Raw genomic sequence first — 70451 nt, 5'->3', positions numbered from 1 at the left:
TATCCCCCCCGCTTGGGGTGGGTGCGGCCTTCTCCCGCTGGTGGATCTGGCCGACGTGGCGACCGTGTCGCACGCGTTCAGGTTATTGAATGCGAGCGATCCGGTCGTTGCGGACTTGGCCAGGTCAGCGCTGTGTGACGCCGTGCGGGAGAAGGCCGGTCGGACCCTTGGGAGCAGGGGCCTTGCCGACTATCTCTCCGGCTCTTTGTCGGGCGAGATGGCGAGGCCATCGGCGGGCCGGGCTTCGTTCTGGTCGCGAGTAAGGAACGTCGGGATTCGTTCATGTGCGCGGCTGGGATTTAGTTGGAGATGGGACGAGGTTCGTGAAGAACTTTCGGTCGTTTGTCGCTCCCGGAATGGGCGTAGTGTCGTTGTGCCGCCTGCTGCCAAGGGCCAAGTCACGCGGAGGCTGAGGGCAGCAGTGGGAGAGTGCTACCTGGAAAGGCTTCTTCGGAAGCCTGACCAGGGGAAGGTTTTCGACGCGACCTCCCGTTGCGCGGTCAGTAACCACTTTCTGCGCACCGGGGGGTATGTCCGCTTCGCTGATTGGCGCTTCGTTCACCGGGCCCGCCTCGACGTGTTGCCGCTAAATGGAGCACGTCGGTGGGGGACCGGTGACAAGCGTTGCCGGCGTTGCGGGCATGAGTTCGAGGGCCTTCCCCACGTGCTCTCCCACTGCGGTCCTCACTCCGCTGCCCGGCAGCTGCGGCATGACGGCCTCGTTCATAGGCTCGTGGCGGCTGCCCGTCTGCCAGGGGAGATCCGGGTCAATAAGCGCGTCCCGGGAGTCGACGGCGAGCTGGCAGCCCTGCGTCCCGACATCGTCGTGGAGCACGGGCTGTCGAAAAACATCGTCGTGGTTGACGTGGCCGTGCCTTTCGAGAACACTCTCGAGGCAATTGAGGAGGCGAGGATGGCGAAGATACGTAAGTATCAGCCCCTCGCCGAATCATTGCGGAGGCGCGGCTACCGAGTCCACGTAGATGCGTTCGTCGTCGGCGCCCTGGGCGCGTGGGACCCGGGAAACGAGTTTGTCCTGGACCTGCTGCGCGTCTCTCAGCGTTATGCAGCGCTGATGAGGCGTCTCATGATATCTGAGACAATAGCCTGGTCCAGAGATATCTACGTGGAGCATGTATCCGGGGTGCGTCAGTACCGGGCTCCACGGGGTACGTCTGAGGCGGAGTCGACATCGGCGGCGCTGAGCGGGAGCAGTGGAGGCGCCCGCGTCCCTGGGGTGGTGCCGCCCGCGGATCCCTGAAGCCTCCACACCTGCGGTCTGAGAGGACTGGCCGCGAGGGTCTGGAGTAAGCCCTGGTTATTCTATTTTATCTTATCTTGTTTTAATTTATTTTATTCTGTTTTACTCGGTTTTGGTTGGCCTTTTTGGTTCGCGCTTTTTTTTTTGGTTGCCTCCACGCGAAATGAGAATCAAATTAATTCGTCTTATTCTGTTTATCTTATTTTACTGTATCGTACTTTACTATATTCATCTTATTCAATTGGATCCTATTTCATTTTATTGATTTATCTATGTACTTATTTTACTTATTTGACTTTACTCTATCTTAGTTTAATCTACTTACCTAATCCTATGTTGCTTTATGTTATTACAACTTATTCTTTCTCATTTCGCCTTTTCTCTCTCTTAATACTTTCTTTTTATTTCTTTATGCGCGTACCTTACATTACCATACCATATGCTATTTTACGCTATTGGACCTTACCATTCCATTTTATCTTATTTTATCTTATCATATCTTGTTATACCTATCGCTATACTTTATTTATTTATTTATTTATTTTATTCTACTATAACACGAGCGCTAGTTGTTGCTCCTCTGGACCTCGCGGTGGCGGCTGGTACCTCTTGACCCTACCTGAGTGACTACAGTAAGGCGCATATCCGCACACTGACGCTCTAAGTCCATCTAGTCCATCACGCCATACGTCATGATATATTAATGACTATACATTTTAATCTATTGAGTACTAACTATATCTACTCTGTATACTTTACTTTAGTACATGGACATTCTATGTTACGCTACTGAGAAGTTAAGCTGTTAAACCGTGTCCTTTGTCACGCGGTTCATTTGTTACTTATGATAACCAATTGTATGGTGCAATATTCACCCGAATGCAATTATGATACATCTACAATGGACGCTGTAAGGACTTTCCCAACGGCATTATCCAATGTTATACATTACTGGTTAACAACCAAACTCGTGCGGAAGCAACACGAATAACTTTGTAACACAATTGTACACCCCTGGGGCTTCGGCCCCGGGGGAACATTAACTGATAAATAAACGCCTTATCTGTTCTTATCAGCTTAATATCTGATACACTCCTCATTAGGAGTCAGAATATTAACCTGATTTTTGGAAAAAGGCGGACCGCTGGGGCTTGCTCCACCTCCGCCGCGAGTCGACCCAGTATTGCAGTGCCTCTGGGACCGGCTCAATAAGCCTTTTCCAAAGATCAGTTTTATTTATCTAGTCAAAACCCACGCACTTTGATTTATCCATCAGTAGCTATAAGTATCATTTTACCTTGTGTTTTTCCGACTCGCTCACCGGAGTGTCGCGTCTTCATCCGCGTCGCGCGTGCTGTGCTCGTGTGTGGTGCAGTGTTCAGTGCGTTCGACTTAGCTGGTGGAACCCCGGACTTGGTAAGTCTAGCACTTGGAATATCGGTGGAGGTCCCTTCCGCGTGTTTAGTTTAAAGTGCTCCCGATGCGGTGGTGTTGAACGCATCGGGTAGACGTTAGACGTCCATACGTGACGTCCCTCCTCCAAGGTCGACCATTTCGACTTTCGAGGAGTTTGAATCCGAGTAGATTCGGTTTGTTCGACCTTATACCCGGTTATAAGTGTAAACTCTACACTTATAGCCGTTGGTTTTGAATTCGACCTCTCCGTATTTTGGGTGTTAGACTGTTTGCACGTACGCCCGTAATTCGAGTTTTTTGCTCGATTTTACGGGTCGTCGCTGCGAAATAGCAGCAATTAGTTTAATTAAATTCACCGTTTATTTGTTTTAATTAAGAGATCGGGGTACACGGAGGCCCTTTACACCCCGTGTAACTCGATACGTCGCGGTCCGGAGTTTTCCAGGCCGTGTGGAGTGTCGTGAAAAGTTAAACCGTCGCGGTTGCTGGTCACGTACGCGAAGCACGGTTCGTTCGTGCGGGGCTGTGTCCACCGGGCACAGCGGAATTGTTCTATATTATTTTATTCTATTTATTTTATTAGATTCCGTCCCGTCGTTAACTAGTATTATCTAATTAATTTATTCGCGTTCGCGTTCGCGTTGTCCCTTGTGATAATTGTATATACTTATTTATTCAACTTGTCCTTCGTCTTACGTGTTCGTCCCGTTCCGACCGTTACCGTTTGTGTTTGCTCCGGTGAGCGTTTTGTTTTATTATTTTGATTATTTATTTTATTTCGACGAGCCGAGTGTTTGCGTTGCGACACTATCGTAACGATGGCGGGTAATAGCAGTAATAATACAAGTTCAAGTGAAAATAGCGTGGTGTTGCTGCATTACCCGTTCCCTGCGGAATTTCCTTGCCCGTTCTGCTACCTTGGCAGAACTGTGTGCAAAAAGGGAGCGTGTGTCTATCTGAGACACACGGATCTATTCAAACATTTAAAGATCCATCACCCCGGTGCGATCAAAAGGTGGGTGTGCGGTGAGTGCGGCTTCACCGACGAAAGTGCGTATGCACTGAAGCGTGTGAAGTCGCACCACCAAACAAAACACCCGTCCACCGGGGGTCCGTGTGTCTCCGTTAGACACAACTCCCTTGCAGGGAGTGCCGCCCGCGCAACGCCCGGCGACAGCGTTGCCGAGTCGCGACCCGTTGACGCGGTGGAGGCGTTCTCCACCGAGAACGAGGCCTCTTTTCCCCCTCTGGGGGCGTCCCCGGTGACCTGTGGGGGCACTACAACGTGTGCCTCCACTTCAATAAGGACTACAACAACAATAACGACAACAACAACAACTAAGAGTCCAAATGTTTTCAGAGTATCGGGGACGGCTGCCTCTACTGCAGCCAAGACGACATCGAGAGGGGCCTCCTCCACATCGTCAACCAAAGGTACCACCACCACGCAACCCCGGCGAGGAACCCGTCCACCCACCGCCGGGACAACGAAAGCAAGGACGTTTAGATCCTCCACCACCACAATCACAACGACAACGACAACGACAGTGGTGGGGAGCAGCGCCGCGACACGGAGCTCCGTCACCCTCGCGGCGTTCCTTCAACGAAGCCGGCGCTCCTCCGCGGACGAGGCAAGCCCCAATACCACGAGGACCAGCAGCGGGTCGGGGGTCAAGGGGAGAAGTTCAGGGGGCACTTCCACCACGCCCCCTGCCCCCTCTAAGGGGAAGAAGAGGAGTCCGGCGGCGCCCGCAGCAGCTGGGAGGAAGAGGCGGGCGTCGACCGAGCCTCCCCAACCCGACCCGCCCCGACGCATCCTCCCATCGAGGAAGGTGACCCCCTCCACAACATTCGCGGAGGTCACCCGGGGTAGCCCGTCCGCCGTGGCTGGAGCGGCGGTGGTGTCAAGAAACACCAGAGCTACGTCTCTCCCGCCCGCGTTGCCCAGGATCACGCGGGCGGCAGCGAAGAGGATGGGGGGCGCGTCCACCACCTCCAGCGCCCCCCCAGCGACACCACCACTGCAGGGCCCACCACCCATGCCCTGCAGTGCTCCGGCCACGCTTACTACCACGACGATGACGACATCGGTCCGTGGCTCGCCTATAATGACGGTGGCCGTCGTGTCACCTGTGGCGGTCACCGTCGCGGCGCGGACGCCGCCAGCCACGGGCCGCGCCTCCACCCCGCCAGCCAGGACGACTCGGGCGACGTCCCTCCCGCCTGGGTCGTCCGCGAAGAGGCCCATTCGGGGACGCCTGTCCCCTTCGGGGGGCAGAGGGGACACCCAGACCACCGGAGTGTCCCTTCGGGTGGAGGCGCGTGGGGAGGGGACCGAGAAGAGGAGGTCCCTACCTTCGCCCAGGCCCCTCCCCACCATCCATGAGTCATCGTCGTCATCGTCGGACGACGAGAGAGCGCCGGCGGCCGCTCCCAAGGAGGGACCGGCCAGGACAACGAGGAGGCGCCGCTGCATTGGGAGCAGCGGCAGCAGCAGTAGCAGTAGCAGTAGCAGCAGCAGCAGCAACAGGAACAGGAGCAATACGAGCGCCGCGAGGGGACGGTCTGGAACAACACCAGGAGCGGCGAGGAGGCGGTGGGTGGACCGCACCATTACTTCCACCACGGATTCGTCGGGGGAAGAGGAGGCCCCAAGGCAGCCGTCCCCGCGGGTGGAGGGAACCGGTCCCTCCACTCGAAGGTCACCGAGGCTCCCTAGGGAGGAGGAAGGGGGCCTCAATCTAGATAATTTATTACTAGAAAATAGATTTTATTCGTTGACTGACCGGGCAACTCTTCCGGTCAATAATGACAATTGTACTGACTCCCCCGGGCGAAACCGGGGGTGTATTTGTGTGTGCAGGTGTGGAGGCGCGCGGGACCCGCCCGCGTCATCATCCCGGGGCAGCGTCGTCGTGGAGGCTCCGGTGAGGACGGCCCCGTCGAGCATTCGGGAAAGCCACCCGGTGAGTGTGACACGTGGGTATCGTGCGGGTACCAGAGGCGGTCGTGCACCTGCAGCGACCGTGGGGCGGCGGCGCGGGACAGCGACATCGGGCCTCCCGGCTGCTTGCGAGCGGGTAGGCGGGGCGTCTCAGCCTCGGGCCCCGCGGCAATCTAGGGTGCCCCATCCCCGAGGTGGAGGTCGCGACGCTGCGTCCGGCGCGCCACCAACCGGTAGACCCCGATCTAGGGGACGCCGGGAGGTGGACGTTGCCGCAAGGGCGCGGTTAGTGGCCTTCGCGGAGGGGGTGGGATCACTCGAGCAACTGGAGGCGCTCGCCACGAAGGTGGACGGGTACTTTCAGGGGCGGAGGGCCGTGGGACCCGGGGCTGGCGCACGGAGTGCCGCCTCCGGCGGGGGGGCCGGTCGGCGCCGGCCAGTCGCGGGGAGTGAGGGGCGTCGGGGTGATGTGGCCAATTCGATGGTGAGCGATGGCCCTCCCAGCGTCCCGGATCGCGTAGGGGAGGCTACCCGAATCCAACGTCTTTTCAGGGCGGATCGGAAGCGCGCGGTGCGGGAGATTCTCGCCGGAGAATCTCCCCATTGCAGTGTGCCCCTGGAACGGGTCCAGGAGCACTTTACGAACGTTTACTCGCTCCGAGCCCGCCCTGGTAGCCTTCCCTCTCTCTATGGGGAGGACCCGACCACTGAGTCGAACGATGCCCTGGTTTCCCCCTTCACGGAAGCCGAGGTCAGCCGTCGGCTAAAGCGGATGAAGCTTGCTTCTTCCGCCGGACCCGACGGTCTGACCTATGGTGACCTACGGAGGGGGGACCCAGGAGCGGTCCTCCTTACGGCGGTATTCAACACCTGCCGCCGCATGGAGAAGATTCCGGGGCGCTGGAAGCAGTCCAACACCGTCCTCCTTTTCAAGAAGGGTGATCGCGAGGACCTATCGAATTGGAGGCCTATCGCCCTGGGTGATGTCACCCCCAAGCTCTTCGCGGCGGTCGTCGCCGATCGGCTCACTCGTTGGGCCGTAGTCAACAAGCGGCTCAGCCAAGCACAGAAGGGCTTCTTGCCCTTCGAAGGCTGTCTGGAGCACAACTTTGTGCTTCAGCAGGCCATGGCTGCCGCTCGTAAGCAGCGTAGGGAGGTGGTGGTGGCGTGGTTGGATCTGGCCAACGCTTTCGGTTCGGTTCCCCACGCCACCATCATCGATTCGCTGGCCGGTGCCGGCGCTCCCCGGCCGCTCATCAACATCGTCGCCAGCCTTTACGACGGCGTGGCGACGCGGGTCCGTACCGCTGAAGGGTACACGCCCTGGATCCCCATGAAGTCGGGGGTGAGGCAGGGCTGCCCACTTAGCCCGATCCTATTCGACCTTTCCATTGAGGCCATGGTTCGCGGGGCCGTGGACTCGGTGGAGGGTCTGAGTGTGAGAGGGCATAAGGTGACAGCCCTGGCGTACGCAGACGACGTGGCACTCGTCGCGTCATGCGTCGACGGAATGGGAAGGCTGTTGCAAGCAGCAGAGGGGACGGCTCGGCAGCTGGGGCTCTCCTTCAACCCCTCGAAGTGTGCAACCCTGCACATTAGAGGGGACGGGAGGGTCGCTGGCACCGAGTTCCGTCTAGTCGGGGGACTCGTTCCTGCCCTGTCGGAGGGGCAGAGTTACGAGCATCTGGGAGTGCCGACCGGGGTTCGGATCGACCAAACCCCGTATCCGACGATCCAAGCCTTACTAGTAGATCTTCGCGCGGTCGACGATTCCCTGCTCGCCCCCTGGCAAAAAATCGAGACCGTGGCGACATTCTTGTTGCCACGCCTCGATTTCGCGTTCAGGGGAGGCCACGTGCGAAGAACCGCTTTAGCCGATGCCGACAGGGTCATCAAACGCACGGTAAAGAGGTGGTTGCACCTCCCGCAGCGTGCCAGTGCGGAGCTGGTCTATATCCCCCCCGCTTGGGGTGGGTGCGGCCTCCTCCCGCTGGTGGATCTGGCCGACGTGGCGACCGTGTCGCACGCGTTCAGGTTATTGAACGCGAGCGACCCGGTCGTCGCGGACTTGGCCAGGTCAGCGCTGTGTGACGCCGTGCGGGAGAAGGCCGGTCGGACCCTTGGGAGCAGGGGCCTTGCCGACTATCTCTCCGGCTCTTTGTCGGGCGAGATGGCGAGGCCATCGGCGGGCCGGGCTTCGTTCTGGTCGCGGGTAAGGAACGTCGGGATTCGTTCATGTGCGCGGCTGGGATTTAGTTGGAGATGGGACGAGGTTCGTGAAGAACTTTCGGTCGTTTGTCGCTCCCGGAATGGGCGTAGTGTCGTTGTGCCGCCTGCTGCCAAGGGCCAGGTCACGCGGAGGCTGAGGGCAGCAGTGGGAGAGTGCTACCTGGAAAGGCTTCTTCGGAAGCCCGACCAGGGGAAGGTTTTCGACGCGACCTCCCGCTGCGCGGTTAGTAACCACTTTCTGCGCACCGGGGGGTATGTCCGCTTCGCTGATTGGCGCTTCGTTCACCGGGCCCGCCTCGACGTGTTGCCGTTAAATGGAGCACGTCGGTGGGGGACCGGTGACAAGCGTTGCCGGCGTTGCGGGCATGAGTTCGAGGGTCTTCCCCACGTGCTCTCCCACTGCGGTCCTCACTCCGCTGCCCGGCAGCGGCGGCATGACGACCTCGTTCATAGGCTCGTGGCGGCTGCCCGTCTGCCAGGGGAGATCCGGGTCAATAAGCGCGTCCCGGGAGTCGACGGCGAGCTGGCAGCCCTGCGTCCCGACATCGTCGTGGAGCACGGGCTGTCGAAAAACATCGTCGTGGTCGACGTGGCCGTGCCTTTCGAGAACACTCTCGAGGCAATTGAGGAGGCGAGGATGGCGAAGATACGTAAGTATCAGCCCCTCGCCGAATCATTGCGGAGGCGCGGCTACCGAGTCCACGTAGATGCGTTCGTCGTCGGCGCCCTGGGCGCGTGGGACCCGGGAAACGAGTTTGTCCTGGACCTGCTGCGCGTCTCTCAGCGTTATGCAGCGCTGATGAGGCGTCTCATGATATCTGAGACAATAGCCTGGTCCAGAGATATCTACGTGGAGCATGTATCCGGGGTGCGTCAGTACCGGGCTCCACGGGGTACGTCCGAGGCGGGGTCGACATCGGCGGCGCTGAGCGGGAGCAGTGGAGGCGCCCGCGTCCCTGGGGTGGTGTCGCCCGCGGATCCTTAGGGCCTCCACACCTGCGGGCTGAGAGGACTGGCCGCGAGGGTCTGGAGTAAGCTCTGGGTTATGCTGACCTATTTATTTATTCACCCTACCTTGTTTCATTAGTTATTCTACTTTGTGTTGTTCTGTTAGTTGCTCTGGTTCGCGCCTATATTGCCTCCACGCGAAATGAGGAGTTAATTGACCTATTCTATCTATCTAATTTAAGTTAGCTATTCTATTTCATTTTATTTCATTTTACTTCACTGGACCTTATTCTTTTCTATTTTATCTTTTTCTTTATCTTTTTCTAGCTATTTATTTTACTCACCTGACTATTCTATTTTAGTCCTGTCTACTCACCTCACTCTATGGTGATTTATCTTATAATAAGTTACTTTTCCTCATTTCGCCTTTCAATGCTTTTCTTCTTTTATCTCTTACGCGCGTACCTTACTCTACAGTACCATATAATATTGTATTTTACTTTACCTGACTTTACCTTCTTACTCTATTTTACTTTATTTTATTTATTTTATTTTATTACATTTATTGGTTTGTCTTACTTTTGGCCACAATCCGAGCACTAATTGCTAATAGCTGTTCCTCTGGACCTCTCGGTGGCGGCTGGTACCTCCTAACCCCACTCGACTGACTACAGGAAGGCGTATATCCGCACACTGACGCTATAAACACGCCAAGTCCATACATATACTTTATGTTACGTTAATATTGCACTTATTATATTTTATTTATCGGCATTAACCATATTTTATAGTTTATACTCTATACTTATTATTTATGTAGTTTACTATATTGACATCTTATTTCATCTATTGAGAAGTTAAGTTGCCTATCCGTGTCTTCTAGCACACGGCTCGTATTATACCTAAGCCAACTTATTGAATGGTGCAATGCTCACCTGATTACAACTATGTCACAATCACAATGGACGCTTTAGGGAGGGATCCCATAGCATTATCCTACGTTATATATTATTCTTATAACCAAATTCGTGCGGAAGCAACATGAATTACTTTGTACTACAAGTGTATACCCCTGGGGCTTCGGCCCCGGGGGAACATTAACTTTTAAATAAACGTCTTATCTGTTCTTATCAGCTTAATATCTGATACACTCCTCATTAGGAGTCAGAATATTAACCTGATTTTTGGAAAAAGGCGGACCGCTGGGGCTTGCTCCACCTCCGCCGCGAGTCGACCCAGTATTGCAGTGCCTCTGGGACCGGCTCAATAAGCCTTTTCCAAAGATCAGTTTTATTTATCTAGTCAAAACCCACGCACTTTGATTTATCCATCAGTAGCTATAAGTATCATTTTACCTTGTGTTTTTCCGACTCGCTCACCGGAGTGTCGCGTCTTCATCCGCGTCGCGCGTGCTGTGCTCGTGTGTGGTGCAGTGTTCAGTGCGTTCGACTTAGCTGGTGGAACCCCGGACTTGGTAAGTCTAGCACTTGGAATATCGGTGGAGGTCCCTTCCGCGTGTTTAGTTTAAAGTGCTCCCGATGCGGTGGTGTTGAACGCATCGGGTAGACGTTAGACGTCCATACGTGACGTCCCTCCTCCAAGGTCGACCATTTCGACTTTCGAGGAGTTTGAATCCGAGTAGATTCGGTTTGTTCGACCTTATACCCGGTTATAAGTGTAAACTCTACACTTATAGCCGTTGGTTTTGAATTCGACCTCTCCGTATTTTGGGTGTTAGACTGTTTGCACGTACGCCCGTAATTCGAGTTTTTTGCTCGATTTTACGGGTCGTCGCTGCGAAATAGCAGCAATTAGTTTAATTAAATTCACCGTTTATTTGTTTTAATTAAGAGATCGGGGTACACGGAGGCCCTTTACACCCCGTGTAACTCGATACGTCGCGGTCCGGAGTTTTCCAGGCCGTGTGGAGTGTCGTGAAAAGTTAAACCGTCGCGGTTGCTGGTCACGTACGCGAAGCACGGTTCGTTCGTGCGGGGCTGTGTCCACCGGGCACAGCGGAATTGTTCTATATTATTTTATTCTATTTATTTTATTAGATTCCGTCCCGTCGTTAACTAGTATTATCTAATTAATTTATTCGCGTTCGCGTTCGCGTTGTCCCTTGTGATAATTGTATATACTTATTTATTCAACTTGTCCTTCGTCTTACGTGTTCGTCCCGTTCCGACCGTTACCGTTTGTGTTTGCTCCGGTGAGCGTTTTGTTTTATTATTTTGATTATTTATTTTATTTCGACGAGCCGAGTGTTTGCGTTGCGACACTATCGTAACGATGGCGGGTAATAGCAGTAATAATACAAGTTCAAGTGAAAATAGCGTGGTGTTGCTGCATTACCCGTTCCCTGCGGAATTTCCTTGCCCGTTCTGCTACCTTGGCAGAACTGTGTGCAAAAAGGGAGCGTGTGTCTATCTGAGACACACGGATCTATTCAAACATTTAAAGATCCATCACCCCGGTGCGATCAAAAGGTGGGTGTGCGGTGAGTGCGGCTTCACCGACGAAAGTGCGTATGCACTGAAGCGTGTGAAGTCGCACCACCAAACAAAACACCCGTCCACCGGGGGTCCGTGTGTCTCCGTTAGACACAACTCCCTTGCAGGGAGTGCCGCCCGCGCAACGCCCGGCGACAGCGTTGCCGAGTCGCGACCCGTTGACGCGGTGGAGGCGTTCTCCACCGAGAACGAGGCCTCTTTTCCCCCTCTGGGGGCGTCCCCGGTGACCTGTGGGGGCACTACAACGTGTGCCTCCACTTCAATAAGGACTACAACAACAATAACGACAACAACAACAACTAAGAGTCCAAATGTTTTCAGAGTATCGGGGACGGCTGCCTCTACTGCAGCCAAGACGACATCGAGAGGGGCCTCCTCCACATCGTCAACCAAAGGTACCACCACCACGCAACCCCGGCGAGGAACCCGTCCACCCACCGCCGGGACAACGAAAGCAAGGACGTTTAGATCCTCCACCACCACAATCACAACGACAACGACAACGACAGTGGTGGGGAGCAGCGCCGCGACACGGAGCTCCGTCACCCTCGCGGCGTTCCTTCAACGAAGCCGGCGCTCCTCCGCGGACGAGGCAAGCCCCAATACCACGAGGACCAGCAGCGGGTCGGGGGTCAAGGGGAGAAGTTCAGGGGGCACTTCCACCACGCCCCCTGCCCCCTCTAAGGGGAAGAAGAGGAGTCCGGCGGCGCCCGCAGCAGCTGGGAGGAAGAGGCGGGCGTCGACCGAGCCTCCCCAACCCGACCCGCCCCGACGCATCCTCCCATCGAGGAAGGTGACCCCCTCCACAACATTCGCGGAGGTCACCCGGGGTAGCCCGTCCGCCGTGGCTGGAGCGGCGGTGGTGTCAAGAAACACCAGAGCTACGTCTCTCCCGCCCGCGTTGCCCAGGATCACGCGGGCGGCAGCGAAGAGGATGGGGGGCGCGTCCACCACCTCCAGCGCCCCCCCAGCGACACCACCACTGCAGGGCCCACCACCCACGCCCTGCAGTGCTCCGGCCACGCTTACTACCACGACGATGACGACATCGGTCCGTGGCTCGCCTATAATGACGGTGGCCGTCGTGTCACCTGTGGCGGTCACCGTCGCGGCGCGGACGCCGCCAGCCACGGGCCGCGCCTCCACCCCGCCAGCCAGGACGACTCGGGCGACGTCCCTCCCGCCTGGGTCGTCCGCGAAGAGGCCCATTCGGGGACGCCTGTCCCCTTCGGGGGGCAGAGGGGACACCCAGACCACCGGAGTGTCCCTTCGGGTGGAGGCGCGTGGGGAGGGGACCGAGAAGAGGAGGTCCCTACCTTCGCCCAGGCCCCTCCCCACCATCCATGAGTCATCGTCGTCATCGTCGGACGACGAGAGAGCGCCGGCGGCCGCTCCCAAGGAGGGACCGGCCAGGACAACGAGGAGGCGCCGCTGCATTGGGAGCAGCGGCAGCAGCAGTAGCAGTAGCAGTAGCAGCAGCAGCAGCAACAGGAACAGGAGCAATACGAGCGCCGCGAGGGGACGGTCTGGAACAACACCAGGAGCGGCGAGGAGGCGGTGGGTGGACCGCACCATTACTTCCACCACGGATTCGTCGGGGGAAGAGGAGGCCCCAAGGCAGCCGTCCCCGCGGGTGGAGGGAACCGGTCCCTCCACTCGAAGGTCACCGAGGCTCCCTAGGGAGGAGGAAGGGGGCCTCAATCTAGATAATTTATTACTAGAAAATAGATTTTATTCATTGACCAACCGGGCTTCCAGTCCGGTCAATTTTAACAATTTGACTGACTCCCCCGGGCGAAACCGGGGGTGTACTTGTGTGTGCAGGTGTGGAGGCGCGCGGGACCCGCCCGCGTCATCATCCCGGGGCAGCGTCGTCGTGGAGGCTCCGGTGAGGACGGCCCCGTCGAGCATTCGGGAAAGCCACCCGGTGAGTGTGACACGTGGGTATCGTGCGGGTACCAGAGGCGGTCGTGCACCTGCAGCGACCGTGGGGCGGCGGCGCGGGACAGCGACATCGGGCCTCCCGGCTGCTTGCGAGCGGGTAGGCGGGGCGTCTCAGCCTCGGGCCCCGCGGCAATCTAGGGTGCCCCATCCCCGAGGTGGAGGTCGCGACGCTGCGTCCGGCGCGCCACCAACCGGTAGACCCCGATCTAGGGGACGCCGGGAGGTGGACGTTGCCGCAAGGGCGCGGTTAGTGGCCTTCGCGGAGGGGGTGGGATCACCCGAGCAACTGGAGGCGCTCGCCACGAAGGTGGACGAGTACTTTCAGGGGCGGAGGGCCGCGGGACCCGGGGCTGGCGCACGGAGTGCCGCCTCCAGCGGGGGGGCCGGTCGGCGCCGGCCGGTCGCGGGGAGTGAGGGGCGTCGGGGCGATGTGGCCAATTCGATGGTGAGCGATGGCCCTCCCAGCGTCCCGGATCGCGTAGGGGAGGCTACCCGAATCCAACGTCTTTTCAGGGCGGATCGGAAGCGCGCGGTGCGGGAGATTCTCGCCGGAGAATCTCCCCATTGCAGTGTGCCCCTGGAACGGGTCCAGGAGCACTTTACGAACGTTTACTCGCTCCGAGCCCGCCCTGGTAGCCTTCCCTCTCTCTATGGGGAGGACCCGACCACTGAGTCGAACGATGCCCTGGTTTCCCCCTTCACGGAAGCCGAGGTTAGCCGTCGGTTAAAGCGGATGAAGCTTGCTTCTTCCGCCGGACCCGACGGTCTGACCTATGGTGACCTACGGAGGGGGGACCCAGGAGCGGTCCTCCTTACGGCGGTATTCAACACCTGCCGCCGCATGGAGAAGATTCCGGGGCGCTGGAAGCAGTCCAACACCGTCCTCCTTTTCAAGAAGGGTGATCGCGAGGACCTATCGAATTGGAGGCCTATCGCCCTGGGTGATGTCACCCCCAAGCTCTTCGCGGCGGTCGTCACCGATCGGCTCACTCGTTGGGCCGTAGTCAACAAGCGGCTCAGCCAAGCACAGAAGGGCTTCTTGCCCTTCGAAGGCTGTCTGGAGCACAACTTTGTGCTTCAGCAGGCCATGGCTGCCGCTCGTAAGCAGCGTAGGGAGGTGGTGGTGGCGTGGTTGGATCTGGCCAACGCTTTCGGATCGGTTCCCCACGCCACCATCATCGATTCGCTGGCCGGTGCCGGCGCTCCCCGGCCGCTCATCAACATCGTCGCCAGCCTTTACGACGGCGTGGCGACGCGGGTCCGTACCGCTGAAGGGTACACGCCCTGGATCCCCATGAAGTCGGGGGTGAGGCAGGGCTGCCCACTTAGCCCGATCCTATTCGACCTTTCCATTGAGGCCATGGTTCGCGGGGCCGTGGACTCGGTGGAGGGTCTGAGTGTGAGAGGGCATAAGGTGACAGCCCTGGCGTACGCGGACGATGTGGCACTCGTCGCGTCATCCGTTGACGGCATGGGGAGGCTATTGCAAGCAGCAGAGGGGACGGCTCGGCAGCTGGGGCTCTCCTTCAACCCCTCGAAGTGTGCAACCCTGCACATCAGAGGGGACGGGAGAGTCGCTAGCACCGAGTTCCGTCTAGTCGGGGGACTCGTTCCTGCCCTGTCGGAGGGGCGGAGTTACGAGCATCTGGGAGTGCCGACCGGGGTTCGGATCGACCAAACCCCGTATCCGACGATCCAAGCCTTGTTAGTAGATCTTCGCGCGGTCGACGATTCCCTGCTCGCCCCCTGGCAAAAAATCGAGACCGTGGCGACATTCTTGTTGCCACGCCTCGATTTCGCGTTCAGGGGAGGCCACGTGCGAAGAACCGCTTTAGCCGATGCCGACAGGGTCATCAAACGCACGGTAAAGAGGTGGTTGCACCTCCCGCAGCGTGCCAGTGCGGAGCTGGTCTATATCCCCCCCGCTTGGGGTGGGTGCGGCCTTCTCCCGCTGGTGGATCTGGCCGACGTGGCGGCCGTGTCGCACGCGTTCAGGTTATTGAACGCGAGCGATCCGGTCGTCGCGGACTTGGCCAGGTCAGCGCTGTGTGACGCCGTGCGGGAGAAGGCCGGTCGGACCCTTGGGAGCAGGGGCCTTGCCGACTATCTCTCCGGCTCTTTGTCGGGCGAGATGGCGAGGCCATCGGCGGGCCGAGCTTCGTTCTGGTCGCGAGTAAGGAACGTCGGAATTCGTTCATGTGCGCGGCTTGGATTTAGTTGGAGATGGGACGAGGTCCGTGAAGAGCTCTCGGTTGTGTGCCGCTCCCGGAATGGGCGTAGCGTTGTTGTGCCGCCTGCTGCCAAGGGCCAAGTCACGCGGAGGCTGAGGGCAGCAGTGGGAGAGTGCTACCTGGAAAGGCTTCTTCGGAAGCCTGACCAGGGGAAGGTTTTCGACGCGACCTCCCGTTGCGCGGTCAGTAACCACTTTCTGCGCACCGGGGGGTTTGTCCGCTTCGCTGATTGGCGCTTCGTTCACCGGGCCCGCCTCGACGTGTTGCCGCTAAATGGAGCACGTCGGTGGGGGACCGGTGACAAGCGTTGCCGGCGTTGCGGGCATGAGTTCGAGGGCCTTCCCCACGTGCTCTCCCACTGCGGTCCTCACTCCGCTGCCCGGCAGCTGCGGCATGACAACCTCGTTCATAGGCTCGTGACGGCTGTCCGTCTGCCAGGTGAGCTCCGGGTCAACAAGCGCGTCCCGGGAGTCGACGGCGAGCTGGCAGCCCTGCGTCCCGACATCGTCGTGGAGCACGGGCTGTCGAAAAACATCGTCGTGGTCGACGTGGCCGTGCCTTTCGAGAACACTCTCGAGGCAATTGAGGAGGCGAGGATGGGGAAGATACGCAAGTATCAACCCCTCGCCGAATCATTGCGGAGGCGCGGCTACCGAGTCCACGTAGATGCGTTCGTCGTCGGCGCCCTGGGCGCGTGGGACCCGGGGAACGAGTTTGTCCTGGACCTGCTGCGCGTCTCTCAGCGTTATGCAGCGCTGATGAGGCGTCTCATGATATCCGAGACAATAGCTTGGTCCAGGGATATTTACGTGGAGCACGTATCCGGGGTGCGTCAGTACCGGGCTCCACGGGGTACGTCCGAGGCGGAGTCGACATCGGCGGCGCTGAGCGGGAGTAGTGGAGGCGCCCGCGTCCCTGGGGTGGTGTCGCCTGCGGATCCTTAGGGCCTCCACATCTGCGGGGCGGGCGTGCCGGCTGCTGGGGGACTGGAGCGGTTATTGAGGGCCTCCACATGATAAGAGAAAATTTTACCTTATTTCAGTATATTTTATTATATTTTATCCTATTTTACTTATCTTACTTTACTATATATTTTACCTTATTTTACTTATCCACTTAAGTGATATTTTATCTATTTTACCTTATCTTATTTTAACCCATTCTTAACTTATTCTTAACTTATTTTATCTTAGTTGCTATAGTATACTTACCTTATCTTAATGTACATTAATTTATTTATTTTACTCTGTTTTGACCATATGGCAGCTAGTGAATACCTTAATACCGCTTTGGATGGCCTAGGGGTGTCTGGTATCTCCGGCCCTGACTCGTGTGACTGCAGTTAAGCGCCTAATCCGCACGCTGAGGTTCTGTGATACACACGTCAAAGTCACTTTATTAAACGATCACCATATGATATATATATATATAGATACGGTGTACATATATTAAATCACCCCACGACTTTCTTATCTACTAAGATGACTGAGTGAGATTTTGTGCAATATGTGAGCACCAGTCATTGTTAAACTAATACTTAAAATCCTTTATAATATGTGATCACGCTACAGTGAGAATAATAGACTTTAACTGACGTTGTGTGGGGCTATTCCCCATCTCTGTTATTGTTATTATTATATTTATTATATACTTAATTTGTGCGGTATAAACACAAATTTATATTGTAAGACAATTGTATACCCCTGGGGCTTCGGTCTCAGGGGAACATTAGTTGAAAATAAAGAAGCGTTTATCTGTTCTTATCAGCTTAATATCTGATACACTCCTCATTAGGAGTCAGAATATTAACCTGATTTTTGGAAAAAGGCGGACCGCTGGGGCTTGCTCCACCTCCGCCGCGAGTCGACCCAGTATTGCAGTGCCTCTGGGACCGGCTCAATAAGAGTTCCAAAAATCAGTTTTATCTAGTCAAACCCACACACTTGATCTTTCCCATCAGTAGCTTAAGTATTTATTTTATTTGTGTTTTTCCGACTCGCTCACCGGAGTGTCGCGTTATCATCCGCGTCGCGCGTGCTGTGTCCGTGTGTGGTGCAGTGATCAGTGCGTTCGGCTTGCTGGTGGACTCTGGACTTGGTAAGTCTAGCACTTGGAATATCGGTGGAGGTCCCTTCCGCGTAGTTAGTTTAAAGTGCTCCCGATGCGGTGGTGTTGAACGCATCGGGTAGACGTTAGACGTCCATACGTGACGTCCCTCCTCCTAGGTCGACCATTTCGACCTCCGAGGAGTTTGAATCCGAGTAGATTCGGTTTGTTCGTCCTTGTACCCGGTTATAAGTGTAAACTTTACACTTATAGCCGTTGGTTTTGAATTCGACCTCTCCGTGTTTTGGGTGTTAGACTTTGCACGTACGCCCGTAAATCGAATTTTTTGCTCGATTTTACGGGTCGTCGCTGCGTAATAGCAGCTCTAGATTAATTAAATTCACCGATTTATTTGCTTTAATTAAGAGATCGGGGTACACGGAGGCCCTTTACACCCCGTGTAACTCGATACGTCGCGGTCCGGAGTTTTCCAGGCCGTGTGGAGTGTCGTGGAAAGTTAAACCGTTTGCGGTTGCTGGTCACGTACGCGAAGCACGGTTCGTTCGTGCGGGGCTGTGTCCACCGGGCACAGCGGAATTGGTTTATATTATTTTATTTTATTTAATTTATTCTAGTAGATTCCGTCTCGTTCGTTAATCCGTACTGATTTATTAATTTATTCGCGTTCGCGTTCGCGTTGTCCGTTGTGATATCTGTATATACTTATTTATTCAACTTGTCCTTCGTCTTACGTGTTCGTCCCGTTCCGACCGTTACCGTTTGTGTTTGCTCCGGTGAGCGTTTTGTTTTATTATTTTGATTATTTATTTTATTTCGACGAGCCGAGTGTTTGCGTTGCGACACTATCGTAACGATGGCGGGTACAAGCAATAACAGTAATACTAGTGGAGGTGAATGCGTGGTGAAATTGCTGTACCCGTTCCCTGCCGAATTTCCCTGCCCCTTCTGCTTTGTAGGCAGAACGGTGTGCAGAAAGGGAGCGTGTGTCTATCTGAGACACACGGATTTATTCAAACATCTAAAATTACATCACCCCGGTGCTATCAAAAGATGGACCTGCGCTGAGTGCGGCTTCGCCGACGACAGCGCGTATGCGCTGAAGAAGGTGAAGGCGCACCACCAGGTCCGTCACCCAGCCACCGGGGGTCCGTGTGTCCCCGTTAGACACAACTCCCTTGCAGGGAGTGCCGCCCGCGCAACGCCCGGCGACAGCGTTGCCGAGTCGCGACCCGTTGACGTGGTGGATCTCTCCACCGAGAGTGAGGTCTCTTTCCCCCCCTTGGGTGTTTCCCCGGTGACCTGTGGGGGCGCAACGACGTGCGCCTCCACCAGACCACGAACTGTTTCTGCTCGATCAAATGTTTTCAGAGCAACGGGGACGGCTGCCTCCACCGCAGCAGTAACAACAACGACGACAACGACAACAACAACAACATCCACGGCGTCGAGAGGGGCCTCCTCCAGAACGTCAACCAAAGGCATCACCACCACGCAACCCCGGCGAGGAACTCGTCCACCCACCGCCGGGACAACAAGGACCACGAGAGCCTCCACCACCGCGACCACAACATCAACAACGACGGTAGTGGGGAGCAGCGCCGCGACACGGAGCTCCGTCACCCTCGCGGCGTTCTTACAACGAAGCCGGCGCTCCTCCGCGGACGAGGCTAGCCCGAACACAACGAGGACCGGCAGCGGGTCGGGGGTCAAGGGGAGAAGTTCAGGGGGCACCTCCACCACGCCCCCTGCCCCCTCTAAGGGGAAGAAGAGGAGTCCGGCGGCGCCCGCAGCAGCTGGGAGGAAGAGGCGGGCGTCGACCGAGCCTCCCCAACCCGACCCGCCCAGACGCATTTTACCGTCAAGGAAAGTGACCCCAACCACCACCTTCGCGGAGGTCACAAGGGGCAGCCCGTCCGCCGTGGCCGGAGCGGCGGTGGTGTCGAGGAATACAAGAGCAACGTCTCTTCCGCCCGCGTTGCCCAGGATCACGCGGGCGGCAGCGAAGAGGATGGGGGGCGCGTCCACCACCTCCAGCGCCCCCCCAGCGACACCACCACTGCAGGGCCCTCCACCTACGCCCTGCAGCGCTCCGGCCACATTAACAACCACGACGATGACGACCACGGTCCGTGGCTCGCCAATTATGACGGTGGCCGTCGTGTCACCTGTGGCGGTCACCGTCGCGGCGCGGACGCCGCCAGCCACGGGCCGCGCCTCCACCCCGCCAGCCAGGACGACTCGGGCGATGTCCCTCCCGCCCGGGTCGTCCGCGAAGAGGCCCATTCGGGGACGCCTGTCCCCTCCGGGGGGCAGAGGGGACACCCAGACCACCGGGGTGTCCCTTCGGGTGGAGGCGCGTGGGGAAGGGACCGAGAAGAGGAGGTCCCTACCTTCGCCCAGGCCCCTCCCCACCATCCATGAGTCATCTTCGTCATCGTCGGACGACGAGAGAGCGCCGGCGGCCGTTCCCAAGGAGGGACCGGCCCGGACGAGACGGAGGCGCCGCTGCCTGGGAAGCAGCGGCAGCAGCAGCAGTAGTAGCAGTAGCAGCTCCAGCAGCAGCAATAACAACAGGAGCAACACGAGCGCCGCGAGGGGACGGTCTGGAGCAACACCAGGAGCGGCGAGAAGGCGGTGGGTGGACCGCACCATTACCTCCACCACGGATTCGTCGGGGGAAGAGGAGGCCCCAAGGCAGCCGTCCCCGCGGGTGGAGGGAACCGGTCCCTCCACTCGAAGGTCACCGAGGCTCCCCAGGGAGGAGGAGGGGGGCTTCAATTTAGACAATTTAATTCAAAATAATAGATTTTATTCATTGACCAACCGGGCTTCCAGTCCGGTCAATTTTAACAATTTGACTGACTCCCCCGGGCGAAACCGGGGGTGTACTTGTGTGTGCAGGTGTGGTGGCGCGCGGGACCCGCCCGCGTCATCATCCCGGGGCAGCGTCGTCGTGGAGGCTCCGGTGAGGACGGCCCCGTCGAGCATTCGGGAAAGCCACCCGGTGAGTGCGACACGTGGGTATCGTGCGGGTACCAGAGGCGGTCGTGCACCTGCAGCGACCGTGGGGCGGCGGCGCGGGACAGCGACATCGGGCCTCCCGGCTGCTTGCGAGCGGGTAGGCGGGGCGTCTCAGCCTCGGGCCCCGCGGCAATCTAGGGTGCCCCATCCCCGAGGTGGAGGTCGCGACGCTGCGTCCGGCGCGCCACCAACCGGTAGACCCCGATCTAGGGGACGCCGGGAGGTGGACGTTGCCGCAAGGGCGCGGTTAGTGGCCTTCGCGGAGGGGGTGGGATCACTCGAGCAACTGGAGGCGCTCGCCACGAAGGTGGACGAGTACTTTCAGGGGCGGAGGGCCGCGGGACCCGGGGCTGGCGCACGGAGTGCCGCCTCCAGCGGGGGGGCCGGTCGGCGCCGGCCAGTCGCGGGGAGTGAGGGGCGTCGGGGTGATGTGGCCAATTCGATGGTGAGCGATGGCCCTCCCAGCGTCCCGGATCGCGTAGGGGAGGCTACCCGAATCCAACGTCTTTTCAGGGCGGATCGGAAGCGCGCGGTGCGGGAGATTCTCGCCGGAGAATCTCCCCATTGCAGTGTGCCCCTGGAACGGGTCCAGGAGCACTTTACGAACGTTTACTCGCTCCGAGCCCGCCCTGGTAGCCTTCCCTCTCTCTATGGGGAGGACCCGACCACTGAGTCGAACGATGTCCTGGTTTCCCCCTTCACGGAAGCCGAGGTCAGCCGTCGGCTAAAGCGGATGAAGCTTGCTTCTTCCGCCGGACCCGACGGTCTGACCTATGGTGACCTACGGAGGGGGGACCCAGGAGCGGTCCTCCTTACGGCGGTATTCAACACCTGCCGCCGCATGGAGAAGATTCCGGGGCGCTGGAAGCAGTCCAACACCGTCCTCCTTTTCAAGAAGGGTGATCGCGAGGACCTATCGAATTGGAGGCCTATCGCCCTGGGTGATGTCACCCCCAAGCTCTTCGCGGCGGTCGTCGCCGATCGGCTCACTCGTTGGGCCGTAGTCAACAAGCGGCTCAGCCAAGCACAGAAGGGCTTCTTGCCCTTCGAAGGCTGTCTGGAGCACAACTTTGTGCTTCAGCAGGCCATGGCTGCCGCTCGTAAGCAGCGTAGGGAGGTGGTGGTGGCGTGGTTGGATCTGGCCAACGCTTTCGGTTCGGTTCCCCACGCCACCATCATCGATTCGCTGGCCGGCGCCGGCGCTCCCCGGCCGCTTATCAACATCGTCGCCAGCCTTTATGACGGCGTGGCGACGCGGGTCCGTACCGCTGAAGGGTACACGCCCTGGATCCCCATGAAGTCGGGGGTGAGGCAGGGCTGCCCACTTAGCCCGATCCTATTCGACCTTTCCATTGAGGCCATGGTTCGCGGGGCCGTGGACTCGGTGGAGGGTCTGAGTGTGAGAGGGCATAAGGTGACAGCCCTGGCGTACGCAGACGACGTGGCACTCGTCGCGTCATCCGTCGACGGAATGGGAAGGCTGTTGCAAGCAGCAGAGGGGACGGCTCGGCAGCTGGGGCTCTCCTTCAACCCCTCGAAGTGTGCAACCCTGCACATCAGAGGGGACGGGAGAGTCGCTAGCACCGAGTTCCGTCTAGTCGGGGGACTCGTTCCTGCCCTGTCGGAGGGGCAGAGTTACGAGCATCTGGGAGTGCCGACCGGGGTTCGGATCGACCAAACCCCGTATCCGACGATCCAAGCCTTACTAGTAGATCTTCGCGCGGTCGACGATTCCCTGCTCGCCCCCTGGCAAAAAATCGAGACCGTGGCGACATTCTTGTTGCCACGCCTCGATTTCGCGTTCAGGGGAGGCCACGTGCGAAGAACCGCTTTAGCCGATGCCGACAGGGTCATCAAACGCACGGTAAAGAGGTGGTTGCACCTCCCGCAGCGTGCCAGTGCGGAGCTGGTCTATATCCCCCCCGCTTGGGGTGGGTGCGGCCTCCTCCCGCTGGTGGATCTGGCCGACGTGGCGACCGTGTCGCACGCGTTCAGGTTATTGAACGCGAGCGACCCGGTCGTCGCGGACTTGGCCAGGTCAGCGCTGTGTGACGCCGTGCGGGAGAAGGCCGGTCGGACCCTTGGGAGCAGGGGCCTTGCCGACTATCTCTCCGGCTCTTTGTCGGGCGAGTTGGCGAGGCCATCGGCGGGCCGGGCTTCGTTCTGGTCGCGAGTAAGGAACGTCGGGATTCGTTCATGTGCGCGGCTGGGATTCAGTTGGAGATGGGACGAGGTTCGTGAAGAACTCTCGGTCGTTTGTCGCTCCCGGAATGGGCGTAGCGTTGTTGTGCCGCCTGCTGCCAAGGGCCAAGTCACGCGGAGGCTGAGGGCGGCAGTGGGAGAGTGCTACCTGGAAAGGCTTCTTCGGAAGCCCGACCAGGGGAAGGTTTTCGACGCGACCTCCCGTTGCGCGGTCAGTAACCACTTTCTGCGCACCGGGGGGTTTGTCCGCTTCGCTGATTGGCGCTTCGTTCACCGGGCCCGCCTCGACGTGTTGCCGCTAAATGGAGCACGTCGGTGGGGGACCGGTGACAAGCGTTGCCGGCGTTGCGGGCATGAGTTCGAGGGCCTTCCCCACGTGCTCTCCCACTGCGGTCCTCACTCCGCTGCCCGGCAGCTGCGGCATGACAACCTCGTTCATAGGCTCGTGGCGGCTGCCCGTCTGCCAGGGGAGCTCCGGGTCAATAAGCGCGTCCCGGGAGTCGACGGCGAGCTGGCAGCCCTGCGTCCCGACATCGTCGTGGAGCACGGGCTGTCGAAAAACATCGTCGTGGTCGACGTGGCCGTGCCTTTCGAGAACACTCTCGAGGCAATTGAGGAGGCGAGGATGGCGAAGATACGTAAGTATCAGCCCCTCGCCGAATCATTGCGGAGGCGCGGCTACCGAGTCCACGTAGATGCGTTCGTCGTCGGCGCCCTGGGCGCGTGGGACCCGGGAAACGAGTTTGTCCTGGACCTGCTGCGCGTCTCTCAGCGTTATGCAGCGCTGATGAGGCGTCTCATGATATCTGAGACAATAGCCTGGTCCAGAGATATCTACGTGGAGCATGTATCCGGGGTGCGTCAGTACCGGGCTCCACGGGGTACGTCTGAGGCGGAGTCGACATCGGCGGCGCTGAGCGGGAGCAGTGGAGGCGCCCGCGTCCCTGGGGTGGTGCCGCCGACGGATCCTTAGGGCCTCCACACCTGCGGATCGGGGAGTCTAGTCGCCTGGAGGGGAGCTGGAGCTGGATCTGTATGGCCTCCACTTAACGTATTCCATTTTAAATTATGTCAAATCATTTTATTTTATCTAGTCTATAGTATCTTACTCTAGTCTATTCTAGTTGTCTTATTTTATTTTACCTCACTCTACCCTGTCTTATTTTATTTACTCTATCTATTTTATCTATCTCACTTTTCTTGATTTTATTCTATTTTATTTATTTTACCTTAACCTGACTAGTTTACTCATTTTAAGATGTTTATACATTTACTATCTACTCTTATTTATTTATTCGGTTATGGTTAATTTAGTAACAGATACACTACTTCTCCACTCAATATATGGCGGCCTGCATTCTCCCGACCCAACATGTGTGACTTGGATTGAGCGTACATCCGCACTAAGACTGTGAACGAGGACGCGTACATCTAGCGTGCTACAGTGGGATGCATACTGAGCTTAAAATTCGTGCACACACTATGTGATGCACTAATGCATATTGTGCAATATCCTATTTAAACTTATTGACGGTCTTTTTGAATTATATATGACTATCTTATCAGTCATGTAGCTATATTTATTGTAATATTGTTGTGTTCTGTATGCTGTACATCAAATTGTTGTTATAACTATATATAAGATGTTGCGTCAGGGGTTAGCCCCCAACATAACTTATAATAAAATTATTATACTTTTGTTAATTCGTGCGGATTAAACACGGAGATATATTGTAAACTGACTGTATACCCCTGGGGCTCCGGCCCCAGGGGAACATTAATTGATAAATAAACGCTCTTAATCTGTTCTTATCAGCTTAATATCTGATACACTCCTCATTAGGAGTCAGAATATTAACCTGATTTTTGGAAAAAGGCGGACCGCTGGGGCTTGCTCCACCTCCGCCGCGAGTCGACCCAGTATTGCAGTGCCTCTGGGACCGGCTCAATAAGAGTTCCAAAGATCAGCTTTCTGCACTCTAGTCCTATCACACACTTTGATTTATCCATCAGTAGCTTAAGTATTTATTTAATCTGTGTCTTTCCGACTCGCTCACCGGAGTGTCGCGTTATCATCCGCGTCGCGCGTGCTGTGTCCGTGTGTGGTGCAGTGATCAGTGCGTTCGGCTTGCTGGTGGACTCTGGACTTGGTAAGTCTAGCACTTGGAATATCGGTGGAGGTCCCTTCCGCGTAGTTAGTTTAAAGTGCTCCCGATGCGGTGGTGTTGAACGCATCGGGTAGACGTTAGACGTCCATACGTGACGTCCCTCCTCCTAGGTCGACCATTTCGACCTCCGAGGAGTTTGAATCCGAGTAGATTCGGTTTGTTCGTCCTTGTACCCGGTTATAAGTGTAAACTTTACACTTATAGCCGTTGGTTTTGAATTCGACCTCTCCGTGTTTTGGGTGTTAGACTTTGCACGTACGCCCGTAAATCGAATTTTTTGCTCGATTTTACGGGTCGTCGCTGCGTAATAGCAGCTCTAGATTAATTAAATTCACCGATTTATTTGCTTTAATTAAGAGATCGGGGTACACGGAGGCCCTTTACACCCCGTGTAACTCGATACGTCGCGGTCCGGAGTTTTCCAGGCCGTGTGGAGTGTCGTGGAAAGTTAAACCGTTTGCGGTTGCTGGTCACGTACGCGAAGCACGGTTCGTTCGTGCGGGGCTGTGTCCACCGGGCACAGCGGAATTGGTTTATATTATTTTATTTTATTTAATTTATTCTAGTAGATTCCGTCTCGTTCGTTAATCCGTACTGATTTATTAATTTATTCGCGTTCGCGTTCGCGTTGTCCGTTGTGATATCTGTATATACTTATTTATTCAACTTGTCCTTCGTCTTACGTGTTCGTCCCGTTCCGACCGTTACCGTTTGTGTTTGCTCCGGTGAGCGTTTTGTTTTATTATTTTGATTATTTATTTTATTTCGACGAGCCGAGTGTTTGCGTTGCGACACTATCGTAACGATGGCGGGTACAAGCAATAACAGTAATACTAGTGGAGGTGAATGCGTGGTGAAATTGCTGTACCCGTTCCCTGCCGAATTTCCCTGCCCCTTCTGCTTTGTAGGCAGAACGGTGTGCAGAAAGGGAGCGTGTGTCTATCTGAGACACACGGATTTATTCAAACATCTAAAATTACATCACCCCGGTGCTATCAAAAGATGGACCTGCGCTGAGTGCGGCTTCGCCGACGACAGCGCGTATGCGCTGAAGAAGGTGAAGGCGCACCACCAGGTCCGTCACCCAGCCACCGGGGGTCCGTGTGTCCCCGTTAGACACAACTCCCTTGCAGGGAGTGCCGCCCGCGCAACGCCCGGCGACAGCGTTGCCGAGTCGCGACCCGTTGACGTGGTGGATCTCTCCACCGAGAGTGAGGTCTCTTTCCCCCCCTTGGGTGTTTCCCCGGTGACCTGTGGGGGCGCAACGACGTGCGCCTCCACCAGACCACGAACTGTTTCTGCTCGATCAAATGTTTTCAGAGCAACGGGGACGGCTGCCTCCACCGCAGCAGTAACAACGACGACGACAACGACAACAACAACAACATCCACGGCGTCGAGAGGGGCCTCCTCCAGAACGTCAACCAAAGGCATCACCACCACGCAACCCCGGCGAGGAACTCGTCCACCCACCGCCGGGACAACAAGGACCACGAGAGCCTCCACCACCGCGACCACAACATCAACAACGACGGTAGTGGGGAGCAGCGCCGCGACACGGAGCTCCGTCACCCTCGCGGCGTTCTTACAACGAAGCCGGCGCTCCTCCGCGGACGAGGCTAGCCCGAACACAACGAGGACCGGCAGCGGGTCGGGGGTCAAGGGGAGAAGTTCAGGGGGCACCTCCACCACGCCCCCTGCCGCCTCTAAGGGGAAGAAGAGGAGTCCGGCGGCGCCCGCAGCAGCTGGGAGGAAGAGGCGGGCGTCGACCGAGCCTCCCCAACCCGACCCGCCCAGACGCATTTTACCGTCAAGGAAAGTGACCCCAACCACCACCTTCGCGGAGGTCACAAGGGGCAGCCCGTCCGCCGTGGCCGGAGCGGCGGTGGTGTCGAGGAATACAAGAGCAACGTCTCTTCCGCCCGCGTTGCCCAGGATCACGCGGGCGGCAGCGAAGAGGATGGGGGGCGCGTCCACCACCTCCAGCGCCCCCCCAGCGACACCACCACTGCAGGGCCCTCCACCTACGCCCTGCAGCGCTCCGGCCACATTAACAACCACGACGATGACGACCACGGTCCGTGGCTCGCCAATTATGACGGTGGCCGTCGTGTCACCTGTGGCGGTCACCGTCGCGGCGCGGACGCCGCCAGCCACGGGCCGCGCCTCCACCCCGCCAGCCAGGACGACTCGGGCGACGTCCCTCCCGCCCGGGTCGTCCGCGAAGAGGCCCATTCGGGGACGCCTGTCCCCTCCGGGGGGCAGAGGGGACACCCAGACCACCGGGGTGTCCCTTCGGGTGGAGGCGCGTGGGGAAGGGACCGAGAAGAGGAGGTCCCTACCTTCGCCCAGGCCCCTCCCCACCATCCATGAGTCATCGTCGTCATCGTCGGACGACGAGAGAGCGCCGGCGGCCGTTCCCAAGGAGGGACCGGCCCGGACGAGACGGAGGCGCCGCTGCCTGGGAAGCAGCGGCAGCAGCAGCAGTAGTAGCAGTAGCAGCTCCAGCAGCAGCAATAACAACAGGAGCAACACGAGCGCCGCGAGGGGACGGTCTGGAGCAACACCAGGAGCGGCGAGAAGGCGGTGGGTGGACCGCACCATTACCTCCACCACGGATTCGTCGGGGGAAGAGGAGGCCCCAAGGCAGCCGTCCCCGCGGGTGGAGGGAACCGGTCCCTCCACTCGAAGGTCACCGAGGCTCCCCAGGGAGGAGGAGGGGGGCCTCAATTTAGACAATTTAATTCAAAATAATAGATTTTATTCATTGACCAACCGGGCTTCCAGTCCGGTCAATTTTAACAATTTGACTGACTCCCCCGGGCGTAACCGGGGGTGTATTTGTGTGTGCAGGTGTGGAGGCGCGCGGGACCCGCCCGCGTCATCATCCCGGGGCAGCGTCGTCGTGGAGGCTCCGGTGAGGACGGCCCCGTCGAGCATTCGGGAAAGCCACCCGGTGAGTGTGACACGTGGGTATCGTGCGGGTACCAGAGGCGGTCGTGCACCTGCAGCGACCGTGGGGCGGCGGCGCGGGACAGCGACATCGGGCCTCCCGGCTGCTTGCGAGCGGGTAGGCGGGGCGTCTCAGCCTCGGGCCCCGCGGCAATCTAGGGTGCCCCATCCCCGAGGTGGAGGTCGCGACGCTGCGTCCGGCGCGCCACCAACCGGTAGACCCCGATCTAGGGGACGCCGGGAGGTGGACGTTGCCGCAAGGGCGCGGTTAGTGGCCTTCGCGGAGGGGGTGGGATCACCCGAGCAACTGGAGGCGCTCGCCACGAAGGTGGACGAGTACTTTCAGGGGCGGAGGGCCGCGGGACCCGGGGCTGGCGCACGGAGTGCCGCCTCCAACGGGGGGGCCGGTCGGCGCCGGCCAGTCGCGGGGAGTGAGGGGCGTCGGGGTGATGTGGCCAATTCGATGGTGAGCGATGGCCCTCCCAGCGTCCCGGATCGCGTAGGGGAGGCTACCCGAATCCAACGTCTTTTCAGGGCGGATCGGAAGCGCGCGGTGCGGGAGATTCTCGCCGGAGAATCTCCCCATTGCAGTGTGCCCCTGGAACGGGTCCAGGAGCACTTTACGAACGTTTACTCGCTCCGAGCCCGCCCTGGTAGCCTTCCCTCTCTCTATGGGGAGGACCCGACCACTGAGTCGAACGATGCCCTGGTTTCCCCCTTCACGGAAGCCGAGGTCAGCCGTCGGTTAAAGCGGATGAAGCTTGCTTCTTCCGCCGGACCCGACGGTCTGACCTATGGTGACCTACGGAGGGGGGACCCAGGAGCGGTCCTCCTTACGGCGGTATTCAACACCTGCCGCCGCATGGAGAAGATTCCGGGGCGCTGGAAGCAGTCCAACACCGTCCTCCTTTTCAAGAAGGGTGATCGCGAGGACCTATCGAATTGGAGGCCTATCGCCCTGGGTGATGTCACCCCCAAGCTCTTCGCGGCGGTCGTCGCCGATCGGCTCACTCGTTGGGCCGTAGTCAACAAGCGGCTCAGCCAAGCACAGAAGGGCTTCTTGCCCTTCGAAGGCTGTCTGGAGCACAACTTTGTGCTTCAGCAGGCCATGGCTGCCGCTCGTAAGCAGCGTAGGGAGGTGGTGGTGGCGTGGTTGGATCTGGCCAACGCTTTCGGTTCGGTTCCCCACGCCACCATCATCGATTCGCTGGCCGGCGCCGGCGCTCCCCGGCCGCTTATCAACATCGTCGCCAGCCTTTACGACGGCGTGGCGACGCGGGTCCGTACCGCTGAAGGGTACACGCCCTGGATCCCCATGAAGTCGGGGGTGAGGCAGGGCTGCCCACTTAGCCCGATCCTATTCGACCTTTCCATTGAGGCCATGGTTCGCGGGGCCGTGGACTCGGTGGAGGGTCTGAGTGTGAGAGGGCATAAGGTGACAGCCCTGGCGTACGCAGACGACGTGGCACTCGTCGCGTCATCCGTCGACGGAATGGGAAGGCTATTGCAAGCAGCAGAGGGGACGGCTCGGCAGCTGGGGCTCTCCTTCAACCCCTCGAAGTGTGCAACCCTGCACATCAGAGGGGACGGGAGGGTTTCTAGCACCGAGTTCCGTCTAGTCGGGGGACTCGTTCCTGCCCTGTCGGAGGGGCAGAGTTACGAGCATCTGGGAGTGCCGACCGGGGTTCGGATCGACCAAACCCCGTATCCGACGATCCAAGCCTTATTAGTAGATCTTCGCGCGGTCGACGATTCCCTGCTCGCCCCCTGGCAAAAAATCGAGACCGTGGCGACATTCCTGTTGCCACGCCTCGATTTCGCGTTCAGGGGAGGCCACGTGCGAAGAACCGCTTTAGCCGATGCCGACAGGGTCATCAAACGCACGGTAAAGAGGTGGTTGCACCTCCCGCAGCGTGCCAGTGCGGAGCTGGTCTATATCCCCCCCGCTTGGGGTGGGTGCGGCCTTCTCCCGCTGGTGGATCTGGCCGACGTGGCGACCGTGTCGCACGCGTTCAGGTTATTGAATGCGAGCGATCCGGTCGTTGCGGACTTGGCCAGGTCAGCGCTGTGTGACGCCGTGCGGGAGAAGGCCGGTCGGACCCTTGGGAGCAGGGGCCTTGCCGACTATCTCTCCGGCTCTTTGTCGGGCGAGATGGCGAGGCCATCGGCGGGCCGGGCATCGTTCTGGTCGCGAGTAAGGAACGTCGGGATTCGTTCTTGTGCGCGGCTTGGATTCAGTTGGAGGTGGGACGAGGTTCGTGAAGAACTCTCGGTCGTTTGTCGCTCCCGGAATGGGCGTAGCGTTGTTGTGCCGCCTGCTGCCAAGGGCCAAGTCACGCGGAGGCTGAGGGCAGCAGTGGGAGAGTGCTACCTGGAAAGGCTTCTTCGGAAGCCCGACCAGGGGAAGGTTTTCGACGCGACCTCCCGTTGCGCGGTCAGTAACCACTTTCTGCGCACCGGGGGGTTTGTCCGCTTCGCTGATTGGCGCTTCGTTCACCGGGCCCGCCTCGACGTGTTGCCGCTAAATGGAGCACGTCGGTGGGGGACCGGTGACAAGCGTTGCCGGCGTTGCGGGCATGAGTTCGAGGGCCTTCCCCACGTGCTCTCCCACTGCGGTCCTCACTCCGCTGCCCGGCAGCTGCGGCATGACAACCTCGTTCATAGGCTCGTGGCGGCTGCCCGTCTGCCAGGGGAGCTCCGGGTCAATAAGCGCGTCCCGGGAGTCGACGGCGAGCTGGCAGCCCTGCGTCCCGACATCGTCGTGGAGCACGGGCTGTCGAAAAACATCGTCGTGGTCGACGTGGCCGTGCCTTTCGAGAACACTCTCGAGGCAATTGAGGAGGCGAGGATGGCGAAGATACGTAAGTATCAGCCCCTCGCCGAATCATTGCGGAGGCGCGGCTACCGAGTCCACGTAGATGCGTTCGTCGTCGGCGCCCTGGGCGCGTGGGACCCGGGAAACGAGTTTGTCCTGGACCTGCTGCGCGTCTCTCAGCGTTATGCAGCGCTGATGAGGCGTCTCATGATATCTGAGACAATAGCCTGGTCCAGAGATATCTACGTGGAGCATGTATCCGGGGTGCGTCAGTACCGGGCTCCACGGGGTACGTCTGAGGCGGAGTCGACATCGGCGGCGCTGAGCGGGAGCAGTGGAGGCGCCCGCGTCCCTGGGGTGGTGCCGCCGACGGATCCTTAGGGCCTCCACACCTGCGGATCGGGGAGTCTAGTCGCCTGGAGGGGAGCTGGAGCTGGATCTGTATGGCCTCCACTTAACGTATTCCATTTTAAATTATGTCAAATCATTTTATTTTATCTAGTCTATAGTATCTTACTCTAGTCTATTCTAGTTGTCTTATTTTATTTTACCTCACTCTACCCTGTCTTATTTTATTTACTCTATCTATTTTATCTATCTCACTTTTCTTGATTTTATTCTATTTTATTTATTTTACCTTAACCTGACTAGTTTACTCATTTTAAGATGTTTATACATTTACTATCTACTCTTATTTATTTATTCGGTTATGGTTAATTTAGTAACAGATACACTACTTCTCCACTCAATATATGGCGGCCTGCATTCTCCCGACCCAACATGTGTGACTTGGATTGAGCGTACATCCGCACTAAGACTGTGAACGAGGACGCGTACATCTAGCGTGCTACAGTGGGATGCATACTGAGCTTAAAATTCGTGCACACACTATGTGATGCACTAATGCATATTGTGCAATATCCTATTTAAACTTATTGACGGTCTTTTTGAATTATATATGACTATCTTATCAGTCATGTAGCTATATTTATTGTAATATTGTTGTGTTCTGTATGCTGTACATCAAATTGTTGTTATAACTATATATAAGATGTTGCGTCAGGGGTTAGCCCCCAACATAACTTATAATAAAATTATTATACTTTTGTTAATTCGTGCGGATTAAACACGGAGATATATTGTAAACTGACTGTATACCCCTGGGGCTCCGGCCCCAGGGGAACATTAATTGATAAATAAACGCTCTTAATCTGTTCTTATCAGCTTAATATCTGATACACTCCTCATTAGGAGTCAGAATATTAACCTGATTTTTGGAAAAAGGCGGACCGCTGGGGCTTGCTCCACCTCCGCCGCGAGTCGACCCAGTATTGCAGTGCCTCTGGGACCGGCTCAATAAGAGTTCCAAAGATCAGCTTTCTGCACTCTAGTCCTATCACACACTTTGATTTATCCATCAGTAGCTTAAGTATTTATTTAATCTGTGTCTTTCCGACTCGCTCACCGGAGTGTCGCGTTATCATCCGCGTCGCGCGTGCTGTGTCCGTGTGTGGTGCAGTGATCAGTGCGTTCGGCTTGCTGGTGGACTCTGGACTTGGTAAGTCTAGCACTTGGAATATCGGTGGAGGTCCCTTCCGCGTAGTTAGTTTAAAGTGCTCCCGATGCGGTGGTGTTGAACGCATCGGGTAGACGTTAGACGTCCATACGTGACGTCCCTCCTCCTAGGTCGACCATTTCGACCTCCGAGGAGTTTGAATCCGAGTAGATTCGGTTTGTTCGTCCTTGTACCCGGTTATAAGTGTAAACTTTACACTTATAGCCGTTGGTTTTGAATTCGACCTCTCCGTGTTTTGGGTGTTAGACTTTGCACGTACGCCCGTAAATCGAATTTTTTGCTCGATTTTACGGGTCGTCGCTGCGTAATAGCAGCTCTAGATTAATTAAATTCACCGATTTATTTGCTTTAATTAAGAGATCGGGGTACACGGAGGCCCTTTACACCCCGTGTAACTCGATACGTCGCGGTCCGGAGTTTTCCAGGCCGTGTGGAGTGTCGTGGAAAGTTAAACCGTTTGCGGTTGCTGGTCACGTACGCGAAGCACGGTTCGTTCGTGCGGGGCTGTGTCCACCGGGCACAGCGGAATTGGTTTATATTATTTTATTTTATTTAATTTATTCTAGTAGATTCCGTCTCGTTCGTTAATCCGTACTGATTTATTAATTTATTCGCGTTCGCGTTCGCGTTGTCCGTTGTGATATCTGTATATACTTATTTATTCAACTTGTCCTTCGTCTTACGTGTTCGTCCCGTTCCGACCGTTACCGTTTGTGTTTGCTCCGGTGAGCGTTTTGTTTTATTATTTTGATTATTTATTTTATTTCGACGAGCCGAGTGTTTGCGTTGCGACACTATCGTAACGATGGCGGGTACAAGCAATAACAGTAATACTAGTGGAGGTGAATGCGTGGTGAAATTGCTGTACCCGTTCCCTGCCGAATTTCCCTGCCCCTTCTGCTTTGTAGGCAGAACGGTGTGCAGAAAGGGAGCGTGTGTCTATCTGAGACACACGGATTTATTCAAACATCTAAAATTACATCACCCCGGTGCTATCAAAAGATGGACCTGCGCTGAGTGCGGCTTCGCCGACGACAGCGCGTATGCGCTGAAGAAGGTGAAGGCGCACCACCAGGTCCGTCACCCAGCCACCGGGGGTCCGTGTGTCCCCGTTAGACACAACTCCCTTGCAGGGAGTGCCGCCCGCGCAACGCCCGGCGACAGCGTTGCCGAGTCGCGACCCGTTGACGTGGTGGATCTCTCCACCGAGAGTGAGGTCTCTTTCCCCCCCTTGGGTGTTTCCCCGGTGACCTGTGGGGGCGCAACGACGTGCGCCTCCACCAGACCACGAACTGTTTCTGCTCGATCAAATGTTTTCAGAGCAACGGGGACGGCTGCCTCCACCGCAGCAGTAACAACGACGACGACAACGACAACAACAACAACATCCACGGCGTCGAGAGGGGCCTCCTCCAGAACGTCAACCAAAGGCATCACCACCACGCAACCCCGGCGAGGAACTCGTCCACCCACCGCCGGGACAACAAGGACCACGAGAGCCTCCACCACCGCGACCACAACATCAACAACGACGGTAGTGGGGAGCAGCGCCGCGACACGGAGCTCCGTCACCCTCGCGGCGTTCTTACAACGAAGCCGGCGCTCCTCCGCGGACGAGGCTAGCCCGAACACAACGAGGACCGGCAGCGGGTCGGGGGTCAAGGGGAGAAGTTCAGGGGGCACCTCCACCACGCCCCCTGCCGCCTCTAAGGGGAAGAAGAGGAGTCCGGCGGCGCCCGCAGCAGCTGGGAGGAAGAGGCGGGCGTCGACCGAGCCTCCCCAACCCGACCCGCCCAGACGCATTTTACCGTCAAGGAAAGTGACCCCAACCACCACCTTCGCGGAGGTCACAAGGGGCAGCCCGTCCGCCGTGGCCGGAGGGGCGGTGGTGTCGAGGAATACAAGAGCAACGTCTCTTCCGCCCGCGTTGCCCAGGATCACGCGGGCGGCAGCGAAGAGGATGGGGGGCGCGTCCACCACCTCCAGCGCCCCCCCAGCGACACCACCACTGCAGGGCCCTCCACCTACGCCCTGCAGCGCTCCGGCCACATTAACAACCACGACGATGACGACCACGGTCCGTGGCTCGCCAATTATGACGGTGGCCGTCGTGTCACCTGTGGCGGTCACCGTCGCGGCGCGGACGCCGCCAGCCACGGGCCGCGCCTCCACCCCGCCAGCCAGGACGACTCGGGCGACGTCCCTCCCGCCCGGGTCGTCCGCGAAGAGGCCCATTCGGGGACGCCTGTCCCCTCCGGGGGGCAGAGGGGACACCCAGACCACCGGGGTGTCCCTTCGGGTGGAGGCGCGTGGGGAAGGGACCGAGAAGAGGAGGTCCCTACCTTCGCCCAGGCCCCTCCCCACCATCCATGAGTCATCGTCGTCATCGTCGGACGACGAGAGAGCGCCGGCGGCCGTTCCCAAGGAGGGACCGGCCCGGACGAGACGGAGGCGCCGCTGCCTGGGAAGCAGCGGCAGCAGCAGCAGTAGTAGCAGTAGCAGCTCCAGCAGCAGCAATAACAACAGGAGCAACACGAGCGCCGCGAGGGGACGGTCTGGAGCAACACCAGGAGCGGCGAGAAGGCGGTGGGTGGACCGCACCATTACCTCCACCACGGATTCGTCGGGGGAAGAGGAGGCCCCAAGGCAGCCGTCCCCGCGGGTGGAGGGAACCGGTCCCTCCACTCGAAGGTCACCGAGGCTCCCCAGGGAGGAGGAGGGGGGCCTCAATTTAGACAATTTAATTCAAAATAATAGATTTTATTCATTGACCAACCGGGCTTCCAGTCCGGTCAATTTTAACAATTTGACTGACTCCCCCGGGCGTAACCGGGGGTGTATTTGTGTGTGCAGGTGTGGAGGCGCGCGGGACCCGCCCGCGTCATCATCCCGGGGCAGCGTCGTCGTGGAGGCTCCGGTGAGGACGGCCCCGTCGAGCATTCGGGAAAGCCACCCGGTGAGTGTGACACGTGGGTATCGTGCGGGTACCAGAGGCGGTCGTGCACCTGCAGCGACCGTGGGGCGGCGGCGCGGGACAGCGACATCGGGCCTCCCGGCTGCTTGCGAGCGGGTAGGCGGGGCGTCTCAGCCTCGGGCCCCGCGGCAATCTAGGGTGCCCCATCCCCGAGGTGGAGGTCGCGACGCTGCGTCCGGCGCGCCACCAACCGGTAGACCCCGATCTAGGGGACGCCGGGAGGTGGACGTTGCCGCAAGGGCGCGGTTAGTGGCCTTCGCGGAGGGGGTGGGATCACCCGAGCAACTGGAGGCGCTCGCCACGAAGGTGGACGAGTACTTTCAGGGGCGGAGGGCCGCGGGACCCGGGGCTGGCGCACGGAGTGCCGCCTCCAACGGGGGGGCCGGTCGGCGCCGGCCAGTCGCGGGGAGTGAGGGGCGTCGGGGTGATGTGGCCAATTCGATGGTGAGCGATGGCCCTCCCAGCGTCCCGGATCGCGTAGGGGAGGCTACCCGAATCCAACGTCTTTTCAGGGCGGATCGGAAGCGCGCGGTGCGGGAGATTCTCGCCGGAGAATCTCCCCATTGCAGTGTGCCCCTGGAACGGGTCCAGGAGCACTTTACGAACGTTTACTCGCTCCGAGCCCGCCCTGGTAGCCTTCCCTCTCTCTATGGGGAGGACCCGACCACTGAGTCGAACGATGCCCTGGTTTCCCCCTTCACGGAAGCCGAGGTCAGCCGTCGGTTAAAGCGGATGAAGCTTGCTTCTTCCGCCGGACCCGACGGTCTGACCTATGGTGACCTACGGAGGGGGGACCCAGGAGCGGTCCTCCTTACGGCGGTATTCAACACCTGCCGCCGCATGGAGAAGATTCCGGGGCGCTGGAAGCAGTCCAACACCGTCCTCCTTTTCAAGAAGGGTGATCGCGAGGACCTATCGAATTGGAGGCCTATCGCCCTGGGTGATGTCACCCCCAAGCTCTTCGCGGCGGTCGTCGCCGATCGGCTCACTCGTTGGGCCGTAGTCAACAAGCGGCTCAGCCAAGCACAGAAGGGCTTCTTGCCCTTCGAAGGCTGTCTGGAGCACAACTTTGTGCTTCAGCAGGCCATGGCTGCCGCTCGTAAGCAGCGTAGGGAGGTGGTGGTGGCGTGGTTGGATCTGGCCAACGCTTTCGGTTCGGTTCCCCACGCCACCATCATCGATTCGCTGGCCGGCGCCGGCGCTCCCCGGCCGCTTATCAACATCGTCGCCAGCCTTTACGACGGCGTGGCGACGCGGGTCCGTACCGCTGAAGGGTACACGCCCTGGATCCCCATGAAGTCGGGGGTGAGGCAGGGCTGCCCACTTAGCCCGATCCTATTCGACCTTTCCATTGAGGCCATGGTTCGCGGGGCCGTGGACTCGGTGGAGGGTCTGAGTGTGAGAGGGCATAAGGTGACAGCCCTGGCGTACGCAGACGACGTGGCACTCGTCGCGTCATCCGTCGACGGAATGGGAAGGCTATTGCAAGCAGCAGAGGGGACGGCTCGGCAGCTGGGGCTCTCCTTCAACCCCTCGAAGTGTGCAACCCTGCACATCAGAGGGGACGGGAGGGTTTCTAGCACCGAGTTCCGTCTAGTCGGGGGACTCGTTCCTGCCCTGTCGGAGGGGCAGAGTTACGAGCATCTGGGAGTGCCGACCGGGGTTCGGATCGACCAAACCCCGTATCCGACGATCCAAGCCTTATTAGTAGATCTTCGCGCGGTCGACGATTCCCTGCTCGCCCCCTGGCAAAAAATCGAGACCGTGGCGACATTCCTGTTGCCACGCCTCGATTTCGCGTTCAGGGGAGGCCACGTGCGAAGAACCGCTTTAGCCGATGCCGACAGGGTCATCAAACGCACGGTAAAGAGGTGGTTGCACCTCCCGCAGCGTGCCAGTGCGGAGCTGGTCTATATCCCCCCCGCTTGGGGTGGGTGCGGCCTTCTCCCGCTGGTGGATCTGGCCGACGTGGCGACCGTGTCGCACGCGTTCAGGTTATTGAATGCGAGCGATCCGGTCGTTGCGGACTTGGCCAGGTCAGCGCTGTGTGACGCCGTGCGGGAGAAGGCCGGTCGGACCCTTGGGAGCAGGGGCCTTGCCGACTATCTCTCCGGCTCTTTGTCGGGCGAGATGGCGAGGCCATCGGCGGGCCGGGCATCGTTCTGGTCGCGAGTAAGGAACGTCGGGATTCGTTCTTGTGCGCGGCTTGGATTCAGTTGGAGGTGGGACGAGGTTCGTGAAGAACTCTCGGTCGTTTGTCGCTCCCGGAATGGGCGTAGCGTTGTTGTGCCGCCTGCTGCCAAGGGCCAAGTCACGCGGAGGCTGAGGGCAGCAGTGGGAGAGTGCTACCTGGAAAGGCTTCTTCGGAAGCCCGACCAGGGGAAGGTTTTCGACGCGACCTCCCGTTGCGCGGTCAGTAACCACTTTCTGCGCACCGGGGGGTTTGTCCGCTTCGCTGATTGGCGCTTCGTTCACCGGGCCCGCCTCGACGTGTTGCCGCTAAATGGAGCACGTCGGTGGGGGACCGGTGACAAGCGTTGCCGGCGTTGCGGGCATGAGTTCGAGGGCCTTCCCCACGTGCTCTCCCACTGCGGTCCTCACTCCGCTGCCCGGCAGCTGCGGCATGACAACCTCGTTCATAGGCTCGTGGCGGCTGCCCGTCTGCCAGGGGAGATCCGGGTCAATAAGCGCGTCCCGGGAGTCGACGGCGAGCTGGCAGCCCTGCGTCCCGACATCGTCGTGGAGCACGGGCTGTCGAAAAACATCGTCGTGGTCGACGTGGCCGTGCCTTTCGAGAACACTCTCGAGGCAATTGAGGAGGCGAGGATGGCGAAGATACGTAAGTATCAGCCCCTCGCCGAATCATTGCGGAGGCGCGGCTACCGAGTCCACGTAGATGCGTTCGTCGTCGGCGCCCTGGGCGCGTGGGACCCGGGAAACGAGTTTGTCCTGGACCTGCTGCGCGTCTCTCAGCGTTATGCAGCGCTGATGAGGCGTCTCATGATATCTGAGACAATAGCCTGGTCCAGAGATATCTACGTGGAGCATGTATCCGGGGTGCGTCAGTACCGGGCTCCACGGGGTACGTCTGAGGCGGAGTCGACATCGGCGGCGCTGAGCGGGAGCAGTGGAGGCGCCCGCGTCCCTGGGGTGGTGTCGCCTGCGGGCCCTTAGTGCCTCCACACCTGCGGGTTGAGAGGACTGGCCGCGAGGGTCTGTAGTAAGCTCTTGCTTTAAAGAATTCTATTTTATTCTACTCTATTTTATTTTGTTCCGTTTGGTCTGTCTGGTCTGCGCTTTATTTATTGCCTCCACGCGAAATGAGAAGTAAAGTATTAAGTTAAATCGAAATGACTTAGTTTATTTTACTTAACTTACTCTATTGTATTTTATCCTACCTATTATATCTTAATCTAATTTATTGGATTTTATTTTATTTATTTGACTTTACTCTATTCCTATTTTACCTACCTTACTGTATATTGTTCTTTCTCTTCTTTCTCATTTCGTCTTATAATGTTTTCTTCGTATTATTCTTTTATTTATTTATGCGCCTACCTTACTGTGCCATACTATACAACATTCTATTTTATTTTGTTTGATTGTATTATTCTATCTTACTCTATTTTACTATATATATTGTTTTATTCCATCTTATTACAACCTGAGCACTAACTGCTGTCCCTATGGACCACTCGGTGGCGGCTGGGACCCCTCGACCCTTCTCGAGTGACTACAGTGAGGCGTATATCCGCACACTGATGCTCGGAACTCATCGAGCCCGTCGTGCTACGCGTCATACTACGTTGAAGATGTTATATTCCTTATACATAAATTATTTATTTTTCTCTATATTCTATGTTATCATATTGATATTTTATCGAAAAGCTAATTTGTTAAACCGTGCCTTGTGTCACGATACTTGTTGATATCTTGCGACAATCTATTGAACGATGCAATGTTCATTTCACTTTAAATCGACTACACTCACAATGGACGCTCTAGGGACTTGTCCCACAGCACTATCCTATGTATTATATTTATATCTTCTGATCCAATTTGTGCGGAAGTAACACGAATTATCCTGTAAAATAAGTGTATACCCCTGGGGCTTCGGCCCCGGGGGAACATTAATTGAAAATAAACGTCTTATCTGTTCTTATCAGCTTAATATCTGATACACTCCTCATTAGGAGTCAGAATATTAACCTGATTTTTGGAAAAAGGCGGACCGCTGGGGCTTGCTCCACCTCCGCCGCGAGTCGACCCAGTATTGCAGTGCCTCTGGGACCGGCTCAATAAGAGTTCCAAAAATCAGTTTTATCTAGTCAAACCCACACACTTGATCTTTCCCATCAGTAGCTTAAGTATTTATTTTATTTGTGTTTTTCCGACTCGCTCACCGGAGTGTCGCGTCTTCATCCGCGTCGCGCGTGCTGTGCTCGTGTTTGGTGCAGTGTTCAGTGCGTTCGACTTAGCTGGTGGAACCCCGGACTTGGTAAGTCTAACACTTGGAATATCGGTGGAGGTCCCTTCCGCGTGATTAGTTTAAAGTGCTCCCGATGCGGTGGTGTTGAACGCATCGGGTAGACGTTAGACGTCCATACGTGACGTCCCTCCTCCTAGGTCGACCATTTCGACCTCCGAGGAGTTTGAATTCGAGTAGAATCGGTTTGTCTGACCTTATACCCGGTTATAAGTGTAAACTTTACACTTATAGCCGTTGGTTTTGAATTCGACCTCTCCGTGTTTTGGGTGTTGGACTGTTTGCACGTACGCCCGTAAATCGAATTTCTTGCTCGATTTTACGGGTCGTCGCTGCGAAATAGCAGCAATTAGTTAATTAAATTCACCGTTTATTTGTTTTAATTAAGAGATCGGGGTACACGGAGGCCCTTTACACCCCGTGTAACTCGATACGTCGCGGTCCGGAGTTTTCCAGGCCGTGTGGAGTGTCGTGGAAAGTTAAACCGCTTGCGGTTACTAGTCACGTACGCGAAGCACGGTTCGTTCGTGCGGGGCTGTGTCCACCGGGCACAGCGGAATTGGTTTATATTATTTTATTTTATTTAAGTTATTCTAGTAGATTCCGTCTCGTTCGTTAATCCGTACTGATTTATTAATTTATTCGCGTTCGCGTTCGCGTTGTCCGTTGTGATATCTGTATATACTTATTTATTCAACTTGTCCTTCGTCTTACGTGTTCGTCCCGTTCCGACCGTTACCGTTTGTGTTTGCTCCGGTGAGCGTTTTGTTTTATTATTTTGATTATTTATTTTATTTCGACGAGCCGAGTGTTTGCGTTGCGACACTATCGTAACGATGGCGGGTACAAGCAATAACAGTAATACTAGTGGAGGTGAATGCGTGGTGAAATTGCTGTACCCGTTCCCTGCCGAATTTCCCTGCCCCTTCTGCTTTGTAGGCAGAACGGTGTGCAGAAAGGGAGCGTGTGTCTATCTGAGACACACGGATTTATTCAAACATCTAAAATTACATCACCCCGGTGCTATCAAAAGATGGACCTGCGCTGAGTGCGGCTTCGCCGACGACAGCGCGTATGCGCTGAAGAAGGTGAAGGCGCACCACCAGGTCCGTCACCCAGCCACCGGGGGTCCGTGTGTCCCCGTTAGACACAACTCCCTTGCAGGGAGTGCCGCCCGCGCAACGCCCGGCGACAGCGTTGCCGAGTCGCGACCCGTTGACGCGGTGGAGGCGTTCTCTACCGAGAACGAGGCCTCTTTTCCCCCTCTGGGGGCGTCCCCGGTGACCTGTGGGGGCACGACGACCTGTGCCTCCACAACAACAAAGACAACAACAACAGTAACTAATACTCGTACCACAACTTCTAGAGTATCGGGGACGACTGCTTACACTGCAGCTAAGACGACAACGAAAGGGGCCTCCTCCACTTCGTCAACAAGGACCAGAGCCACCACCACGCAACCCCGGCGAGGAACTCGTCCACCCACCGCCGGGACGACAGCATCAAGGACCCCAACAACAACAACAACAACGACAGTGGGTTCCAGCGCCGCAACGAGGAGCACCGTCACCCTCGCGGCGCTATTCCAACGAAGCCGGCGCTCCTCCGCGGACGAGGCTAGCCCCAAGTCGACGAGGACAAGTGGCGGGCCGGTGTCAATGGGGAGGGCCTCAGGGGGCAAAACCACCACGCCCCCTGCCCCTGCAAGAAACAAGAAGAGTCCGGCGGCGTCCGCGTCAACCGCAAGGAAGGCGCGGGCGTCGACCGAGCCCCCCCAACCCGGTCCGCCCCGACGAACTGGACCAGCCCGGAAAGTGACCCCAACCACCACCTTCGCGGAGGTCACAAGGGGCAGCCCGTCCGCCGTGGCCGGAGCGGCGGTGGTGTCGAGGAATATGAGGGCGACGTCTCTCCCGCCCGTCCCAATGAGAGTGACCAGGGCCACAGCGAAGAGGATGGGGGGTGCGCCCACCACCTCCAGCACCCCCCCAGCGACACCACCACTGCAGGGCCCTCCACCTACGCCCTGCAGCGCTCCGGCCACATTAACAACCACGACGATGACGACCACGGTCCGTGGCTCGCCTATAATGACGGTGGCCGTCCAAACACCTACGGCGGTCACCGTCGCGGCGCGGACGCCGCCAGCCACGGGCCGCGCCTCCACCCCGCCAGCCAGGACGACTCGGGCGACGTCCCTCCCGCCCGGGTCGTCCGCGAAGAGGCCGATTCGGGGACGCCTGTCCCCTCCGGGGGTCAGAGGGGGCACCCAGACCACCGGGGTGTCCCTTCGGGTGGAGGCGCGTGGGGAGGGAACCGAGAAGAGGAGGTCCCTACCTTCGCCCAGGCCCCTCCCCACCATCCATGAGTCATCGTCGTCATCGTCGGACGATGAGAGAGCGCCGGCGGCCGTGTCTGAGGAGGGACCGGCCCGGACAAGGCGGAGGCGCCGCTGCTTGGGGAGCAGCGGCAGCAGCAGCAGCAGTAGCAGTAGCAGCAGCAGCAGCAACAGGAACAGGAGCAATACGAGCGCCGCGAGGGGACGGTCTGGAACAACACCAGGAGCGGCGAGGAGGCGGTGGGTGGACCGCACCATTACTTCCACCACGGATTCGTCGGGGGAAGAGGAGGCCCCAAGGCAGCCGTCCCCGCGGGTGGAGGGAACCGGTCCCTCCACTCGAAGGTCACCGAGGCTCCCCAGGGAGGAGGAAGGGGGCCTCAATTTAGATAATTTATTACTAGAAAATAGATTTTATTCGTTGACTGACCGGGCAACTAGTCCGGTCAATAATGACAATTGTACTGACTCCCCCGGGCGAAACCGGGGGTGTATTTGTGTGTGCAGGTGTGGAGGCGCGCGGGACCCGCCCGCGTCATCATCCCGGGGCAGCGTCGTCGTGGAGGCTCCGGTGAGGACGGCCCCGTCGAGCATTCGGGAAAGCCACCCGGTGAGTGTGACACGTGGGTATCGTGCGGGTACCAGAGGCGGTCGTGCACCTGCAGCGACCGTGGGGCGGCGGCGCGGGACAGCGACATCGGGCCTCCCGGCTGCTTGCGAGCGGGTAGGCGGGGCGTTTCAGCCTCGGGCCCCGCGGCAATCTAGGGTGCCCCATCCCCGAGGTGGAGGTCGCGACGCTGCGTCCGGCGCGCCACCAACCGGTAGACCCCGATCTAGGGGACGCCGGGAGGTGGACGTTGCCGCAAGGGCGCGGTTAGTGGCCTTCGCGGAGGGGGTGGGATCACCCGAGCAACTGGAGGCGCTCGCCACGAAGGTGGACGAGTACTTTCAGGGGCGGAGGGCCGCGGGACCCGGGGCTGGCGCACGGAGTGCCGCCTCCAACGGGGGGGCCGGTCGGCGCCGGCCAGTCGCGGGGAGTGAGGGGCGTCGGGGTGATGTGGCCAATTCGATGGTGAGCGATGGCCCTCCCAGCGTCCCGGATCGCGTAGGGGAGGCTACCCGAATCCAACGTCTTTTCAGGGCGGATCGGAAGCGCGCGGTGCGGGAGATTCTCGCCGGAGAATCTCCCCATTGCAGTGTGCCCCTGGAACGGGTCCAGGAGCACTTTACGAACGTTTACTCGCTCCGAGCCCGCCCTGGTAGCCTTCCCTCTCTCTATGGGGAGGACCCGACCACTGAGTCGAACGATGCCCTGGTTTCCCCCTTCACGGAAGCCGAGGTCAGCCGTCGGTTAAAGCGGATGAAGCTTGCTTCTTCCGCCGGACCCGACGGTCTGACCTATGGTGACCTACGGAGGGGGGACCCAGGAGCGGTCCTCCTTACGGCGGTATTCAACACCTGCCGCCGCATGGAGAAGATTCCGGGGCGCTGGAAAAAGTCCAACACCGTCCTCCTTTTCAAGAAGGGTGATCGCGAGGACCTATCGAATTGGAGGCCTATCGCCCTGGGTGATGTCACCCCCAAGCTCTTCGCGGCGGTCGTCGCCGATCGGCTCACTCGTTGGGCCGTAGTCAACAAGCGGCTCAGCCAAGCACAGAAGGGCTTCTTGCCCTTCGAAGGCTGTCTGGAGCACAACTTTGTGCTTCAGCAGGCCATGGCTGCCGCTCGTAAGCAGCGTAGGGAGGTGGTGGTGGCGTGGTTGGATCTGGCCAACGCTTTCGGTTCGGTTCCCCACGCCACCATCATCGATTCGCTGGCCGGTGCCGGCGCTCCCCGGCCGCTCATCAACATCGTCGCCAGCCTTTACGACGGCGTGGCGACGCGGGTCCGTACCGCTGAAGGGTACACGCCCTGGATCCCCATGAAGTCGGGGGTGAGGCAGGGCTGCCCACTTAGCCCGATCCTATTCGACCTTTCCATTGAGGCCATGGTTCGCGGGGCCGTGGACTCGGTGGAGGGTCTGAGTGTGAGAGGGCATAAGGTGACAGCCCTGGCGTACGCAGACGACGTGGCACTCGTCGCGTCATCCGTCGGCGGAATGGGAAGGCTGTTGCAAGCAGCAGAGGGGACGGCTCGGCAGCTGGGGCTCTCCTTCAACCCCTCGAAGTGTGCAACCCTGCACATCAGAGGGGACGGGAGGGTTTCTAGCACCGAGTTCCGTCTAGTCGGGGGACTCGTTCCTGCCCTGTCGGAGGGGCAGAGTTACGGGCATCTGGGAGTGCCGACCGGGGTTCGGATCGACCAAACCCCGTATCCGACGATCCAAGCCTTACTAGTAGATCTTCGCGCGGTCGACGATTCCCTGCTCGCCCCCTGGCAAAAAATCGAGACCGTGGCGACATTCTTGTTGCCACGCCTCGATTTCGCGTTCAGGGGAGGCCACGTGCGGAGAACCGCTTTAGCCGATGCCGACAGGGTCATCAAACGCACGGTAAAGAGGTGGTTGCACCTCCCGCAGCGTGCCAGTGCGGAGCTGGTCTATATCCCCCCCGCTTGGGGTGGGTGCGGCCTTCTCCCGCTGGTGGATCTGGCCGACGTGGCGACCGTGTCGCACGCGTTCAGGTTATTGAATGCGAGCGATCCGGTCGTTGCGGACTTGGCCAGGTCAGCGCTGTGTGACGCCGTGCGGGAGAAGGCCGGTCGGACCCTTGGGAGCAGGGGCCTTGCCGACTATCTCTCCGGCTCTTTGTCGGGCGAGATGGCGAGGCCATCGGCGGGCCGGGCTTCGTTCTGGTCGCGAGTAAGGAACGTCGGGATTCGTTCTTGTGCGCGGCTTGGATTCAGTTGGAGATGGGACGAGGTTCGTGAAGAACTCTCGGTCGTTTGTCGCTCCCGGAATGGGCGTAGCGTTGTTGTGCCGCCTGCTGCCAAGGGCCAAGTCACGCGGAGGCTGAGGGCAGCAGTGGGAGAGTGCTACCTGGAAAGGCTTCTTCGGAAGCCCGACCAGGGGAAGGTTTTCGACGCGACCTCCCGTTGCGCGGTCAGTAACCACTTTCTGCGCACCGGGGGGTTTGTCCGCTTCGCTGATTGGCGCTTTGTTCACCGGGCCCGCCTCGACGTGTTGCCGCTAAATGGAGCACGTCGGTGGGGGACCGGTGACAAGCGTTGCCGGCGTTGCGGGCATGAGTTCGAGGGCCTTCCCCACGTGCTCTCCCACTGCGGTCCTCACTCCGCTGCCCGGCAGCTGCGGCATGACAACCTCGTTCATAGGCTCGTGGCGGCTGCCCGTCTGCCAGGGGAGATCCGGGTCAATAAGCGCGTCCCGGGAGTCGACGGCGAGCTGGCAGCCCTGCGTCCCGACATCGTCGTGGAGCACGGGCTGTCGAAAAACATCGTCGTGGTCGACGTGGCCGTGCCTTTCGAGAACACTCTCGAGGCAATTGAGGAGGCGAGGATGGCGAAGATACGTAAGTATCAGCCCCTCGCCGAATCATTGCGGAGGCGCGGCTACCGAGTCCACGTAGATGCGTTCGTCGTCGGCGCCCTGGGCGCGTGGGACCCGGGAAACGAGTTTGTCCTGGACCTGCTGCGCGTCTCTCAGCGTTATGCAGCGCTGATGAGGCGTCTCATGATATCTGAGACAATAGCCTGGTCCAGAGATATCTACGTGGAGCATGTATCCGGGGTGCGTCAGTACCGGGCTCCACGGGGTACGTCCGAGGCGGGGTCGACATCGGCGGCGCTGAGCGGGAGCAGTGGAGGCGCCCGCGTCCCTGGGGTGGTGCCGCCTGCGGATCCTTAGTGCCTCCACACCTGCGGGCTGAGAGGACTAGCCGCCGGGAGAGGAAGTAGCTTCGTATGGCCTCCACTGAAAGTATTTTACTCTAATCTATTTTACATCAACGGATTTTACCCTAGTTATGGTATCTTATTTTATCCTATTCAAGTCTATTTTTCTGTTCTTTTTCTTCTTACCCTATATATTTTATTTTATTTTATTTTATCTTACGTTACTTACCTATCTATTTATTTATCTATTGACTTGATTTTATTTTATTGTTTTCTATACTATTTTATTTATTTTGTTTATTTTATTTTACTCGACTCTACTGTTCCTACTCTATTTTACCTTATCCTACGTTATTTTATTTTATTATTTAACTTGATCTGTTCATTCTAAGATACCTTTATACTATTTATCTATTTATTTATTTATTTATTCTTCATTCTTCTTCTTTATGTGACCTAGCTATTAGTAGATCTAGGTGTATAACTCCTCCACTCACCATATGGCGGCCTGTATTCTCCCGACCCTGCATGCGTGACTCGGATAAAAGCGTACATCCGCACCATGAGCTATGAATGAAGACGCTTATATATTTAAGGAGCTATAGCTAGATATGGGCTAAGTTCGGAGCCTGTGTACATATTACGCGACATACTTATGCGCAATGTGCAATATTATATTGATGTTTATTGTAACTATTCTGATGTATGTATGACTATTGATCGGTCATGTAGATATATATTTACTGAGACATTGTTAAGTCATATATTTTGTATATTAAACTATTGTTATAACCCTACATAAGATGATGCGTCAGGGGTTAGTCCCCAGCACAACTTATATTAAAATACTTTATATTTGATAATTCGTGCGGATTAAACACGGAGATATTGTAAATCTACTGTATACCCCTGGGGCTTCGGCCCCAGGGGAACATTAATTGATAAATAAACGCTTTTTATCTGTTCTTATCAGCTTAATATCTGATACACTCCTCATTAGGAGTCAGAATATTAACCTGATTTTTGGAAAAAGGCGGACCGCTGGGGCTTGCTCCACCTCCGCCGCGAGTCGACCCAGTATTGCAGTGCCTCTGGGACCGGCTCAATAAGCCTTTTCCAAGAATCAGTTTTATTTATTTATCTAGTCAAACCCACTTTGATTTATCCATCAGTAGCTTAAGTATTTGTTTTAACTTGTGTTCGACTCGCTCACCGGAGTGTCGCGTTATCATCCGCGTCGCGCGTGCTGTGCTCGTGTGTGGTGCAGTGTTCAGTGCGTTCGGCTTGCTGGTGGACTTCGGACTTGGTAAGTCTAACACTTGGAATTTCGGTGGAGGTCCCATTTCGCGTAGTTAGTTTAAAGTGCTCCCGATGCGGTGGTGTTGAACGCATCGGGTAGACGTCAGACGTCCATAGTTGACGTCCCTCCTCTTAGGTCGACCATTTCGACCTCCGAGGAGTTTGAATCCGAGTAGATTCGGTTTGTTCGTCCTTGTACCCGGTTATAAGTGTAAACCTTACACTTATAGCCGTTGGTTTTGAATTCGACCTCTCCGTATTTTGGGTGTTGGACTTTGCACGTACGCCCGTAAATCGAATTTTTTGCTCGATTTTACGGGTCGTCGCTGCGTAATAGCAGCAATTAGTTAATTAAATTCACCGATTTATTTGTTTTAATTAAGAGATCGGGGTACACGGAGGCCCTTTACACCCCGTGTAACTCGATACGTCGCGGTCCGGAGTTTTCCAGGCCGTGTGGAGTGTCGTGGAAAGTTAAACCGTTTGCGGTTGCTAGGCACGTACGCGAAGCACGGTTCGTTCGTGCGGGGCTGTGTCCACCGGGCACAGCGGAATTGTTTTATATTAATTTATTTTAGTTTATTTTATTAGATTCATCCGTCCGTTAACCCGTATTAATATATTAATTTATTCGCGTTCGCGTTCGGGATTGTCCGTTGTCTATTCTGTATATATATTTATTTATTCAATTTGTCCTTTGTCTTACGTGTTCGTTCGCTCGACCGTTAACCGTCTGTGTTTGCTCCGGTGAGCGTATTGTTTTATTATTGACTTATTTATTTTATTAGACGAGCCGTGTGTTGCGTTGCGACACTATCTTCACGATGGCGGGTAATAGCAGTAATAATACAAGTTCAAGTGAGAATAGCGTGGTGATACTGCATTACCCGTTCCCGGCAGAATTTCCTTGCCCGTTCTGCTTTGTCGGCAGAACTGCGTGCAAAAAGGGAGCGTGTGTCTATCTGAGACACACGGATTTATTTAAACACCTCAAATTACATCACCCCGGTGCGATTAAAAGGTGGACCTGCGCTGAGTGCGGCTTCGCCGACGACAGCGCGTATGCGCTGAAGAAGGTGAAGGCGCACCACCAGGTCCGTCATCCAGCCACCGGGGGTCCGTGTGTCTCCGTTAGACACAACTCCCTTGCAGGGAGTGCCGCCCGCGCAACGCCCGGCGACAGCGTTGCCGAGTCGCGACCCGTTGACGCGGTGGAGGCGTTCTCCACCGAGAACGAGGCCTCTTTTCCCCCTCTGGGGGCGTCCCCGGTGACCTGTGGGGGCACTACAACGTGTGCCTCCACCAGACCGCGAACCACACTAGCTAAGAGCTCAAATGTTTCCAGAGCATCGGGGACGGCTGCCTCCACTGCAGCCACAGTAACAACAACGACAACAACAACATCCACGGCGTCGAGAGGGGCCTCCTCCAGGACGTCAACGAGAACCAGCACAACCACCACGCAACCCCGGCGAGGAACTCGTCCACCCACCGCCGGAACAGCAAGGACGTCGAGAACCTCCACCACCGCAACTATAACAACCACGACAACGAAGGTAGTGGGGAGTAGCGCCGCGACGAGAAGCTCCGTCACCCTCGCGGCGTTCTTACAACGAAGCCGGCGCTCCTCCGCGGACGAGGCGAGCCCCAACTCCACCAGGACCAGCAGCGGGTCGGGGCCCAAGGGGAGGATTTCAGGGGGCTCTACCACCACGCCCCCTGCCCCCGCAAGGGGGAAGAAGAGCCCGGCGGCGCCCGCAGCAGCTGGGAGGAAGAGGCGGGCGTCGACCGAGCCTCCCCAACCCGACCCGCCCCGACGCATCTTACCGGCGAGGAGAGTGACCCCCTCCACAACATTCGCGGAGGTCACCCGGGGCAGCCCGTCCGCCGTGGCTGGAGCGGCGGTGGTGTCAAGAAACACCAGAGCTACATCTCTCCCGCCCGCGTTGCCCAGGATAACGCGGGCGGCAGCGAAGAGGATGGGGGGCGCGTCCACCACCTCCAGCGCCCCCCCAGCGACACCACCACTGCAGGGCCCACCACCCACGCCCTGCAGCGCTCCGGCCACACTTACCACCACGACGGTGACGACATCGGTCCGTGGCTCGCCGATAATGACGGTGGCCGTCTTAACACCTACGGCGGTCACCGTCGCGGCACGGACGCCGCCAGCCACGGGCCGCGCCTCCACCCCGCCAGCCAGGACGACTCGGGCGACGTCCCTCCCGCCCGGGTCGTCCGCGAAGAGGCCGATTCGGGGACGCCTGTCCCCTCCGGGGGTCAGAGGGGGCACCCATACCACCGGGGTGTCCCTTCGGGTGGAGGCGCGTGGGGAGGGGACCGAGAAGAGGAGGTCCCTACCTTCGCCCAGGCCCCTCCCCACCATCCATGAGTCATCGTCGTCATCGTCGGACGATGAGAGAGCGCCGGCGGCCGTTCCCAAGGAGGGACCGGCCCGGACAAGGCGGAGGCGCCGCTGCATAGGCAGCAGCGGCAGCAGCAGCAGCAGCAGTGGCAGCAGCAGCAGCAACAGCAGGAACAGCCACACGAGCGCCGCGAGGGGACGGACTGGACCAACACCAGGAGCGGCGAGAAGGCGGTGGGTGGACCGCACTATAACCACCACGGATTCGTCGGGGGAAGAGGTGGCCCCAAGGCAGCCGTCCCCGCGGGTGGAGGGAACCGGTCCCTCCACTCGAAGGTCACCGAGGCTCCCCAGGGAGGAGGAAGGGGGCCTCAATTTAGATAATCTATTATTAGAAAATAGATTTTATCCGTTGACTGACCGGGCAACTAGTCCGGTCAATAATGACAATTTTAATGACTCCCCCGGGCGAAACCGGGGGTGTGTTTGTGTGTGCAGGTGTGGAGGCGCGCGGGACCCGCCCGCGTCATCATCCCGGGGCAGCGTCGTCGTGGAGGCTCCGGTGAGGATGGCCCCGTCGAGCATTCGGGAAAGCCACCCGGTGAGTGCGACACGTGGGTATCGCGCGGGTACCAGAGGCGGTCGTGCACCTGCAGCGACCGTGGGGCGGCGGCGCGGGACAGCGACATCGGGCCTCCCGGCTGCTTGCGAGCGGGTAGGCGGGGCGTCTCAGCCTCGGGCCCCGCGGCAATCTAGGGTGCCCCATCCCCGAGGTGGAGGTCGCGACGCTGCGTCCGGCGCGCCACCAACCGGTAGACCCCGATCTAGGGGACGCCGGGAGGTGGACGTTGCCGCAAGGGCGCGGTTAGTGGCCTTCGCGGAGGGGGTGGGAACACCCGAGCAACTGGAGGCGCTCGCCACGAAGGTGGACGAGTACTTTCAGGGGCGGAGGGCCGCGGGACCCGGGGCTGGCGCACGGAGTGCCGCCTCCAGCGGGGGGGCCGGTCGGCGCCGGCCGGTCGCGGGGAGTGAGGGGCGTCGGGGCGATGTGGCCAATTCGATGGTGAGCGATGGCCCTCCCAGCGTCCCGGATCGCGTAGGGGAGGCTACCCGAATTCAACGTCTCTTCAGGGCGGATCGGAAGCGCGCGGTGCGGGAGATTCTCGCCGGAGAATCTCCCCATTGCAGTGTGCCCCTGGAACGGGTCCAGGAGCACTTTACGAACGTTTACTCGCTCCGAGCCCGCCCTGGTAGCCTTCCCTCTCTCTATGGGGAGGACCCGACCACTGAGTCGAACGATGCCCTGGTTTCCCCCTTCACGGAAGCCGAGGTCAGCCGTCGGTTAAAGCGGATGAAGCTTGCTTCTTCCGCCGGACCCGACGGTCTGACCTATGGTGACCTACGGAGGGGGGACCCAGGAGCGGTCCTCCTTACGGCGGTATTCAACACCTGCCGCCGCATGGAGAAGATTCCGGGGCGCTGGAAGCAGTCCAACACCGTCCTCCTTTTCAAGAAGGGTGATCGCGAGGACCTATCGAATTGGAGGCCTATCGCCCTGGGTGATGTCACCCCCAAGCTCTTCGCGGCGGTCGTCGCCGATCGGCTCACTCGTTGGGCCGTAGTCAACAAGCGGCTCAGCCAAGCACAGAAGGGCTTCTTGCCCTTCGAAGGCTGTCTGGAGCACAACTTTGTGCTTCAGCAGGCCATGGCTGCCGCTCGTAAGCAGCGTAGGGAGGTGGTGGTGGCGTGGTTGGATCTGGCCAACGCTTTCGGTTCGGTTCCCCACGCCACCATCATCGATTCGCTGGCCGGTGCCGGCGCTCCCCGGCCGCTCATCAACATCGTCGCCAGCCTTTACGACGGCGTGGCGACGCGGGTCCGTACCGCTGAAGGGTACACGCCCTGGATCCCCATGAAGTCGGGGGTGAGGCAGGGCTGCCCACTTAGCCCGATCCTATTCGACCTTTCCATTGAGGCCATGGTTCGCGGGGCCGTGGACTCGGTGGAGGGTCTGAGTGTGAGAGGGCATAAGGTGACAGCCCTGGCGTACGCAGACGACGTGGCACTCGTCGCGTCATCCGTCGACGGAATGGGAAGGCTGTTGCAAGCAGCAGAGGGGACGGCTCGGCAGCTGGGGCTCTCCTTCAACCCCTCGAAGTGTGCAACCCTGCACATTAGAGGGGACGGGAGAGTCGCTAGCACCGAGTTCCGTCTAGTCGGGGGACTCGTTCCTGCCCTGTCGGAGGGGCAGAGTTACGAGCATCTGGGAGTGCCGACCGGGGTTCGGATCGACCAAACCCCGTATCCGACGATCCAAGCCTTACTAGTAGATCTTCGCGCGGTCGACGATTCCCTGCTCGCCCCCTGGCAAAAAATCGAGACCGTGGCGACATTCTTGTTGCCACGCCTCGATTTCGCGTTCAGGGGAGGCCACGTGCGAAGAACCGCTTTAGCCGATGCCGACAGGGTCATCAAACGCACGGTAAAGAGGTGGTTGCACCTCCCGCAGCGTGCCAGTGCGGAGCTGGTCTATATCCCCCCCGCTTGGGGTGGGTGCGGCCTTCTCCCGCTGGTGGATCTGGCCGACGTGGCGACCGTGTCGCACGCGTTCAGGTTATTGAATGCGAGCGATCCGGTCGTTGCGGACTTGGCCAGGTCAGCGCTGTGTGACGCCGTGCGGGAGAAGGCCGGTCGGACCCTTGGGAGCAGGGGCCTTGCCGACTATCTCTCCGGCTCTTTGTCGGGCGAGATGGCGAGGCCATCGGCGGGCCGAGCTTCGTTCTGGTCGCGAGTAAGGAACGTCGGAATTCGTTCATGTGCGCGGCTTGGATTTAGTTGGAGATGGGACGAGGTCCGTGAAGAGCTCTCGGTTGTGTGCCGCTCCCGGAATGGGCGTAGCGTTGTTGTGCCGCCTGCTGCCAAGGGCCAAGTCACGCGGAGGCTGAGGGCAGCAGTGGGAGAGTGCTACCTGGAAAGGCTTCTTCGGAAGCCTGACCAGGGGAAGGTTTTCGACGCGACCTCCCGTTGCGCGGTCAGTAACCACTTTCTGCGCACCGGGGGGTATGTCCGCTTCGCTGATTGGCGCTTCGTTCACCGGGCCCGCCTCGACGTGTTGCCGCTAAATGGGGCACGTCGGTGGGGGACCGGTGACAAGCGTTGCCGGCGTTGCGGGCATGAGTTCGAGGGCCTTCCCCACGTGCTCTCCCACTGCGGTCCTCACTCCGCTGCCCGGCAGCTGCGGCATGACGGCCTCGTTCATAGGCTCGTGGCGGCTGCCCGTCTGCCAGGGGAGATCCGGGTCAATAAGCGCGTCCCGGGAGTCGACGGCGAGCTGGCAGCCCTGCGTCCCGACATCGTCGTGGAGCACGGGCTGTCGAAAAACATCGTCGTGGTCGACGTGGCCGTGCCTTTCGAGAACACTCTCGAGGCAATTGAGGAGGCGAGGATGGGGAAGATACGCAAGTATCAACCCCTCGCCGAATCATTGCGGAGGCGCGGCTACCGAGTCCACGTAGATGCGTTCGTCGTCGGCGCCCTGGGCGCGTGGGACCCGGGAAACGAGTTCGTCCTGGACCTGCTGCGCGTCTCTCAGCGTTATGCAGCGCTGATGAGGCGTCTCATGATATCTGAGACAATAGCCTGGTCCAGAGATATCTACGTGGAGCATGTATCCGGGGTGCGTCAGTACCGGGCTCCACGGGGTACGTCTGAGGCGGAGTCGACATCGGCGGCGCTGAGCGGGAGCAGTGGAGGCGCCCGCGTCCCTGGGGTGGTGTCGCCTGCGGATCCCTGAAGCCTCCACACCTGCGGATTGGGTGGTCGTCCCACTAGGAGCCTAAAAACGGATCCCCATGGCCTCCACATGGCTTGAGTATCTCGATATACATCAATATGTACTTGTGTATATGTATATAAGTATATATATTCTATTCTATCTGATGTTATACATCTATTCTAGTCTATTATGGTACATTTATATTTCTCTACCTTCTTTCTACTTCTATTTTTCTATCTTAATCTATGTTTCTTTCCTGCACACTTATTCATTTGTTTATATTTTTGTTTGTTTACAAGCCGTTGGTAGTGCTCAGCCATGGTTTTCTTTAATTATAATTATTACTATGCCTGACTTGGACCACTACTCACCTTTGGTATGGTCATTAGCTACTACCGGGCGAAGAAGATGTGGGGACCCGCTGTATATTTCCATTCATGGCTCTGTGGTGGTCGTCACCCGACCCTACATGTTTGACTGCAGAAAGCGCCGATCCGCACTGTGATAATATCTAAAATTATACCTCGCTGATTATAAGATCTACAAGCTATTGGTATACTGTGAGGATTGTTATGGATTCTCAACCTGCTATTCAAATGTTATGTTTAAGTTTGTTATATTGGATGCATGGACCAGAATCTACTGTCCATTGTACTATTATTAATTATATCGAGAGGTATTAAACGCCCTATTGCGGTAGTTAGTAAGGGACGCTGCGTGGGGTTTACCCCGGCATTGTTATATTATACTTATTTTATTGTGTATTCGTGCGGAGAGAACACGATTACTTGTTGTGTAATAATTGTATACCCCTGGGGCCTCGGCCTCAGGGGAACATTATTTGAAAATAAAGAAGCGTTTATCTGTTCTTATCAGCTTAATATCTGATACACTCCTCATTAGGAGTCAGAATATTAACCTGATTTTTGGAAAAAGGCGGACCGCTGGGGCTTGCTCCACCTCCGCCGCGAGTCGACCCAGTATTGCAGTGCCTCTGGGACCGGCTCAATAAGCCTTTTCCAAGAATCAGTTTTACTTTATCTAGTCAAACCCACACACTTGATCTTTCCCGTCAGTAGCTTAAGTATTTATTTAATCTGTGTTTTTCCGACTCGCTCACCGGAGTGTCGCGTCTTCATCCGCGTCGCGCGTGCTGTGCTCGTGTTTGGTGCAGTGTTCAGTGCGTTCGGCTTGCTGGTGGACTCTGGACTTGGTAAGTCTAACACTTGGAATTTCGGTGGAGGTCCCATTTCGCGTGATTAGTTTAAAGTGCTCCCGATGCGGTGGTGTTGAACGCATCGGGTAGACGTCAGACGTCCATACGTGACGTCCCTCCTCTTAGGTCGACCATTTCGACCTCCGAGGAGTTTGAATCCGAGTAGAATCGGTTTGTCTGACCTTATACCCGGTTATAAGTGTAAACTTTACACTTATAGCCGTTGGGTTTGAATTCGACCTCTCCGTGTTTTGGGTGTTAGACTGTTTGCACGTACGCCCGTAATTCGAGTTTTTTGCTCGATTTTACGGGTCGTCGTTGCGAAATAGCAGCAATTAGTTTAATTAAATTCACCGTTTATTTGTTTTAATTAAGAGATCGGGGTACACGGAGGCCCTTTACACCCCGTGTAACTCGATACGTCGCGGTCCGGAGTTTTCCAGGCCGTGTGGAGTGTCGTGGAAAGTTAAACCGTTTGCGGTTGCTGGTCACGTACGCGAAGCACGGTTCGTTCGTGCGGGGCTGTGTCCACCGGGCACAGCGGATTTGTTTTATATTATTTTATTTTAGTTTATTAGAGCCAGTTTCGTCGTTAATTTGTATTATCTGATTAATTTATTCGCGTTCGCGATCGCGTTGTCCCTTGTCTTCTCTAGTGTATATACTTATTTATTATTGTCCTTTGTCCTACGTGTTCGTCTCGATCGACCGTTAACCGTTTGTGTTTGCTCCGGTGAGCGTATTGTTTTATTATTTGATATTATTTATTTTATTAGACGAGCCGTGTGTTGCGTTGCGACACTATCGTAACGATGGCGGGTAACAGCAGTAATAATACAAGTTCAAGTGAGAATAGCGTGGTGATACTGCATTACCCGTTCCCTGCCGAATTTCCCTGCCCCTTCTGCTTTGTAGGCAGAACGGTGTGCAGAAAGGGAGCGTGTGTCTATCTGAGACACACGGATTTATTCAAACATCTAAAATTACATCACCCCGGTGCTATCAAAAGATGGACCTGCGCTGAGTGCGGCTTCGCCGACGATAGCGCTTATGCGCTAAAGAAGGTGAAGGCGCACCACCAGGTCCGTCATCCAGCCACCGGGGGTCCGTGTGTCTCCGTTAGACACAACTCCCTTGCAGGGAGTGCCGCCCGCGCAACGCCCGGCGATAGCGTTGCCGAGTCGCGACCTCGTGACGCGGTGGAGGCGTTCTCCACCGAGAACGAGGCTTCCTTTCCCCCTCTGGGGGCGTCCCCGGTGACCTGTGGGGGCACTACAACGTGTGCCTCCACTACAACAAAAACAACAACAACAACAACAACAATAACTACACCGATAATAACAGCTAATAATCGATCCGCTGTTTCTAGAGCATCGGGGACGGCTGCTTCTACTGCAACCAAGACGACTACGAGAGGGGCCTCCTCCACCAAGTCAATGAGGATAAGTGCAACCACCACCACGCAACCCCGGCGAGGAACTCGTCCACCCACCGCCGGGACAACAAAAAGGACAAATACGACCACGACCACAACAACAACAACGACAGTGGGTTCGAGCGCCGCAACGAGGAGCACCGTCACCCTCGCGGCGCTATTTCAACGAAGCCGGCGCTCCTCCGCGGACGAGGCGAGCCCCAATACCACAAGGACCAGCAGCGGGTCGGGGGCCAAGGGGAGAAGTTCAGGGGGCATCTCCACCACGCCCCCTGCCCCCTCTAAGGGGAAGAAGAGGAGTCTGGCGGCGCCCGCAGCAGCCGGGAGGAAGAGGCGGGCGTCGACCGAGCCTCCCCAACCCGACCCGCCCCGACGCATCTTACCGGCGAGGAGGGTGACCCCCTCCACAACATTCGCGGAGGTCACCCGGGGTAGCCCGTCCGCCGTGGCTGGAGCGGCGGTGGTGTCAAGAAACACCAGAGCTACGTCTCTCCCGCCCGCGTTGCCCAGGATCACGCGGGCGGCAGCGAAGAGGATGGGGGGCGCGTCCACCACCTCCAGCGCCCCCCTAGCGACACCACCACTGCAGGGCCCACCACCCACGCCCTGCAGCGCTCCGGCCACGCTTACTACCACGACGATGACGACATCGGTCCGTGGCTCGCCTATAATGACGGTGGCCGTCGTGTCACCTGTGGCGGTCACCGTCGCGGCGCGGACGCCGCCAGCCACGGGCCGCGCCTCCACCCCGCCAGCCAGGACGACTCGGGCGACGTCCCTCCCGCCTGGGTCGTCCGCGAAGAGGCCCATTCGGGGACGCCTGTCCCCTCCGGGGGGCAGAGGGGACACCCAGACCACCGGAGTGTCCCTTCGGGTGGAGGCGCGTGGGGAGGGGACCGAGAAGAGGAGGTCCCTACCTTCGCCCAGGCCCCTCCCCACCATACGGGAATCTTCGTCGTCATCGTCGGATGACGAGAGAGCGCCGGCGGCCGTCCCCAAGGAGGGACCGGCCCGGACAAGGCGGAGGCGCCGCTGCTTGGGGAGCAGCGGCAGCAGCAGCAGCAGTAGCAGTAGCAGCTCCAGTAGCAGCAACAACAACAACAGGAGCAATACGAGCGCCGCGAGGGGACGGCAGAGCACGACACCAGGAGCGGCGAGGAGAAGGCGGTGGGTGGACCGCACCATTACTTCCACCACGGATTCGTCGGGGGATGAGGAGGCCCCAAGGCAGCCGTCCCCGCGGGTGGAGGCTCCGGTTACCTCCACCCGAAGGTCACCGAGGCTCCCCAGGGAAGAGGAAGGGGGCCTCAACTTAGATAATTTATTGTCTAGTAATAGATTTTATTCGTTGACCGACCGGGCAACTAGTCCGGTCAATAATGACAATTTTATTGACTCCCCCGGGCGAAACCGGGGGTGTGTTTGTGTTTGCAGGTGTGGAGGCGCGCGGGACCCGCCCGCGTCATCATCCCGGGGCAGCGTCGTCGTGGAGGCTCCGGTGAGGACGGCCCCGTCGAGCATTCGGGAAAGCCACCCGGTGAGTGCGACACGTGGGTATCGTGCGGGTACCAGAGGCGGTCGTGCACCTGCAGCGACCGTGGGGCGGCGGCGCGGGACAGCGACATCGGGCCTCCCGGCTGCTTGCGAGCGGGTAGGCGGGGCGTCTCAGCCTCGGGTCCCGCGGCAATCTAGGGTGCCCCATCCCCGAGGTGGAGGTCGCGACGCTGCGTCCGGCGCGCCACCAACCGGTAGACCCCGATCTAGGGGACGCCGGGAGGTGGACGTTGCCGCAAGGGCGCGGTTAGTGGCCTTCGCGGAGGGGGTGGGATCACTCGAGCAACTGGAGGCGCTCGCCACGAAGGTGGACGAGTACTTTCAGGGGCGGAGGGCCGCGGGACCCGGGGCTGGCGCACGGAGTGCCGCCTCCAACGGGGGGGCCGGTCGGCGCCGGCCGGTCGCGGGGAGTGAGGGGCGTCGGGGCGATGTGGCCAATTCGATGGTGAGCGATGGCCCTCCCAGCGTCCCGGATCGCGTAGGGGAGGCTACCCGAATTCAACGTCTTTTCAGGGCGGATCGGAAGCGCGCGGTGCGGGAGATTCTCGCCGGAGAATCTCCCCATTGCAGTGTGCCCCTGGAACGGGTCCAGGAGCACTTTACGAACGTTTACTCGCTCCGAGCCCGCCCTGGTAGCCTTCCCTCTCTCTATGGGGAGGACCCGACCACTGAGTCGAACGATGCCCTGGTTTCCCCCTTCACGGAAGCCGAGGTCAGCCGTCGGCTAAAGCGGATGAAGCTTGCTTCTTCCGCCGGACCCGACGGTCTGACCTATGGTGACCTACGGAGGGGGGACCCAGGAGCGGTCCTCCTTACGGCGGTATTCAACACCTGCCGCCGCATGGAGAAGATTCCGGGGCGCTGGAAGCAGTCCAACACCGTCCTCCTTTTCAAGAAGGGTGATCGCGAGGACCTATCGAATTGGAGGCCTATCGCCCTGGGTGATGTCACCCCCAAGCTCTTCGCGGCGGTCGTCGCCGATCGGCTCACTCGTTGGGCCGTAGTCAACAAGCGGCTCAGCCAAGCACAGAAGGGCTTCTTGCCCTTCGAAGGCTGTCTGGAGCACAACTTTGTGCTTCAGCAGGCCATGGCTGCCGCTCGTAAGCAGCGTAGGGAGGTGGTGGTGGCGTGGTTGGATCTGGCCAACGCTTTCGGATCGGTTCCCCACGCCACCATCATCGATTCGCTGGCCGGTGCCGGCGCTCCCCGGCCGCTCATCAACATCGTCGCCAGCCTTTACGACGGCGTGGCGACGCGGGTCCGTACCGCTGAAGGGTACACGCCCTGGATCCCCATGAAGTCGGGGGTGAGGCAGGGCTGCCCACTTAGCCCGATCCTATTCGACCTTTCCATTGAGGCCATGGTTCGCGGGGCCGTGGACTCGGTGGAGGGTCTGAGTGTGAGAGGGCATAAGGTGACAGCCCTGGCGTACGCGGACGATGTGGCACTCGTCGCGTCATCCGTTGACGGCATGGGGAGGCTATTGCAAGCAGCAGAGGGGACGGCTCGGCAGCTGGGGCTCTCCTTCAACCCCTCGAAGTGTGCAACCCTGCACATTAGAGGGGACGGGAGAGTCGCTGGCACCGAGTTCCGTCTAGTCGGGGGACTCGTTCCTGCCCTGTCGGAGGGGCAGAGTTACGAGCATCTGGGAGTGCCGACCGAGGTTCGGATCGACCAAACCCCGTATCCGACGATCCAAGCCTTGTTAGTAGATCTTCGCGCGGTCGACGATTCCCTGCTCGCCCCCTGGCAAAAAATCGAGACCGTGGCGACATTCTTGTTGCCACGCCTCGATTTCGCGTTCAGGGGAGGCCACGTGCGAAGAACCGCTTTAGCCGATGCCGACAGGGTCATCAAACGCACGGTAAAGAGGTGGTTGCACCTCCCGCAGCGTGCCAGTGCGGAGCTGGTCTATATCCCCCCCGCTTGGGGTGGGTGCGGCCTCCTCCCGCTGGTGGATCTGGCCGACGTGGCGGCCGTGTCGCACGCGTTCAGGTTACTGAATGCGAGCGATCCGGTCGTCGCGGACTTGGCCAGGTCAGCGCTGTGTGACGCCGTGCGGGAGAAGGCCGGTCGGACCCTTGGGAGCAGGGGCCTTGCCGACTATCTCTCCGGCTCTTTGTCGGGCGAGATGGCGAGGCCATCGGCGGGCCGGGCTTCGTTCTGGTCGCGAGTAAGGAACGTCGGGATTCGTTCATGTGCGCGGCTGGGATTTAGTTGGAGATGGGACGAGGTCCGTGAAGAGCTCTCGGTTGTGTGTCGCTCCCGGAATGGGCGTAGCGTTGTTGTGCCGCCTGCTGCCAAGGGCCAAGTCACGCGGAGGCTGAGGGCGGCAGTGGGGGATTGCTACCTGGAAAGGCTTCTTCCGAAGCCCGACCAGGGGAAGGTTTTCGACGCGACCTCCCGCTGCGCGGTTAGTAACCACTTTCTGCGCACCGGGGGGTATGTCCGCTTCGCTGATTGGCGCTTCGTTCACCGGGCCCGCCTCGACGTGTTGCCGCTAAATGGAGCACGTCGGTGGGGGACCGGTGACAAGCGTTGCCGGCGTTGCGGGCATGAGTTCGAGGGTCTTCCCCACGTGCTCTCCCACTGCGGTCCTCACTCCGCTGCCCGGCAGCTGCGGCATGACAACCTCGTTCATAGGCTCGTGACGGCTGTCCGTCTGCCAGGTGAGCTCCGGGTTAACAAGCGCGTCCCGGGGGTCGACGGCGAGCTGGCAGCCCTGCGTCCCGACATCGTCGTGGAGCACGGGCTGTCGAAAAACATCGTCGTGGTCGACGTGGCCGTGCCTTTCGAGAACACTCTCGAGGCAATTGAGGAGGCGAGGATGGGGAAGATACGCAAGTATCAACCCCTCGCCGAATCATTGCGGAGGCGCGGCTACCGAGTCCACGTAGATGCGTTCGTCGTCGGCGCCCTGGGCGCGTGGGACCCGGGGAACGAGTTTGTCCTGGACCTGCTGCGCGTCTCTCAGCGTTATGCAGCGCTGATGAGGCGTCTCATGATATCCGAGACAATAGCTTGGTCCAGGGATATTTACGTGGAGCACGTATCCGGGGTGCGTCAGTACCGGGCTCCACGGGGTACGTCCGAGGCGGAGTCGACATCGGCGGCGCTGAGCGGGAGCAGTGGAGGCGCCCGCGTCCCTGGGGTGGTGTCGCCTGCGGATCCCTGAAGCCTCCACACCTGCGGGTTGAGAGGACTGGCCGCAAGGGTCTGTAGTAAGCTCTTGTTTCAAAGGATTTTATTTCATTTTATTCTATGTTACTTTATTTTATTTTATTTTATTCTGCTTGGTCTGTCTGGTCTGCGCTTTCTCTATTGCCTCCACGCGAAATGAGAATTAAAAACTAAATTAAATTGAAATAACTTAGTTTATTTTACTTAACTCTCTCTATTGTATTCTATCTTATCTATCTTTCTTTATTGGATTCTATTTTATTCACCTGACTTTGTTCTGTTTTTAGTCTACCTACCTCACTGTATATTGTTTTTATCCTATTATAACTTATTCTTTCTCATTTCGTCCCTTAATGCTTTCTCCGTATTATTTTTCTACTTATTTATGCGCTTACCTTACTGTGCCATACTATACACTACTTTATTTATTTTACTTTGGTTGACTGTATTATTCTATTTTATTCTATTTCACTATATTTATTGTTTTATTATATTCCATTACAACCTGAGTACTAGCTGCTGTCCCTATGGACCACTCGGTTGCGGCTGGGACCCCTCGACCCTTCTTGAGCGACTACAGTAAGGCGTATACCCGCACACTGATGCTCCGAACTCATCGAGCCCATCGTGCTACGCGTCATACTACGTTGAAGATGATATATTCCTTATACATAAATTATTTATTTTTCTTTATATTCTATGTTATCATATTGATATTTTATCGAAAAGCTAATTTGTTAAACCGTGCCTTGTGTCACGATACTTGTTGATATCTTGCGACAATCTATTGAACGATGCAATGTTCATTTCACTTTAAATCGACTACATTCACAATGGACGCTCTAGGGACTTGTCCCACAGCACTATCCTATGTATTATATTTGTATCTTTTGATCGAATTTGTGCGGAAGTAACACGAATTATCCTGTAAAATAAGTGTATACCCCTGGGGCTTCGGCCCCGGGGGAACATTAATTGCTAAAATAAACGTCTTATCTGTTCTTATCAGCTTAATATCTGATACACTCCTCATTAGGAGTCAGAATATTAACCTGATTTTTGGAAAAAGGCGGACCGCTGGGGCTTGCTCCACCTCCGCCGCGAGTCGACCCAGTATTGCAGTGCCTCTGGGACCGGCTCAATAAGAGTTTCCAAAGATCAGATATATTCTTTTAACCATTAAACCCACACACTTGATCTTCTCCGTCAGTAGCTTTTAGTATCATTTTATTCTGTGTTTTTCCGACTCGCTCACCGGAGTGTCGCGTTATCATCCGCGTCGCGCGTGCTGTGCTCGTGTTTGGTGCAGTGTTCAGTGCGTTCGGCTTGCTGGTGGACTCTGGACTTGGTAAGTCTAACACTTGGAATTTCGGTGGAGGTCCCATTTCGCGTGATTAGTTTAAAGTGCTCCCGATGCGGTGGTGTTGAACGCATCGGGTAGACGTTAGACGTCCATACGTGACGTCCCTCCTCCTAGGTCGACCATTTCAACCTCCGAGGAGTTTGAATCCGAGTAGATTCGGTTTGTTCGTCCTTGTACCCGGTTATAAGTGTAAACTTTACACTTATAGCCGTTGGTTTTGAATTCGACCTCTCCGTATTTTGGGTGTTAGACTGTTTGCACGTACGCCCGTAATTCGAGTTTTTTGCTCGATTTTACGGGTCGTCGCTGCGAAATAGCAGCAATTAGTTTGATTAAATTCACCGTTTATTTGTTTTAATTAAGAGATCGGGGTACACGGAGGCCCTTTACACCCCGTGTAACTCGATACGTCGCGGTCCGGAGTTTTCCAGGCCGTGTGGAGTGTCGTGAAAAGTTAAACCGTTTGCGGTTGCTAGGCACGTACGCGAAGCACGGTTCGTTCGTGCGGGGCTGTGTCCACCGGGCACAGCGGAATCGTTTTATTTTATTTTATTTTACTTTATTTTATTAGATTCATCCGTCCGTTAACCTGTATTAATATATTAATTTATTCGCGTTCGCGTTCGCGTTGTCCCTTGTCTTCTTTAGTGTATATACTTATTTATTATTGTCCCTTGTCTTACGTGTTCGTCTCGATCGACCGTTAACCGTCTGTGTTTGCTCCGGTGAGCGTTTTGTTTTATTATTATAACTTATTTGTTTTATTAGACGAGCCGTGTGTTGCGTTGCGACACTATCTTCACGATGGCGGGTAATAGCAGCAACAATTCTAGTAATACTGAATGCGTGGTGAAGCTGCTTTACCCGTTCCCGGCAGAATTTCCTTGCCCGTTCTGCTTTGTCGGCAGAACTGCGTGCAAAAAGGGAGCGTGTGTCTATCTGAGACACACGGATTTATTCAAACACCTGAAATTACATCACCCCGGTGCGATAAAGCGATGGACCTGCGCTGAGTGCGGCTTCTCCGACGACAGCGCGTATGCGCTGAAGAAGGTGAAGGCGCACCACCAGGTCCGTCATCCAGCCACCGGGGGTCCGTGTGTCTCCGTTAGACACAACTCCCTTGCAGGGAGTGCCGCCCGCGCAACGCCCGGCGACAGCGTTGCCGAGTCGCGACCCGTTGACGCGGTGGAGGCGTTCTCCACCGAGAACGAGGCTTCCTTTCCCCCTCTGGGGGCGTCCCCGGTGACCTGTGGGGGCACTACAACGTGTGCCTCCACTACAACAAAAACAACAACAACAACAACAACAACAATAACAACACCGACAATAACAGCTAATACTCGACCCGCTGTTTCTAGAGCGGCATCGGGGACGGCTGCTTCTACTGCAACCAAGACGACTACGAGAGGGGCCTCCTCCACCAAGTCAACGAGGATAAATGCAACCACCACCACGCAACCCCGGCGAGGAACTCGTCCACCCACCGCCGGGACAACAAAAAGGACTAATACGACCACGACCACAACAACAACAACGACAGTGGGTTCGAGCGCCGCAACACCAAGCTCCGTCACCCTCGCGGCGCTATTCCAGCGAAGCCGGCGCTCCTCCGCGGACGAGGCGAGCCCCAATACCACGAGGACCAGCAGCGGGTCGGGGGTCAAGGGGAGAAGTTCAGGGGGCACCTCCACCACGCCCCCTGCCCCCTCTAAGGGGAAGAAGAGGAGTCCGGCGGCGCCCGCAGCAGCTGGGAGGAAGAGGCGGGCGTCGACCGAGCCTCCCCAACCCGACCCGCCAAGGAGGATTTTGCCATCCAGGAGGGTGACCCCCACAACCACCTTCGCGGAGGTCACCCGGGGCAGCCCGTCCGCCGTGGCTGGAGCGGCGGTGGTGTCGAGGAATACAAGAGCAACGTCTCTTCCGCCCGCGTTGCCCAGGATCACGCGGGCGGCAGCGAAGAGGATGGGGGGCGCGTCCACCACCTCCAGCGCCCCCCCAGCGACACCACCACTGCAGGGCCCTCCACCAACGCCCTGCAGCGCTCCGGCCACGCTTACTACCACGACGATGACGACATCGGTCCGTGGCTCGCCTATAATGACGGTGGCCGTCGTGTCACCTGTGGCGGTCACCGTCGCGGCGCGGACGCCGCCAGCCACGGGCCGCGCCTCCACCCCGCCAGCCAGGACGACTCGGGCGACGTCCCTCCCGCCCGGGTCGTCCGCGAAGAGGCCCATTCGGGGACGCCTGTCCCCTCCGGGGGGCAGAGGGGACACCCAGACGACCGGGGTGTCCCTTCGGGTGGAGGCGCGTGGGGAGGGGACCGAGAAGAGGAGGTCCCTACCTTCGCCCAGGCCCCTCCCCACCATTCATGAGTCATCGTCGTCATCGTCGGACGATGAGAGAGCGCCGGCGGCCGTGTCTGAGGAGGGACCGGCCAGGACAACGACGAGAAGGAGGCGCCGCTGCATCGGCAGCAGCGGCAGTGGCAGCAGCAGCAGTAGTAGCAGCAGCAGCAGCAGCAGGAATAGCCACACGAGCGCCGCGAGGGGACGGACTGGACCAACACCAGGAGCGGCGAGAAGGCGGTGGGTGGACCGCACAATAACCACCACGGATTCGTCGGGGGAAGAGGAGGCCCCAAGGCAGCCGTCCCCGCGGGTGGAGGCTCCGGTTACCTCCACCCGAAGGTCACCGAGGCTCCCCAGGGAAGAGGAAGGGGGCCTCAACTTAGATAATTTATTATCAGAAAATAGATTTTATTCACTGACCGACCGGGCATCTAGTCCGGTCATTAATGACAATATTATTGACTCCCCCGGGCGAAACCGGGGGTGTGTTTGTGTGTGCAGGTGTGGAGGCGCGCGGGACCCGCCCGCGTCATCATCCCGGGGCAGCGTCGTCGTGGAGGCTCCGGTGAGGATGGCCCCGTCGAGCATTCGGGAAAGCCACCCGGTGAGTGCAACACGTGGGTATCGTGCGGGTACCAGAGGCGGTCGTGCACCTGCAGCGACCGTGGGGCGGCGGCGCGGGACAGCGACATCGGGCCTCCCGGCTGCTTGCGAGCGGGTAGGCGGGGCGTCTCAGCCTCGGGCCCCGCGGCAATCTAGGGTGCCCCATCCCCGAGGTGGAGGTCGCGACGCTGCGTCCGGCGCGCCACCAACCGGTAGACCCCGATCTAGGGGACGCCGGGAGGTGGACGTTGCCGCAAGGGCGCGGTTAGTGGCCTTCGCGGAGGGGGTGGGATCACCCGAGCAACTGGAGGCGATCGCCACGAAGGTGGACGAGTACTTTCAGGGGCGGAGGGCCGCGGGACCCGGGGCTGGCGCACGGAGTGCCGCCTCCAGCGGGGGGGCCGGTCGGCGCCGGCCGGTCGCGGGGAGTGAGGGGCGTCGGGGCGATGTGGCCAATTCGATGGTGAGCGATGGCCCTCCCAGCGTCCCGGATCGCGTAGGGGAGGCTACCCGAATCCAACGTCTTTTCAGGGCGGATCGGAAGCGCGCGGTGCGGGAGATTCTCGCCGGAGAATCTCCCCATTGCAGTGTGCCCCTGGAACGGGTCCAGGAGCACTTTACTAACGTTTACTCGCTCCGAGCCCGCCCTGGTAGCCTTCCCTCTCTCTATGGGGAGGACCCGACCACTGAGTCGAACGATGCCCTGGTTTCCCCCTTCAGGGAAGCCGAGGTCGGCCGTCGGTTAAAGCGGATGAAGCTTGCTTCTTCCGCCGGACCCGACGGTCTGACCTATGGTGACCTACGGAGGGGGGACCCAGGAGCGGTCCTCCTTACGGCGGTATTCAACACCTGCCGCCGCATGGAGAAGATTCCGGGGCGCTGGAAGGAGTCCAACACCGTCCTCCTTTTCAAGAAGGGTGATCGCAAGGACCTATCGAATTGGAGGCCTATCGCCCTGGGTGATGTCACCCCCAAGCTCTTCGCGGCGGTCGTCGCCGATCGGCTCACTCGTTGGGCCGTAGTCAACAAGCGGCTCAGCCAAGCACAGAAGGGCTTCTTGCCCTTCGAAGGCTGTCTGGAGCACAACTTTGTGCTTCAGCAGGCCATGGCTGCCGCTCGTAAGCAGCGTAGGGAGGTGGTGGTGGCGTGGCTGGATCTGGCCAACGCTTTCGGATCGGTTCCCCACGCCACCATCATCGATTCGCTGGCCGGTGCCGGCGCTCCCCGGCCGCTCAACATCGTCGCCAGCCTTTACGACGGCGTGGCGACGCGGGTCCGTACCGCTGAAGGGTACACGCCCTGGATCCCCATGAAGTCGGGGGTGAGGCAGGGCTGCCCACTTAGCCCGATCCTATTCGACCTTTCCATTGAGGCCATGGTTCGCGGGGCCGTGGACTCGGTGGAGGGTCTGAGTGTGAGAGGGCATAAGGTGACAGCTCTGGCGTACGCGGACGATGTGGCACTCGTCGCGTCATCCGTTGACGGCATGGGGAGGCTATTGCAAGCAGCAGAGGGGACGGCTCGGCAGCTGGGGCTCTCCTTCAACCCCTCGAAGTGTGCAACCCTGCACATTAGAGGGGACGGGAGAGTCGCTAGCACCGAGTTCCGTCTAGTCGGGGGACTCGTTCCTGCCCTGTCGGAGGGGCAGAGTTACGAGCATCTGGGAGTGCCGACCGGGGTTCGGATCGACCAAACCCCGTATCCGACGATCCAAGCCTTGTTAGTAGATCTTCGCGCGGTCGACGATTCCCTGCTCGCCCCCTGGCAAAAAATCGAGACCGTGGCGACATTCTTGTTGCCACGCCTCGATTTCGCGTTCAGGGGAGGCCACGTGCGAAGAACCGCTTTAGCCGATGCCGACAGGGTCATCAAACGCACGGTAAAGAGGTGGTTGCACCTCCCGCAGCGTGCCAGTGCGGAGCTGGTCTATATCCCCCCCGCTTGGGGTGGGTGCGGCCTTCTCCCGCTGGTGGATCTGGCCGACGTGGCGACCGTGTCGCACGCGTTCAGGTTACTGAATGCGAGCGATCCGGTCGTTGCGGACTTGGCCAGGTCAGCGCTGTGTGACGCCGTGCGGGAGAAGGCCGGTCGGACCCTTGGGAGCAGGGGCCTTGCCGACTATCTCTCCGGCTCTTTGTCGGGCGAGATGGCGAGGCCATCGGCGGGCCGGGCTTCGTTCTGGTCGCGAGTAAGGAACGTCGGGATTCGTTCATGTGCGCGGCTGGGATTTAGTTGGAGATGGGACGAGGTCCGTGAAGAGCTCTCGGTTGTGTGTCGCTCCCGGAATGGGCGTAGCGTTGTTGTGCCGCCTGCTGCCACGGGCCAAGTCACGCGGAGGCTGAGGGCAGCAGTGGGGGAGTGCTACCTGGAAAGGCTTCTTCGGAAGCCCGACCAGGGGAAGGTTTTCGACGCGACCTCCCGCTGCGCGGTTAGTAACCACTTTCTGCGCACCGGGGGGTATGTCCGCTTCGCTGATTGGCGCTTCGTTCACCGGGCCCGCCTCGACGTGTTGCCGCTAAATGGAGCACGTCGGTGGGGGACCGGTGACAAGCGTTGCCGGCGTTGCGGGCATGAGTTCGAGGGCCTTCCCCATGTACTCTCCCACTGCGGTCCTCACTCCGCTGCCCGGCAGCTGCGGCATGACAACCTCGTTCATAGGCTCGTGACGGCTGTCCGTCTGCCAGGTGAGCTCCGGGTTAACAAGCGCGTCCCGGGAGTCGACGGCGAGCTGGCAGCCCTGCGTCCCGACATCGTCGTGGAGCACGGGCTGTCGAAAAACATCGTCGTGGTCGACGTGGCCGTGCCTTTCGAGAACACTCTCGAGGCAATTGAGGAGGCGAGGATGGGGAAGATACGCAAGTATCAACCCCTCGCCGAATCATTGCGGAAGCGCGGCTACCGAGTCCACGTAGATGCGTTCGTCGTCGGCGCCCTGGGCGCGTGGGACCCGGGGAACGAGTTTGTCCTGGACCTGCTGCGCGTCTCTCAGCGTTATGCAGCGCTGATGAGGCGTCTCATGATATCCGAGACAATAGCTTGGTCCAGGGATATTTACGTGGAGCACGTATCCGGGGTGCGTCAGTACCGGGCTCCACGGGGTACGTCCGAGGCGGAGTCGACATCGGCGGCGCTGAGCGGGAGCAGTGGAGGCGCCTGCGTCCCTGGGGTGGTGTCGCCGGCGGATCCTTAGGGCCTCCACACCTGTAAGTCGGGAGGGAGAGTTGCTGGGATCTGGAGTGAGTTCCTCTTCGTTTTCATATCTCTTTTGTTCTTTTTCTCTCTTTCTTTCGTTACTCTTATTTTTACTTCTATCTTAATTTTATTTTTATTTCTATTGCACACACAGCCTCCACACCAAAAGACCAAAGACGCGTAGATGCAATCGGAGCGTGACAAAGGGGAGTCCATTGGTCTAACAAATGGACTAAGTCTCCTAGATACGCGCCTTTTAGTCACAAACACTATTTTATTTTATTTTATTTTATCTTATTTTATTCTATTTATTTATTTTATTTATTTTATTCTATTTTATCTTATGTTACTTTACTTATCTATTTTATCCTATTTTACTTTTAACTAATTTATTTTATCCTATTGTACTTACCTCGTTTTACTATCTTGATACCTTATGGTACTAGTTACTGTTCTACTTTACGTTCTCTTTCTTTTGCTCTACGCGTCTGTGTGTGTTAAATTAATTTAATGGATTGTTTTATTATTTGACTATATCGCTTATTTTCTATATTTTGTCATATTTTGGTCATTGATGCCTTTTGGTGCTGCTCTGGACCACCTGATAGCGGCTAATTCCTCCTGACTGGACTCGTTTGACTACAGTAAGGCGTGTATCCGCACACTGGCGTCGAAATACCATCTAGTCAACTATGTTATGCACTACGCTTATATAATACAAGTTCACTTTGTTGGATATACATATAAATTAAACTCTATGTTACTTCTTGATATTATTATTATTATTATATAGAATGAATATGCTGTTAATACGTGCCTAGGTCACGTTACTGCTTTGTATTATCTTGATGTATGACGCTAGGTTCACCTCATAGGGAGGTTGCTACGAAACTAAAGGACGCTGCAGGGATTTATCCCCCAGCACGGTTGTAGATAGAAGATGATGTATAAGTGAATTCGTGCGGACTAGTACGAATATATTGTATAAAACAAGTGTATAACCCCTGGGGCTTCGGCCCCGGGGGAACATTAATTGTTAAATAAACGTCTTATCTGTTCTTATCAGCTTAATATCTGATACACTCCTCATTAGGAGTCAGAATATTAACCTGATTTTTGGAAAAAGGCGGACCGCTGGGGCTTGCTCCACCTCCGCCGCGAGTCGACCCAGTATTGCAGTGCCTCTGGGACCGGCTCAATAAGCCTTTTCCAAAGATCAGTTTTTTTTACTCTATAAACCAACACACTTGATCTTTCCCGTCAGTAGCTTTAAGTTTCATTTTACCTTGTGTCTTTCCGACTCGCTCACCGGAGTGTCGCGTTATCATCCGCGTCGCGCGTGCTGTGCTCGTGTTTGGTGCAGTGATCAGTGCGTTCGGCTTCCTGGTGGACTCTGGACTTGGTAAGTCTGGCACTTGGAATTTCGGTGGAGGTCCCTTCCGCGTGATTAGTTTAAAGTGCTCCCGATGCGGTGGTGTTGAACGCATCGGGTAGACGTTAGACGTCCATACGTGACGTCTCTCCTCCTAGGTCGACCATTTCGACCTCCGAGGAGTTTGAATTCGAGTAGAATCGGTTTGTCTGACCTTATACCCGGTTATAAGTGTAAACCTTACACTTATAGCCGTTGGTTTTGAATTCGACCTCTCCGTATTTTGGGTGTTAGACTGTTTGCACGTACGCCCGTAAATCGAATTTTTTGCTCGATTTTACGGGTCGTCGCTGCGAAATAGCAGCTATTAGATTAATTAAATTCACCGTTTTATTTGTTTAATCAAGTGATCGGGGTACACGGAGGCCCTTTACACCCCGTGTAACTCGATACGTCGCGGTCCGGAGTTTTCCAGGCCGTGTGGAGTGTCGTGGAAAGTTAAACCGTTTGCGGTTGCTAGGCACGTACGCGAAGCACGGTTCGTTCGTGCGGGGCTGTGTCCACCGGGCACAGCGGAATTGTTTTATTTTATTTTATTTATCTTATTAGATTCTATTCCGCTCGTCAATCCGTATTTATTTGATTAATTTATTCGCGTTCGCGTTCGCGTTGTCTCTTGTCTTCTCTAGTGTATATACTTATTTATTATTGTCCCTTGTCTTACGTGTTCGTCTCGATCGACCGTTAACCGTCTGTGTTTGCTCCGGTGAGCGTATTGTTTTATTATTGACTTATTTATTTTATTTCAACGAGCCGAGTGTTTGCGTTGCGACACTATCTTCACGATGGCGGGTAATAGCAGCAAAAAC

The 70451-nt window shown here is 57.6% G+C and overlaps 10 pseudogenes; all 10 read left to right on the top strand.

The window, feature by feature from the left end:
- The first annotated feature begins 2297 nt into the window (after positions 1-2297).
- Positions 2298-2475, top strand: LOC143432137 (U2 spliceosomal RNA; annotated as a pseudogene).
- Positions 2476-9895: 7420 nt separating this feature from the next.
- On the top strand, positions 9896-10070 carry LOC143432118 (U2 spliceosomal RNA; annotated as a pseudogene).
- Positions 10071-17211: 7141 nt separating this feature from the next.
- On the top strand, positions 17212-17391 carry LOC143432130 (U2 spliceosomal RNA; annotated as a pseudogene).
- Positions 17392-24552: 7161 nt separating this feature from the next.
- Positions 24553-24730, top strand: LOC143432139 (U2 spliceosomal RNA; annotated as a pseudogene).
- Positions 24731-31895: 7165 nt separating this feature from the next.
- Positions 31896-32073, top strand: LOC143432138 (U2 spliceosomal RNA; annotated as a pseudogene).
- Positions 32074-39390: 7317 nt separating this feature from the next.
- Positions 39391-39565, top strand: LOC143432124 (U2 spliceosomal RNA; annotated as a pseudogene).
- A 7242-nt stretch (positions 39566-46807) lies between these two features.
- Positions 46808-46985, top strand: LOC143432125 (U2 spliceosomal RNA; annotated as a pseudogene).
- Positions 46986-54147: 7162 nt separating this feature from the next.
- LOC143432111 (U2 spliceosomal RNA) lies at positions 54148-54327 on the top strand (annotated as a pseudogene).
- A 7311-nt stretch (positions 54328-61638) lies between these two features.
- On the top strand, positions 61639-61845 carry LOC143432114 (U2 spliceosomal RNA; annotated as a pseudogene).
- A 7391-nt stretch (positions 61846-69236) lies between these two features.
- On the top strand, positions 69237-69414 carry LOC143432108 (U2 spliceosomal RNA; annotated as a pseudogene).
- Positions 69415-70451: the final 1037 nt, after the last annotated feature.

The sequence above is a fragment of the Xylocopa sonorina genome, unplaced genomic scaffold, assembly GCF_050948175.1.
Source record: "Xylocopa sonorina isolate GNS202 unplaced genomic scaffold, iyXylSono1_principal scaffold0027, whole genome shotgun sequence".
Taxonomy (NCBI): domain Eukaryota; kingdom Metazoa; phylum Arthropoda; class Insecta; order Hymenoptera; family Apidae; genus Xylocopa; species Xylocopa sonorina.
Note: the sequence above shows the minus strand (reverse complement) of the source record. Positions and strands in the feature narration are given on the sequence as shown.